Below are 72089 nucleotides of genomic sequence, written 5' to 3'. Positions count from 1 at the left end.
AACAAGGTTAACAAATATGCTGTTGATTTTTCTCATTGCATGACCCACCAACCCTCTACTTCATCATGAAGTAGTTTTACAAAAGATGAATTTTTAGCATTTCTGTTGGCTTTTGAATTTCCTTCACTAAAGGATAATCTTGCATTTCAAACACCAGATTGGGAATTATCGGATGTGTATATAAAGCACTTGGGGATAATTTGTGGGAAGATACTATCGAATGCAAAATAATATCACTTCCACATTCTGTGGATATTTAGGGATTAACATTTCACTGATTGTTTGCACAGAATATCAGCACTAAGTGTGGTCTGTAGGGAGTGGTAAATGGAAAGTGGGTAATCATGTTTAAATTAGATAAGACATAAGAGAGCAAAGACATTTTGTAAGAAAAATGGAAACCTAAGGATCAGGATAAATCACCGGAAGCTGTTAGTATTCTGTTATATTTAACTTTTGCTTATATGCCGTCTGCCTGCCTCAACAGGAGGAGGTACTTGGTGGAGCTGGTGGGAAGTTGAGAATGTCCCATAAGCAAGGGAGGGACAATCAGTGAGGAACATCAGGTAGCTCCTCCCCCACAGGAGTTTCTGACCCCCATTGGCCAGGTCGGGGGGGGGGCAGGAAGTGCTGATTGGTCAGCATTCCCCAGCTCCCAGGATTTAACCTGGAGTGGGGGCCATGTGAAGCCTCTTTCAGATCCATTCTAGCAGCATAGAGTTATGCACCATTTCCAACAGCAGTGGCTCTTGTCATCAAGATGTGAAGGGATACAGCAAATAAAGATTTCAGAATCCCTCTCACTGGGGGCAGAGGGGCCTCTGCCCTGCCACGGGGGTTGTTCCTCTGCTTCCCCAGCATGGGGGCTCTGCCCACTATTAAAGCAAGAGCCCCATTAGGGAGTGATTCCATGTTGGTTCCCTCCAGCCCTCCATACCTGAGGAGGGGGAGGCCAGGGGCTGCATGCGGAAGCTGCTGAGGCTGGAGTCAAGCCTGGAACCGTGGCTCTCTCCACTTGTGGCGATGGTAGGGAAAGAGGCCAGCAGCCACATGGTGCAGCTACTGTGGCTGAGAGTGGCCCTGCCTGAGCTGGGTTTGTTACTGTGGACTGTTCCTTTCTCTCTCCCACTACTCACTAGGGAGGGGATCATGTGGTGCTGCTATGATGGCTGGGTGGTGGTGGACCATGTGTCCCCAGGCAGCCCTGATGGAACCAGGTCTGCTGCCTTGCCCCGCCTCCTATCCCCTGTGTGGGGCAGGAGAGGCCGGGGGATGCTGCAGCTGCCACGGGAGAGCATCACTTCTACTGCCATGCTTCTGGTGGGGTAGGGGAAGGGCTTTGGGGGCTTTGGCCAGGGTACAGCCAGCAGGAGCCCAGTCCAGGAACTGCTCTGAGGGAGCCAGGCAGAATGCACAGTCTTCCTCCCTCCTACTGCCAGGGTGAGTGTGGCATCAGTCAGGCTATAGGTTGTAAGGATGCCCTCCCACAGGCACCGAGGGGACCTAGCAATGAGATTGGTAGGTGAAGGTTCCTTCGGGCTGCTTTTCTGGGGAATCGTGTGCTTGGATTCACAGCCCCATAGGGAAGGATCTTCTCAGTCTTCACAGGAATTGAGATCCGGTGAGGACCAATGACCTGAAACTGACAAAGAGGGAGAGTCACACGATAAGGGGAGAAGCTGAGTTAAGTGAGATACTCATTATTTGATATTGTGGTAGCCATAGTCAGGGAGTGTTGTCCAGGGGCACTAGTAGAAAAAATGTGACATTGAATCTGCATTCCATTTGCTTCCAGTGCATCCCAGGGACTTTAGGTTGTTTGGGTTTCAGTTTGAAGGCCACTATTAGGCCTATTGCAGCTGCAGACAGTTCCCAGAGTGCATTAAATGTAACAAGAAGAACAGGAGGACTTGTGGCACCTTAGAGACTAACAAATTTATTAGAGCATAAGCTTTCGTGGACTATAGCCCACTTCTTCGGATGCATATAGAATGGAACATATATTGAGGAGATATATATACACACATACAGAGAGCATAAACAGGTGGGAGTTGTCTTACCACCTCTGAGAGGCCAATTAATTAAGAGAAAAAAAACTTTTGAAGTGATAATCAAGCTAGCCCAGTACAGACAGACAGTTAGATAACAAGTGTGAGAATACTTACAAGGGGAGATAGATTCAATGTTTGTAATGGCTCAGCCATTCCCAGTCCTTATTCAAACCGGAGTTGATTGTGTCTAGTTTGCATATCAATTCTAGCTCAGCAGTTTCTCGTTGGAGTCTGTTTTTGAAGTTTTTCTGTTGTAATATAGCCACCTGCAGGTCTGTCACTGAATGACCAGACAGGTTAAAGTGTTCTCCCACTGGTTTTTGAGTATTTTGATTCCTGATGTCAGATTTGTGTCCATTAATTCTTTTGCGTAGAGACTGTCTGGTTTGGCCAATGTACATGGCAGAGGGGCATTGCTGGCACATGATGGCATATATCACATTGGTAGATGTGCAGGTGAACGAGCCCCTGATGGTATGGCTGATGTGATTAGGTCCTATGATGATGTCACTGGAATAGATATGTGGACAGAGTTGACATCGGGGTTTGTTACAAGGATAGGTTCCTGGGTTAGTGGTTTTGTTCAGTGATGTGTGGTTGCTGGTGAGTATTTGCTTTAGGTTGGGGGGTTGTCTGTAAGCGAGGACAGGTCTGTCTCCCAAGATCTGTGAGAGTAAAGGATCATCTTTCAGGATAGGTTGTAGATCTCTGATGATGCGCTGGAGAGGTTTTAGTTGGGGGCTGAAGGTGACAGCTAGTGGTGTTCTGTTATTTTCTTTGTTGGGCCTGTCTTGTAGGAGGTGACTTCTGGGTACTCGTCTGGCTCTGTCAATCTGTTTTTTCACTTCAGCAGGTGGGTATTGTAGTTTTAAGAATGCTTGATAGAGATCTTGTAGGTGCTTGTCTCTATCCGAGGGATTGGAGCAAATGCGGTTATATCTTAGAGCTTGGCTGTAGACAATGGATTGTGTGGTGTGTCCTGGATGGAAGCTGGAGGCATGTAGGTAACTGTAGCGGTCAGTAGGTTTCCGGTATAGGGTGGTATTTATGTGACCATCGCTTATTAGCACAGTAGTGTCCAGGAAATGGACCGCTTGTGTGGATTGATCTAGGCTGAGGTTGATGGTGGGATGGAAATTATTGAAATCATGGTGAAATTCCTCAAGGGCTTCTTTTCCATGGGTCCAGATGATGAAGATGTCATCAATGTAGCGCAAGTAGAGTAGGGGCGTTAGGGGACGAGAGCTAAGGAAGCGTTGTTCTAAGTCAGCCATAAAAATGTTGGCATATTGTGGGGCCATGCGGGTACCCATAGCAGTGCCGCTGACTTGAAGGTATATATTGTCCCCAAATGTGAAATAGTTGTGGGTGAGGACAAAATCACAAAGTTCAGCCACCAGGTTAGCTGTGACATTATCAGGGATACTGTTCCTGATAGCTTGTAGTCCATCTTTGTGTGGAATATTGGTGTAGAGGGCTTCTACGTCCATAGTGGCCAGGATGGTGTTTTCTGGAAGATCACCGATGGATTGTAGTTTCCTCAGGAAGTCAGTGGTGTCTCGAAGATAGCTGGGAGTGCTGGTAGCGTAGGGTCTGAGGAGAGAGTCTACATAACCAGACAAGCCTGATGTTAGGGTGCCAATGCCTGAGATGATGGGGCGTCCAGGATATCCAGGTTTATGGATCTTGGGTAGCAAATAGAATACCCCTGGTCGGGGTTCTAGGCATGTGTCTGTACAGATTTGTTCCTGTGCTTTGTCAGGGAGTTTTTTTAGCAGATGGTGTAGTTTCTTTAGGTACTCCTCAGTGGGATCAGAGGATAATGGCCTGTAGAATGTGGTGTTAGAGAGCTGTCTAGAAGCCTCCTGGTCATATTCCAATTTATTCATGACATATCTATTCCAGTGACATCATCATAGGACCTAATCACATCAGCCATACCATCAGGGGCTCGTTCACCTGCACATCTACCAATGTGATATATGCCATCATGTGCCAGCAATGCCCCTCTGCCATGTACATTGGCCAAACCAGACAGTCTCTACGCAAAAGAATTAATGGACACAAATCTGACATCAGGAATCAAAATACTCAAAAACCAGTGGGAGAACACTTTAACCTGTCTGGTCATTCAGTGACAGACCTGCAGGTGGCTATATTACAACAGAAAAACTTCAAAAACAGACTCCAACGAGAAACTGCTGAGCTAGAATTGATATGCAAACTAGACACAATCAACTCCGGTTTGAATAAGGACTGGGAATGGCTGAGCCATTACAAACATTGAATCTATCTCCCCTTGTAAGTATTCTCACACTTGTTATCTAACTGTCTGTCTGTACTGGGCTAGCTTGATTATCACTTCAAAAGTTTTTTTTCTCTTAATTAATTGGCCTCTCAGAGGTGGTAAGACAACTCCCACCTGTTTATGCTCTCTGTATGTGTGTATATATATCTCCTCAATATATGTTCCATTCTATATGCATCCGAAGAAGTGGGCTATAGTCCACGAAAGCTTATGCTCTAATAAATTTGTTAGTCTCTAAGGTGCCACAAGTCCTCCTGTTCTTTTTGCGGATACAGACTAACACGGCTGCTACTCTGAAACCTTAAATGTAACAGACATGCAACTATCTGTCCCTCATTTGAGGTACTCAAAAAGAGACCAGAAGGGAAGAAAGGCTTTTCTGGTGTTGAAGGAATGTGCAGATGAGTGCTTGTGCCCGTAAAGCCAATAAAAGCCTTGTGAAAAATTTAGGGCCTGTAGCCAGACCCCCTGTTAACACATAGTAATGGCAGCTTCTTGACAAGTTGCCAATTTGGCATGCTGCTGGGAAAAACTTTGAGGTACTATGATCTTGACCCAGGAAAATGTGGTACAGGTCTGTCGCATCTTACGCACATTTCACATGCGCGATTTCACCTTTACGCAGTCGGCAAAAACAAAAAACAAGAGAAAAATAACAATTTTAATACTGTACCTGTAGTGCGGGTGATTCCGCCCGCCATTGAACTCAATGTAATTTTGACTATACGCGGTTTTTGCTTTATGCGCTAACCGCGGAACGGAACCCCCGCGTAAGATGAGACTCGACTGTACTCATTCTTTCAGCATCAGAGCAATGATTTTAGCAACTTCGGATGGGGGGCATGGTTGTCTTGCAGCAGGTGCAGACTGGACATCATGGTGTTAAGGGGCTTATGTCTGCACCAAGGAAATGATGTCAGGGAACAGTAAAATGTAACTAACCCAATGCACTTGTTCGTTTCAGAGGCTGCTCAGACCATACACAATATTTGGATTTGCAGGCACTATATAGTGCATTGGGTCCACAACAGGGCAGTGCAGATGGGAGCTGGACATCAGCTGGGCTTCAGGGCCGAAGCTGATTGCATCCCATGGTTCAGCAGAAGAAGCATGCAGTGGGATCAGCACTTGACACTTCTGCACGCACTGTTGAACAACAATTCATGCTCTGGTTATTCACCTCAGGGACAATGATATCGAGGGCTATACAAGAGTCAACTTACAGGACTTGTTTGCTGCTGCCCTGGCACTCCTGGCTTTGCTGCTGGCAGCCAGACACCGTGGGCAGCGGTTTGCTTCAAGCAGCATCAGCCAACACCAGGCTCCTTTTGGGGAGAGGCAAGAAAGCATCAGGAGCGCAGCTCAGAGCAGTGCTGTCTGCCCTGCCTGGGGAATGCCCAGCTGTGCAAAGGCAGGCAGGCTTGGGGAGCAGGACAGGGAAGGCTGGTGGGCTGCCAGGCAGTGCCCTGGCTCTCATGGAGAGCCAGGGGTCCAAGCAGGCTGGGCAGCTTCCATCAGCTTCCTATCCACCCACTCCCGGCAGGAAGTGACTGCCCCACAGTTTGAAAACCCCTGTGCTAAATGGATGGCAGAAATCGGGGGGAGGGGAAGGGGTCACAAATGAACCCTGCATGCCTCCCCCCATGCCTCACCTCTAGGGGACGCAAATATGCTTGCTCGCCCTGGGCACCTAAATAGCTACTTCTTGCGCTGTGTGCAGTAATCCCCCCCTTCTGATAAATGTTCAAAGAACTTGAATTTATGCTAATTAGAAGTATTCAACAAATATTTCAAATACATGTATAGGCACTAGGCCTAAATATTAGACTAGAAAAAGAAATTGTGGTGAACAGGGGATTTTTAAAAGAGGCTTATTTTTATTCAGTAGACACAATTTCTATTATTAATCTGATTTTATTTAAACTACGTTTATCCTTTTTAAAGAACAGGAAAAAAATGATAGGGTGCTCTCCTAAAATGCAGTCAGTGATTCCAGTAGATGTCCTGAAAACTGCATCGTATGCACTGAGAAATAATTAAAAAATAATTAGGAATAATAATTATACACTGAAGGCACATTTAATCCCAAATCTTACATACTAAAACATTTCTAAACATATTAGGGCATATGCTTATTTAAATTAACTTGGCAGCTAAGTGTACACATCAGCACACATGGCTGCATTTTTGGTAAGAACTTGAAATATATGTATTTGAATCCCTCTTTTTTCTAACCCAATATATTAGAAGTATTCTTTAAAGATATCCATTATATGAATACACATTCATTTTATTTCATACTTTAAAGATTGTTGCCAAATAAATGCCTTAGATAACAAATCCCAGTCAATCTTAGCATGGTTCATTACTGGGAATACATAATCCTCCCTAGGTTTCTACATAGATTTGGTCATTTGAGGTAATTACAAGACTACTTTCTGGCATATGAATTGTAGCCTAATTAAACTAGGCTCCAGGCAGCCACAGCAATAATGCTGGATAAGCAGTATTTTTGAAATTCCCAAAATGCTACTAAGTTCTCTTTGGTTTTGCTGATTTCATGCATTTTCTGCCAACTTAAACTACTTAGTGGTTTAAGTATGAGTCAATGCTTTAGGGGAAGTTTTCTCATAAAACACTCCCTTTTCTAGACTTCTTATACTTATGTAAATTAACAAAATAGTGTGCTTAACAAGAAATGGACAACTTAAATATTGGTTTCATTGATTGCATTACTAATGTGCATCCTCACTTGTAGGTGAATAGATCAGTGGATGCATACTATACAACTGTATACCCTTGATAAATTTTAAAACAGTACATAGTTTTTGATACTCCATCAGGTTAAACCTAACAGCTCCATTTAGCTGTTGTTTTTCATGTATGTGTGATTTGGAGACAGACTCTCAGACATAGTATAGATGTCCTGAAACTACTAAAGCAAGGCTATGATAATAGCGTCTTAGTGACTTGTAGCATTCTGTATCATACTTCATTAATTTATGTTTTGAAATTTTGAATGATGCCTCCAACAGCTCCTCCTAGGCATATCTAGGTGTGATTTGGCATAAAATGTAATGTTTTCTCCATTCATTTAGGGAGAGATTTCAAAGGCACAAAAATGGCAGTAAGGCTGCCATTTATGACTTTGAAAATCTTCCTTTAGAATGTAAAACTTCTATACAAAACTTAATAGAGTGCAAGTGGCGGGGGGGAGAAAGTTCAGAATTGGTCAAAAGTTGCTAATTTTCCCTAAGAACAGTGGACTTGAACAAACAGCTCAGCACCTATTTTTGACAGATATTTCTTTCAAATTCAATCTCCTCCATACAAACCTTTCCTGCCCCTCCCCCCCCCCAACTTAATTCTGTTATAAAATGTTGAAGTGTGGTGGCTTTTATATTTGAGCTTACTCAGACATAGCAGTCTTGACTGCAATAGCTATGAGCATCTGGAAATTTGAGTTTCATCATCTTATCCAAGAAATGCTTCTGTTTTTTTCATAATGCCTCATGTGAGTTACTTCTATTCCTCCAAAGCCTCAGCAAAGTCCTAGATTAAATTTGTGCTGCAAGGGGAAGAGCAACACATAATTCGTCCTTTTAGAAACAATATAGGTAGAATTAAATAAGTCTTTATTCTAATCTTATTCATTACACTATAGAACATCTTTGCAGTCTTCTGCCCACAAAGGCCATTGTTTGAGGGTAAGGGGAGAGAATCTTCCCTGTCCTCCAGTCCTGTCTCCACCAAGAAAAATATCTGCAAATAAAGGTAAAAACTCTAGAAATGGGTTTTCTCAATTCATTACAAATTCCAAAACCTGTATTTTTATCACCCCAGCCTTCTTTCTTTCTTTCTTTCTTTCTTTCTTTTGCAAATGGGGCCCTTTCCCAATAATGAGACTTTTTAGAGAGAAATATTTGACTTTGAAACTCAAGATTCAGAATTTGAATTTTTTTTTGCCTGTTGCCAAATTATGCAACAAATTGAGGGGCCCAAAATTGCTTAAAAGAAACCGACAAGGATATTTTTGAATTATTTAATGGAAAACATTTCCCCGGATTCAAACAATGTTACTGCTAGGTTACTTGTTTTTTGTTTTTTCTGAGCAGCACAATTGCAGACTCCTAGATGACTCTTAGCAGTGCTACTCTGCATGAAATAAGGCACAACAACCCAGTAGCAGACTGGGTGCAGACACTGACTCCTGGTAATACAACACTCTAGTGGTACTTTGTGAGCCTCTTCATATTCTCCAAACATCTGCGTACTAACCCCTTGAGAGTCCCGGAAGTGGGGTCAGTGCAGTATATGTGAAGCACCCATTATATTTACAATACAATATCCCTTAGCAGTATGTTCCTTGACTGTAGGGCTTTGCAAACCTTTCATAACAAGTCAAAGTGTGAAAAACTCCAGTGATTTTATGTTTGAAAAACTGAAAATAAGGCTGTTTCAGATCCAGGTGCTGTTTATCCTACCCATAAAACTTTCATGGAGTTTGGATAAATGCTCTTGGTTTTGTCTCCTCTCTAGTCATGAAACCTGGAATTAGGACTGAGTAGAGAACAGTAATTCCATTTTACAGAGGATTTCAAGATTTTGAAAAGATTTTGAAAAGTGGTTCTGTTCTGTTTGGAACCAAAACCAAAAATTGTGAAATGCTCACTACTTGAGCTGCCCTGGCTCAAAGGAATATTGGATGACCTGGGAGCTGAGGCTTCCAAGCTTCTGGTTCTTCATCAGCTACTGAGGAGACAGGCAGGGGAACTGTCAGGAAATCAGGTAGGGTTCTATCAGAATTTCCATGTCTGAAACATTTTGATTTTGATGACTCATCGAATTCTGACAAAAAAATGTCAAAATCTTTCTCACCAGCTCTACCCGGCACCACTTATAAAGCGCATGATTTTAGGTTTCACAGGTCTTGTAATTGTATCACAAATAACATCATTTGGTGGTATTTTTAAAGCTCCATCTCCTGTCCATTCATTTTATAACTCAAGAATTTCACTTTTCATTTTACAAAAAAGTATATTTCTAGCACTCATGGAGGCAGATAAGAGCTTGAAAATGGAAATCCTAACGGCACAAAATCCAGAAGAAAAATAAAGAAGAACTCAAAACGTATTATTTGTAAAAATCTCATGATTTTAAATTAGTCTCAAAATTTTGGGAGCTGACTTATGATTTTTTGCATGTCTGCAGGGAGCAGTACTGATTTCCATACAAAAGGGAAATTGATGGAGGTGCACACAGTCTCCAGAAACAACAGACCAGACAATGGCAACCTTTGTTTACCATCACTTGCAGCCCTTTCCCTGGATTCTTCAAAAGGGACAGCTGACCGTAGGGGTGGTTGGGGAGGAGGACTTCTGTACCTCAAATCCATAGGAAGAGTAGATGTGACATTCTGTACCTAAAGCAGCACCCTGGAACTCCCATATTCACCCCTGTCATATAATTATGACATATTTCATACAAAGCATGCCATGTATGGAATCATATGAAAGGTCATGATCGGCTGAAACCCACTGTTCTGTCAAAATATGTATATAATTAGTGTGTATGAAGTTATGAGATTTTGCAGTATGGTTGTTAGTGAAATATGTGTTAAGTTTGAAAGTCTCTATTACATGGTTGGTGATTCCCACCCAGGAGTGTGTTAAATGACCATTAATCAGCAGGAAAGTTGTAATCATGGATTTACAACTCTATGACTCATTTGCACATGACCACACCAGGAGGATTGCTGAACTCTGTGACTCAGCAAATGCCACCAAGCATGTCTGGGCTAATGTTTTCCAAGCACAAGGACTAAGGATATAAAATAGGGGACTATGACATCATGCTTTTGCCTTTCTCCTCCCGCACCTATGCTGGAAGCAACAAGACTGCTGGAAAGACCAAGACTTCAACTGAGGAGACTGGTCCCAGGCTTGAGAGAGAAGCCTGCTTATTAAGAACTGTAACATCCAGTAGGGTGAGAAAACTGCTTGATCTAAATACTACCTGCTGTAATAAGGTTTAAGATTTAGACTGTGCGTTTACCTTTTATTTTCTTTGGTAGCTATCTCTGTCCATTTATGCTTACCACTTATAATCACTTAAAATCTATCTTTCCGTAGTTAATAAATCTGTTTTATATTTTACCTAAAACAGTGTGTTTTGGTTGAAGTGTTGGGAAATCTCAGCTCAGTTTAGAATGGTTTCTGTATGTCCTCTCCGCATTGAGGGAGGGGCAGATTGGCTAATAAACTTACACTGGTCAGACTTCTGACCAAAGCAGGATAGTACAGCTTCTGGGGTGCAAGGCTGGGGGCTTGGGAGGTTCCTGGTGCTTTTCTCTGTCTGATTCATGGGTGGCTCAGGAAGCATTTTTGCAATCTAGGTGGGTGTGGGGCTCCACATATTGTTGTGCTGAGTGATAACAGCTCCAGGAGGCGTTTGCTGCTTGTCACTAACAACACATTGTGAGAGACAACCCAGGTTTGAGAGTTAAGGAGGCACAGTGGTACTGCAGTTCTAGGTTGTACACTGGGGATCCTGTCACAGTAGGATAGGATCCTGCTCCCCCTTCTGCGGGTGCTCCACTGATCCCTAGTAATGTTGAGGACCTGATATATCTCAGGCTTCCCCAGGCAATAATTAGTGACACCTCCAGAATGCATCACTGAGTGTACACTGTCATTTACAATCAAAACGATAATTCAAAACATTAGAATGTTTTCAGCATCATCATTCAGGACCCTCCCTCAGGCCCCCCCAAAAGTTTACCTAGGCATACTGTAAGTGATTGTTTACTTTTAGAGTGAACAAGCACACATGCCAAGACTATGGTGGATTTTGAGATGGTCCCAATATTGCAGTGCTTTTGCACGTAATTTCAATGGGAGTTCCTCTTATGAAATCAATCTGCTGTTTCAAGCTAGTTGGGTTGTTTTAGAATAGTCTTCAGATTTATACTATTCTGCTAAAACAAACCTTCTTTTACAAATGTTATTAGCATAGTTATATCCTCATCACAATAAAATAAAATAAAATAAAATAATAAATCACTCTACTGCAAGCAGTATTGTAATTGCATAACATGGATTAGTGTCATTGTTCTCTAACTCAATAATAGCAATTGCTTTCTGTTTGTCCAGAGATGAATGTTATTGGCATCCATCAGTACTTATCCAAAGATCACCATAAAATTCTTGGATATTCACAGTAAAAACAAAATAAGTGGTGAGTTACTAGCACTGGATAATGGTTTCATCATTCTTCTTGCTGCTTTTCTTTTGTGCTCTGCTACACGGCTGCTGTGCTTTGAAATTTTTCAGGACAAATAGTCTAATATCACATAAATGAAGCCTGCAATATTTGCATGTATGCTCATAGCACTCACAACAAGTAATCACATTCACAAAACAATATTTGTGCATGTAATTACAGAAATGTGAATTGTATGAATGCAAAGATGATATGTTAGGAAAATGTGTCCTTTTATATCAAGATTAAGCACACATTGAATATTCATGGTTGATTTATAAATCCCTAAACCTAGATATCTGCAATGGAAATTAGAGCTAAGAAAAAGTACAGAATTTTGACTTAAGAGTGTTCATATGCAAAAACAATTCTCTTGAATTTTCATGGGCAAGAGAACCAGTTTTTCCCAGAGGTAAAATGGTGCTATATCTAGCAGTTATGCTGGTCTTCTGTAATGAAAATAGAGAGCACATGTGTGCACACACAGAGAATTCCACAAATATTTACTTGAATTTTTAAATATATTTGCTTTAGTCATTTTCTCAACTGTTTAGTGTTTGCTTTCTGCAAATATTTGTGCATCCCATTTGTAATGGGATGACTGCTTACAGAAAGTGAATTTCAAAAATGGGTGACTATTTTTGGAAACCACATTTTAAAATAATATATATTTCTATTACCTATTTTCTATATCTATATCTATATCTATTGTATAATATATTTCTATTGCCTAATCTCTCTCTCTCTCTCTCTCTCTCTCTCTCTCTATATATATATATATATATATTATGCATTCATCCAGCTAATCAGGTAATAGAAATGATATGTGATATCTCACAATGCAGTAACACAGCATGAGTGGCAAAGACTCACAGAGTATCCTTTGAAGTCATTCACTAGAATTAAAAGAAAATTACAAACAAATATGCTGAATACTTTTGAAACACTGACAGCAAAATTAAGGCAATCACTGTCTGTTCACAGAAAAAAAAAGTTTTTTTTTTTTTAACCAAATACAAGTAAGTCCTAAACATCCAGATGCTAAATTCTTGAAATATAGGTCCCCCAAGCACAAATTCTTTCTGAACATGAGTATGCATTTCCCTAGTGATAATTCAGTTTTCATAGCTTATTTTCAGTCACTATCATGATTGAGTACTGGGGCTATCAATGCCTCTTTAGAGGCATCCAATCCCACTTTTACATCCACACTCTAGCCCAAATATATGCTCTTCCTTCCATGCTGCCCAGGGAGTATTTTTTTGATTAATTCAGAATCATGTGTAAAAAAACAGTTTACCTTCTGCAGTTCTTTAAAGCAGAAATGTTCTTATTCATGGAGCCACATGGTTGTTGCTTTGCCTTCACTTATAACATTGGAAGTATTTCAGCATATTGAGGAACAATTTAATAAATTAATGTTCAGAAAATTCAATGAAACAATTATTCCAATTCATTTGTCTGTGAAGAGCATCTTCTCTTGTTAATCATTAGGCCATTACCCGTTAGAGTGGTCAGCAAATTCTGACCATGCAAATGAAATAGACTAGTATACAAGACAATAGAAAAGAAGCTAATTTTCCATAGAACAATGTAGTTCTGCTGCCAATGTTTCATATATGCTAGCAGCAATCTGAGTAGCTATGCTAGAGGAATCTAGTTAACTCCTGCTCCTCTGTTAAGATAGGTATTCACCTCCCTACTGCAATTATCTAGTGAGTGTCAGTGTCATAGTCCATTAGCAAACTCATAAACTGCAATTTAACCGTTTCAGGAAAGTTAGTCACTGTTTATCATACTGGACAATAGTATCAGCTACATTACTTAAGATGGCAAAACATCACCCTATGTTTTCAGATGCTCTGAACTTCCTGAACCATGCAGTTTTTAGGAAACTGGCCTATTACCAACATTTCCCCCTTCCCATTTGGGAAGCCAGAAAAAGCGAAAATAGAAAGGCTCCATGAGCTGAAAGTTGACTGGTTCCTTTGTATTTTCCTGCTTTGTTATATCTTCACTATCAGAAGCTAAGGCCAACATTTACAGCTGATGGGCTCTCTGGGATTATGCAGCCCTATAATGTCATGGCTAATATATGGCCAGCAACCATGCTGCTGGGGCTCCAGGTCTACATGGTAGGCAAGAACTTAAATTGGGTGTATGAGGCCAGAATATCCAGCCACACCTTACCCTTGGATTCGGGTATAATGTGTTTAACTGCTTTGCTGAATAGGGATTTAATTACTTCTGTGCTTAAAGATAAGTAATTGCCTTACATCAATATTACCACCTTTAATGAACAAATCTGTAATCTCATCCGAAAATGTAGCATGTTAGTTTGATAGGTCTAGATTCCATAAACCCATGCTGATTGGTACTAAGTATATTACCTTCCCTTAATTCTTCACTAAGTTCCATATCAGTCATTCCATTATTTTGCCTGAAATCATTTCTAGAATCTGGTTCATTTCTAGAATCTTGTTCCTTCTGTCTTCTTTCATTTGTGGAACAGGAAGGATTTATGGCATCCTTTAGCACCCTTCCAAGTTCCTGAAATAGTCCATAATCCATGAGGTTTCTTGTGAAGTAGTGTTATTAATGAAGTTATGTATTATCACCAGTTGATCCTTGCCTACAGACTCCAGAAGCCAGTCTTAAAGTCACATCTCGGCTCCAGGAGGACAGCATGTTTTCCCTTTGTCCACCTCTCCTTTGCAGAACATTCTTTCCATTCTTCTTAACATAGAATCTCCAACAAGGATCATCTGCCTTCCTGGGATGGTTGAACATCTCTTTGTGAACATGTTTGATTTTCTTGGGGGTTGGACTGAGCAGCCTCAGATATGTCCTACACAGCTCTCCATTCCATTTGATGGGATCAATCTTCAAAGAATATTTTCTGTGGTTTTCAAACTGAATTCCTTGTAAGAATTTGAAACTTCTAGCTGTGTGGAATTTTTCTGTCTGGTGGTCAGAGCCTGTCCATCTTCCTTGGCTCCCAGCCGAGTAGAATGCTGCCTAGTTCTCTTGCTTCTTGTGATTATGAACTGCCAGTCCTCCTCTCTGAATTCCACACTCTCAATCTCCCCAGTTGCCAGTTCCTTTCATAACTGAGTCGGGATTGGTAATGCTTGCTAAATCTCAGTGTTAAAGTACTCATGAGCTTCTCTGATGTACTTGTCCTTACAAACCTTTTCTTCCAGAACATCAACTTTCACTTTGTATAAGAAAATCCCATCCGAATTCATGCAGGAAGGAAAGCATGGTGCATCCATTGCAAGTCACCTGCAATGTTCCATTCCTGCCTATTAAGATACTGAGTATAGAACTGTTCTTAAAAATACAGCCTATCACACTAACTTTCCAACTCTTTCCAAAATCTCCATTTGCTGCTCCAGTTCATCTGGTTCTCACCTTCTGTCCTGGCTGCTCCTAGAGCACACTTTGGCTCCATCTTGGAACTGTTGTGGGCCAATTTGTCCTCTGGTACAGATTAGAGGGAAATTCTGACTTGCCCTGTTTTTCCAGTGGCCACTACTGCATCCTGTGCTATCCCAAAATAGGGACAGTGAAACTATACACCCTGCCTTTCCCAACTTATCCAGGCACGCCCTTTCTACTCTCTCCACTGATAGCTCCTGAATGTGAGGGATTGGCAGATATATGAATCTGCCAGTAGGGCACAGCTCTGTTTGCTGGGAGGCCTTTTATGCCAGGGTATTTCCCTATGGGGAGGAGTCTTCTGGTGGCTTTGCTATTCTTTTGATCCAGCAGTAGGACAAGGATGAATTCCCCACTCTAGTCTCAGCTGGAGCTAGATGTAATAGGGTATACAGGGATATTGTAGCAAAGCACAAATGTAGTTGAAAATGAAATGCTTACATAAATCTAGTGGTATCATTCAATATGAACTGTAGTCTTATGATGTTAAGTAAAACTACTACTCTGGCAGTGTGCATTCCCATAGAATCAGAAAAATAACACTCACTGTAATTTATTAGACAGTTTTTACATTTCAGATTGGGTTGCTGGACGTAAGTGTTCAACAAGGAAGATTATCTCATCTTGGCAGGGCACAATGGTAGAGGTGACTCGCCAAGATAATGTTTCAAAGCGGTATGTGCAGATTTAACTTTTCAACTCCTTTTGATACTTTCAATGCTATCACACATCTCACTGTACTTTCTGTACAGCAGTGAAATCTGGCAGAGCTTCTTTGAAGTACTGCAGTTCCAACACAATGTGTGAACTTTAAAGCATCAGACCAAGCATGTGAACAGCACATGCCATGTGCTTTACCTCACATAAAGGCCTGATCAAAGTCCCTATTACAAAATTCTCTGCATGGTCAGATTAAAATCCCTGTTTAAAACTCAATCTTTTAAACTGTCATCACTGTCCTTTTTTGCTCCTTTCTTTGCTCCTGGATCGTGGCATCCAAAACAATATGAGCTGTTCAGACGATGGATTCCCATCTTCATGGCATTGCTTCTTGTTCATAGAATGCCCTGAGTCATCGGATTATTTGCAAAACCAAAAGGTTGGAGGGAACAAAGGTTTTCTTCTTATCTGTTTCCATTTTGTAAATGCCTCCTGAACATAATTATCATGAAACAGAAACCACATAAAAATCTTCATAGTATTTATTGCTATTTATTCCAAATTCCACAAAAGCTATTAAAGTTGAAGATACAAAACATTTTGGATGACCTTTCCAAATAGTTAGAAATTATGAAGGAGAAGCAGATGACTATTACCAATGGCGAAGAAATCAGATTCAGGATTGAGACTGTAGAGGGAGTAATATATATTATGCTATTAAACTGATAATGTTTTCTTTAGTTTTGAAGGACAATAATGATAAAGTAATTTGATATAGTCCACAGTTATGGTAATATTTTTTTTTCCTTATAAAAATTTCAATTATATTGGGATTTAGTTTAGATGATTTTCACTAACTTCTAAAATAGCTGGGAGTCACTACGTAACTTAACTGCATTGCCAGACAATTAAATGCCTGGATTTGTTTTAAGTTTAACATGAACTCTGAATTCCCTAGGCTTATAAAAACATTTGATTTTTTAATGGTTATGTTCTTACTATTTTTTTTACTAAAGTTGCATTGAAACTGAACTACAAGTTTAACAATTTTTATTTATTTTTTAGTAAGAGGAAAAGTACAATTACTATTAATGTTTGTTAAGGTCAAAAGACAGGACACAGAGTGAAAAGCACAGGCAGGTTAAGTGACTTTCTCAGGATCACAGAGGAAGCATATGTTGGCATAGTCAAAAATACAGTTTATAGACTAACTATTCATCCATGGTCTTGTTAACTGGGCCAGATTTCCTCCCTTTTAACCTCTGAGACATTTAGCACCTATAAGTGAGAGTGATTCAAAACAAAAACACAGCACCCCAAGTTTAAATCAACTCTCAGTATCAGTAACAACGACAATTGATAAGCGGTGCATTTCATTCCAAGGTCCTCACTGCACACCACCTGCCCTCCAAGTCCTCTCTGTCTCTGCTCTGCTCCCAGGTCCCCCCCCCCAAAAGCTACATTTACACCCCTAGACTGATCATGAGCTCACTGTTCACTTGGTCTAGGCATGATGGGAGCCAATACTTCCTCCTTTCCTGGTGTCCATCCATCAGAAGGGAAGCTGAACTCTTTTTCCTTCTGGCTTCCCCTTCTAGCTGAATCTGGAATTACCTATGTGCTGCTGAGCAGAACTTTTGGCTCCACCAACAGCTGATCAGTAGTCCCCATAGAGCTGATCTATGGGTGATGTCTGCCCACCCATAAGCATCCTCTTCCCCTCAAGGCCTCTTTGTGACACTTGTGGGAGTTGTGACACACAAAGGTCAAGAAATCCTTGTCTGACTAAATGATGTTTTCACAGTGTAATAAAAGTATAAAAATATTCCTAAATGGGAGGAAGGAGTAAAAGTTATCAGTTCAGGGCTCTCAGCCATGTACCCATTCCACTATGCCATATGGCTTTCTGAAGAATTGAACTTTAAAAGTCTTTAAAACGTGATATGAATCTACAGTAATCCTCAATGACCCCTATCAGTCAAAGCCATTTATACTGGACAAAAAAAACAACAACAGTAAAATTTGTTTAATTTAATTCTGAACAATTTTAAACACAAAAGAATTTTAACAAATAGTTTCAGTGTTATGGTACTCTGCATATTACTACTTTATACAAAAAAGTTCATTGTATATTTAGTTTCAACAGTCTAAGGCCAGGTTTACATTATAGACTTATATCTGCATAACTGATGCTCAGGGGTGTGAAAAATCCAAATTCCTGAGTGATGTCATTATACCGACCTTTCCCTCCCCTGCCCCCCAGTGTGAACAGCACTATGTTGATGGGAGAGTTTCTCCCATCAACATAGCTACAGCCTCTTGGGGAGATGGATTAACTACGCCAATGGGAGAAGCTCTCCTTTTGGTGTAGGAGTGTCTTTGCATACAGCGCTAGAGCAGTGCAGCTACACCAGTGCAGCTACACTGCTGTAGTGCTGTACATGAAGACAAGTGCTAAGATGTCAATCTTCCTGTGTATGTGTGGTGAGAAAACTGAAATGCTTGTAACTTCAAAATTATTGATCCCACTGCTTCAAACTTGGCTTGATCCTTGGGTCTCAAACAAGTCAAGTTTGAGCAAAATCTTTTCAGCCATTGCTGAGTTATGTTTGTGCAAATGTTCTAATTGGAACATACAGGAGAATGTATTCCTTTTTGCACACATGTAACTCAAAAATAGTTCAACAGATTTTGCTGAACTTTCCAAAATATTTCCTCTCAAAAGGCCAGTCATGGAAAACTTCAGCCCCAAAAAGCAATTGAGAAAAATGGAGGGGGGTAATAAAGAAAGTTGGAATTCAACCTTAAATACAGGGGTCATTACAAGTTTTGTCGCAAGGTGACACTGGCCATTTAAGAGGGAGCAGGTCCAGTGCAAGGTTGCCACTCCAGCTGACCCAGATTAGGCTTCAAAAGAGGGTGACACAGAGGATTGATGCCAGCTGGCAAAAGGTTCACTGTTCTTTAATAGCAACTCCTAATAGGCCTGAAAACTCAATACACCTAGCACATGCTTTCATAGTATTTATGAAAAATGTCATGTGAGATCTTAAATGAAAGCCAGGATGATTTGGTCAGTAATACCATTCTGAAATGTATGTACTGACATTATGTAAAGAGTTGTGTATATGCACTGAAAATATGTTTTAAAGTCTGTCACCAACCAAAGAGAGAAACAGGTTTCTTTTAGATGGGAGGTAGGATGTGTATTCACTTGTCTATCTTTGTTCACATGTAAATTAAGCATTGTAAGCCAACACAATGAGCCCAATTTACATATGAAGTCAAAAGGGTGCTGGGTAGAAACTGGCAAGTAAACCACACAAGGTTTTCTTGTCTCTGGGGGTCAAAAAATGAACTTGGAAAAATATAAACAGAATGCAAGGACACATCTTGTTATCATTTCAAGGAGGAAAACCTCTGTAAGGCAAGGTAGTGAAAGCTTGGATCCTGGTTTGTCTAAAACTAGCTAGTTCGCACAACAATGAACCTATGGGGAAAAATCTATTTTATTATATAGGAAAGGTAACCGGTGATAAAGTGTAGACCAAGTTAGGGAGAGGCCCTGCTTTGTTACACAATCCCTCTATAATGTATATTAATGGCATTTTTAAAAATACATGCTCTAAATAAGAATTGCTAACATCTTTCTCAAATATCCCTCATTTCAAAACACATTGTGCAATTTAGTCCCCACCCCCAGAGATTTGCTGTTTCTCTTTTCTTCAATTGTAGAACATTACTTACATCATAAATAATCATGAAATTGAGAGCTGTAGAGTTATTTACACTAAAGGAAGGAATCCCACATCATTTCACACTTCTTGCATGGATAATTTTTTGTCCCTTTTTGGTTTTGCATGGAGCCATATGGAGTCTCTTCTTCATTAAAAATATGAGGAAGGGGAGAAGCAAAAATGTCAAAAAGGTCATATATAAATTTAGCACTTGTATAATGTAGTTGTAGTTGCAATTTTTCTTATGATTTTATAAACCTAACATGATAATTAAAAATATTAGGTCTGTTCTTGTAGGCCTTAGTGAGGCAAATTCCCATTAAAGTCAAATGGAGTATTAGTTGAATAAGGACTAACTGATCAGTTCCATACGTTTTTTGTGTATTTATAAAAGTGAACAGATTTGCAATAATAGGAAAGAAACCAAAGTAGGGACACACGTCATAAGGTGCTTCTATTAGTATGTAAAATATTTTTCTAAATGTGCAGAAAATTTTAATAGCTTAGATTTGATAAGGCTTATTTGGCTGATGGTGTTTCATGCTTTGCTAGCTCGGTAGCTGGATATTTTCTAGATGTAGTTGAATAATTTGTTTATTTAATTTGTATATTCTTACTGATTGAACTGTATCATCCAAATCAACATTTTTGTTGCTTATTTCAATGCTGAAGGTTCCACATACTCTATTAATTCAGCCGCACACATTGTCAGTTTAACAGCGTATCTTATGGAAACAGCTGCTTGCTTTGATCTAGTTGAATATGATGGTAAGTTGGGATTTTAGACACATTGCCTGCCAATTATGCTGCGTGATTTGGCTGATGTCTGCGTACTTTAATAAACAAATTCATTAGTATTTGAAATGCTCATAATCTGTGCCTTGTGTATACAGCAGTACACTGGACTTCAATTCAGGAACAAGTCTCACTGATTTATGTGGCACGTTAGCTCTGCATTGTGTGATAAACAGAGACTTCCATAACAATGTCAGATGCAAGGAGAAACATATAAAAACTGATTTATATATATTGAAATATTAACATGCATAAAACAACAGCAATCTTCACTGCGATTCATCCTCCAGATTCTTTATCTATGTTTTTGTTTATTTGTTTATTTTTCCCATGGGAGAGGGTGTGGTGGTTCCTGAAATTAAAGATCCCATGGCACTTCTTACAGCAGTAAGTGTAGCCTGGCCAAATTCCTTTTGGGTAACTATATTCTTCATCTCAAATTCTCTCTACAAGTTTTAGTTACATATGCCATTCTTCTATGCGGGCTGTTCTACGTGGTTGTGTTCCGTTAATCCGGTATCATTAGTAACAACCTGCCAAGTTCCATTTTGGTGGGTGAAGTGACTCCTGTACATACAACATGTAAAGCAATTTGGGAGTCTTGCAGTAAAAGACTTCTTATGAATGAGATATTAGATATTTACAATGAGATTAAAATCATGTAGCTTTAAGGAGAACACATTTACACAAACATAACAGCAAGCGCTACAGGAAATCATTAAAAGTGTGTCTAATGTGTCATTTTTAGGATAAGGCAGCATTTTTAACAGTCAACATTTCTAAATCAGTAGTCCCAAAAGAGGAATTCTCAAACATCCCAACTTGAAACTTGCATATCACTCAAGCATTCTACATTTAATATAGAAATCTTTCAGGTAACAAATCCATCCTTCTGCCAACAAGCTACTTTAACAGGAGTTTGCACATCATGAAAGCACTTAGAATTGCACTTGGGTAACTAAAAGAGTATCCAGTAAAGGCAGTGGATACTGGCCGCTGCACTGTGTCATAGGTGTAACCTTAACCCATGTCATGTAACTGGAACCACGTAGTAAGGAGCTCTCTCTTACCGGCACTTCTGCATGTTATACTGTTGGGATTTTGTGGTTCCCAATGAGTCAGATGCTGGGCAGAATCAAGGGACTTCGATTCAATGCGATGCGATTCAATGCGACGTGATGCGATTCCATTCAATTCAACGAGGCTTTATTCAATGTGCACAAAGGGAGAGCCCCTGGTACAAAAATCAGGCAGAGTCCCTCCAGCAAGGAGCCCCTCCCATTGTTATTTTATAGCACATGGCACTTACATAACAAGCTACATAACACAAACCTTTAACCAATCAAATTTAACCTTTCCATATATGGATTTGTTTATCACATGCTCATAGTCCTCCATTCCACATGCTAAGCTCATCCCCCTCCCCTTGGCCTTCTCTAGAATGTTTCTAGGGTGGTGTGCCACAGCATGCTTCCCTATGCATAAGCACCCTGCAAACCACATTTTATCCTAAATGAACACAAGCATATCCTTCAATACCTTTATTACAGTAACCCTTAGGTAGGGTGACCAGACGTCCCAATAAAATAAGGCATTTTGTCCCGATATCCGTCGGCAGCACTGTGTGGTTTTTTTGGTTTTTTTTTTTTTTTTGCTCAGCCAGGGCAGGACTTTTTTTTTCTGCCAGCGGGCACCCCTCCCTCCCATGTGTCCCAATATTTTCTTCCCCTCATCTGGTCACCCTATCCTTAGGGAGGATATAGTAGTGCTGAACCTTTTCATCTCAATTGCACAAAGCAGTTGCCACTTAAGAGTAACTTACTGTTGACTGGAAAGTTATGTAGATCTATGGTTTTCAAGCTATTGGGCCTAAAATCCTTAACGTTACCACCTGTCCTTTCAGACTCTGTCAGGGTTCTTTTCAGCACTGAGGATAGCATATTCTCAGTGGCCATGGCCTTTTCTTTTATTCACCTATGAAACAGAGTAATTTACAGAGGAAAGCCTTGGAAAGAAGGGGTCAGAAAAGGAAGTTGTGGGTACAGTTATGCACCTGTGGCATCTTTGTTTTAAATGCCCTACTCCTAAAATTCCCTCCCTTCCTCTCTCTCTTTTCATCCTGTCCCCAATCTCCTCTTACTTTCCCTACTTCCCTTTTCGAAAGAGGACACTCATTATCTCTCTCCTTTCTCTCTTACTTTTCCCTTCTTCTGCTCCTCTCAGCCAGATCCCCATCCAGTCATGCCTTACCCAACCCTCTCCTCCAGGAGCCCAATTCTTCCTGCTTGACTCCTCGTTTTGCTCCCCTCTCTATTCTGTGCCTCCAAGATCTGTTTAATTCCTTCTCCAGGTACATCACTCACTCTGTTATGTTTCCCCACTATGTCCATTCTGTTTCCCTGCCCCCCAAAATATCCAGTCTCCAAGTACATGCTCAGTTATGCTGCTCCTCCTTCCACCAAGTATATGATGCATAGACAGTACGCATGGTGCTGAGCTCTGTGCAGCCCTGGGATCCTATATACATAAGCTTGGCAGAATTCCATTTTTATGTTTTTATAATTTCATGGATAATTTTGAAATTTATTTTAAGCATATTTAGATTTTCATAGTAGTGTGAAATTATGGGGTCAGAAAGTAGGGGGGTCAGACAATAATTATTTAATGACAGTAAACAATGAGATTCAAAAATTTAGAGCTTTATAACTAATAAAACCAAAGTTGTCAACATCACATCAAAATATTCAAAGTAAATGTCCTTAAATCGAACCCTAATAAATTCTCAAGCCACATTTTTCTTACTCTGCCTATCTGTAAATGTCAATTATTATTAATGGAAATATTTTTGTTGTTGTTTTCATAGGTGTCGGCTTCCACTGGCCCTGAGGGGTGCTCAACACCCTGCTCCACCCCAAGCCCCACCCTCACCTGACCCCTTCCACCAAGCCGTCAACCCTGTCCTGCCTCTTCTTGCCCCTGCTCTGTCCCAGGACCCGTCTCCACCCCATCCCTTTCCCCAAGCCCCCACCCCCACCCACCTCTTCCCACGCTGCCCCACCTCTTCCCTGCCTCTTCCCACCCAGTTCCACCCCCTCCCCCAGCGTGCCCCATCCCCACTCCTCTGCCTCCCTCCCAGAGCCTCCGTGAAACAGGTGATCACAGCAGGCGGGAGGTGCTGGGAGGGAGGGGGGATCTGGCTGCCAGTGGGTGCCAAGTGCCCACTCAATTTTTTCCGTGGGCGCTCCAGCCCTGGAGCACCTACAGAGTTGGCACCTATGGTTGTTTTGTGTTAGTGTGTGTGTGTGTGTGTGTGTGTGAAATAGACATTTACCAATTAAAAATCTAATCCTTCCAAGCCTATATATAGACATTGGTACTTATGCTATGGGGAGCCAGTCCAGGCCTCAGTTTTCCCTCCTCCTGATTGGAGATGGGTAGGCAACATCACTGGGATTAGGATGGCTCCTAGTACCATCGATTCCCCTTCCCCTTTCCAATAAACAATGGGCTGCTTTAATTTCTCAAGTCACAGGCAGCCATTTGCTTCATTTGTATATTTCTGGTTCTAGACTGAACTATGCAGAGAACAGAAGTAACTGTAGTGCCATGAAAGTCCTTCTGTCCCTCAGGAAGCTGGTGAAGTAAATCTCTAAGAGATAAACAGAGCAGACATGCAGTAGATGGTGTCTAATTGATGAATAGGTCAGATAGATTCAGGAAGAATTAACACTATGGTAACACTAATAAACAATTTTATTAGTTTTTTGGTTTTTTGCTATGAGAAATTTTGTGAACATTCTGCTACTCTCCACCATATGCTAAAATACAACTTTGCAGGCATAATGCCAATACAAAATCAAACACAACACAACCACAGAGGAAGTCAAATGTGTTGAATGTGGGCAAATATGGGGAGGGTGGGAAGAGTAGGAGGAGAAGCTTGCTGCTGGATCATGTAAAGAAAAGACAGAACAGACAGAAAAGGGACACAGATTATATCTTATAGGGTGACAAAAGGACAATCAAAAGAAAACCAAAACAAAGCCCATCCAACAAGAAAACACAAGGAGCTCTAAGAAATGCCAGAGAAAGTACGCTAAACATCTTATTGCAGTATTTCTGTAGAGTTTGACTTACACAACAAGTTTTGGGGGGAAATGCAGAAGTAGAAATTGTTTTCTGTACAGGAAAGTATAGCTTTTTTGGAATTCCAGTCCTACTACTATACTTAGCTATGTATTTTTTGACTATTGACATTCTTGATTGTCTTGCTGCTAACTCTGTACAACATTGAAATTAACACGAGGTAGCTTAATTAACACTTTCTACAGCTATTATAACCAAAATATGCTATTTAAAAGTCTTAGAATTACTAAATTAGTCCAAGAAGTTTGATTAGAAATCTGGAATTCTAAAATATGGTGTCTGGAAAAAAAATTATGTTCTCCCCTCACCTCCCTACAATTCAGGAAAATGAATACAGTATCATGGTCTTCACCTTTATTCCTGTTGCGATACATGCAGGTTAATAGAAGGTTACATCTTCTGCGTTTAGGAAATGTATGAGTGAAGAATTACACACAAACCATTAATAGTTTCATTTCGGAACTTGCATTACTCCCACATACTGCTCATCGTAAGTGATAGCAGGTAAGAAAACAGACAAGAAATTGAATCTCAACCATTTGTAACTACTGAGTCAAAAGGTGCTGTGGGTGTGAAGGATATAGTTACTGATAACAAAATTGTCATATTAGATCAAAAGGTTAGCTGCAGTATGAAGCTGTGGTAAATCAAAATCTTCTGCCTTTCTTTCAGACCGTGTTCCAAAACAGCATAAGTAGACTTTGGAGCTTTTTAAACAAAGAGAGAATAGAACTTAATCTTAAACAGTGATTTTACTTTAAAGGTTGGCCATCCCTCAGGACAAACTTCAGAATTTAAAAGTATAATACAACTCTCACATTTTAAGCAGCCATTTTGGGTTTCAGATCCCTGTGGTTATGTATTAAGCTACATTTTTTATTGATTCTTTTAGTATAGGCAATGAAATGAAATTGCTAAACACAAGGGAAAATATTACACCATTCACTTAAAATGCTTCAGGACTTACACTACCGTAATAGCTGATCAAGAGTATACAATACATCTGGAAGCACATCTGGCAGTTGAAGTCATCTGGCTTACCATCATGCTGTATGTTGTTCATATAAAACACCTAGGATGCTGTACTCAGTCATACAATCAGGCATATGGTAATTTTATTTTGGGATGGATCTGTACCAAAACCCCTGATCCAAACAATCCTAAATTTTGGAAAAGTTCAGAATAGCTATGAAGTTTTTCTTGTACCCAACATTAATTATCTTATTGTTTCTGTATGCAATTAATTGAAATAACTGGCTAATGGTTATGGTTTCCTAAAGAACAAATTATTGTTTAATACTTTCCTGATGCATATATTAATACTTGATTCAAACAAGCCACTTCTTGCTTCATTATATCTGAGCTGCTATTGAACATATATTAGTCTTGTTGTAGTGATAGATTTTATATCTGAATCATAGACTCATAGAACTGGAAGGGACCTCAAGAGGTCATGAACTACCTTCGTTTCAGGAATAAAAGTGTACTGATCAATTGAACTTTCCATTCATATATCATCTTATTTCATTTAGAGCTGGCAACACATTACATTTTAATGCAGATTCTAGCCATAGCACACATCACTTGGAACAGATGGATTTTCAATTGAACATTAACATAGGAATCCTATGAAATTTATATTAACCGAGCAGTTGCTGATAATTAATGCAACTGAGTTTTAGAGAAAATCATGTCTGTGTGATTTATGGGTTTGACAATACCTATCCATTTTTTGCTGTATGCTCACTTTTCCATTATTACAAATGCCACTGACATTTGCCAGGTAGCACCTCTTAACAGCAGGAGTATTGCTAATTTTAAGGGTTTGCTGAGTTTTCTGTAGTAACCACTATGATTGAGATGTTTAAAATTATGAAAAGTGCCCCTTGGTCTGCAGATGACAACAATTCAGCTACAGCTTCCTTTGCTGAAGGAAGACATTTAAATTTCATGCATTGGACTTCAATTCCAGCTATGCATGGCCACAAGTGTGAAAGGTACAAAGCAGTGGAGGATTGGGTCCTTTGTCTCTACTCCCCTCCTCACTTTGTCCAATCTAGACAAGTCTTGATACCATCTTTTCTCACGGTCATGCCACTGTTGGTGCAAAAGGCACATCTGTAACACATTCATACTGGAAACCTTGCCAATATTTCTTCGTCTTAATTCTCCATCTGTTTTTGAAAAATTGACATCAATTATATTTTTCCCTGGCCTGTGCACATTCATTTCTTTCTCCCTCTCTTACGACTGGTCAGAAAATGAGAACTTGCTTTCTGGGGAAATCTGGCACTGGATACTGTGGGAAACACGATACCAGACTAGACAGACTGCTGATCAGTTGCAGGAAGATATTTCCTATAGGCATCAATGCTTACATATGTATGATAGGGTATGCTGACCCAAAGAATGTTGGAACTTAATCCCAAAGAAATTAAAAGTTACATCTCAAACTGCATCCTTTATTTGTACAATTCTTCATAAGATTGTAGATAGCGTTAAAAATGCACTCTATCCAATCATCTGTGACAATGCTTATGTACTTTAAGGATGGGATGTCTACATTTTCAAAAGCAACAGTGATTTTGGATGCCTACATTTTTGGCTGCTTATTTTGAGAAGCATTAAAGGGACCTTATTTCCAGAAAGTACTGTGCACCAACCATCATATTATTATGTTATTAATAATAATTATTATTATTAATATTTTATCACCATCGTTATATTGCCTGGGAGTCGCAGTCATGGACCAGAACTCCATTGTGCTAGGTGCTGTACAAACACAGAACTAAAAGACAGTCTTTGCCCCAGACAGCTTACAATCTCAGTGTAAAACAAGAGAAAACAGATGGATACAGACAGATGTGGGGAGTACAAGGAAACAATGAGACTATATTTGTCAGCATAATAGACAGTGATCTTAGCACCCCAAAAGCCTAAGAACTGTCAACTTTTTTGTAGGCCTCAGAGCAAAGTAGAATTTTAAGGAAGGTCTTGAAGAAAAATAAGGAGTTAGTTTTTCAGATGGTTACATGGAGCTCCTCCCAAGCATGAAGGGCAGCATGGGAGAAAGTATGGAAGTGCTTCCTTGAAAATTCAACATGTGGGCAATGGAGGGTGAAGGAACAAAATGGACACCATGTAGAATCAAGCACATAGGTTTATTATGCACAACGCTGGCGGAGTGTCACTTTGCTTATTAGGCTCAGAGACATTGCCAAGCAATTGATTACAATAGATTATATAGGATTTTCATGGGCAGAAGAAAGCAACGGGGTGGGAGGTCCCAAGACCCTGGATAGATCTAGCAGCAAGACAACATAAGCACAGTAAGCCAATAGTCTAAAAGATTACATAATGGCTCCGCCCAGTCATAGAATCATAGAATATCAGGGTTGGAAGGGACTTCAGGAGGTCATCTAGTCCAACCCCCTGCTCAAAGCAGGACCAATTCCCAACTAAATCATCCCAGCCAGGGTTTTGTCAAGCCTGACCTTAAAAATCTCTAAGGAATGAGATTCCACCACCTCCCTAGGTAATCCATTCCAGTGCTTCACCACCCTCCTAGTGAAAAAGTTTTTCCTAATATCCAACCTAAACCTCCCCCACTGCAACTTGAGACCATTACTCCTTGTTCTGTCATCTGGTACCACTGAGAACAGTTTAGATCCATCTTCCTTGGAACCCCCTTTCAGGTAGTTGAAAGCAGCTATCAAATCCCCCCTCATTCTTCTCTTCTGCAGACTAAATAATCCCAGTTCCCTCAGCCTCTCAGTCATGTGCTCCAGCCCCCTAATCATTTTTTTTGCCCTCCGCTGGACTCTTTCCAATTTTTCCACATCCTTCTTGTAATGTGGGGCCCAAAACTGGACACAGTACTCCAGATGAGTCCTCACCAATGTCGAATAGAGGGGAATGATCACGTCCCTTGATCTGCTGGCAATGCCCCTACTTATACAGCCCCAAATGTCATTAGTCTTCTTGGCAACAAGGGCACACTGTTGACTCATATCCAGCTTCTCGTCCACTGTTACTCCTAGGTCCTTTTCTGCAGAACTGCTTCCTAGCCACTCGGTCCCTAGTCCGTAACAGCGAATGGGATTCTTTCATCCTAAGTGCAGGACTCTGCACTTGTCCTTGTTGAACCTCATCAGGTTTCTTTTGGCCCAATCCTCTAATTTGTCTAGGTGCCTCTGTATCCTATCCCTACCCTCCAGCGTATCTACCACTCCTCCCAGTTTAGTGTCTCAGGTTAACATATAACATACTGTAACAGGTGTTTTCCATTAAACAATTTATAAAGTGTATAATTATAAAATATATTTATATTGAATTCTATTTGGGGTCCATAGGAATGAGGTAGTTTTTCTGGTTGTCAACAGGTGAGTAGCTGGGGTTAAAGCAAAAAGACATTAAAAAGTACATGGCAATAGAAATTGTTTTTCAGGATGCCCATTGTGTTTCTAAAGGCTGACACTGGCATCTGGGAGGGAGGGGATGCACCAATTAGAAGGGAGGATGTCATATCTCGTACTGACATGCTTAAGCCTCTCCATGAACTCAAGGTTGGTATGTGGGGAGGGTATTGGTTATCTCTTCCTGCAGAAGGAATGGACATAGAGGCCCCTTTCAATACTTTGGTATGTCTGTAGCTTCTGATAAAGATGCCAATTACTGCTCCCCATCTGGAGTTTCGCTGACCATGGTTATCTTAGTAAAAACCAAGGTTGTCTCTTGTTTGTTCAGCTTCTCTTAGCTAATATTGTTCACTGTTTGCTAGGTCCCTAGGCCTCTGACCAAGCTTTGAACTTTGGGCCTGTGAGAAGTTGCTGACAGAGCCTGTGTCAGGGTTTTACATACACAGCATATGGATATCATGGGCCAATCAGAGGCATGATACAACTTTTTCATACTGAATAAGAGATGATAGGTAAGTTGGGGATAGGTCACCAAGGGCTTTGAAAGTGAAGAAAAATATCTTATATTTGGTTCAATTAGGGCTGCTTTAGCTAATGGCAAAGCAGGCAGCTGTTTAGGTCAGCAGATTGCTGGGAAGCTGCTAAAGGGAGCAGATTAGACAGAGGGGCAGTTAGGCCAAATTTGAGTGGCACTGCAACCCCATGCACCAGGCTGCAATACCATTCTTAGCCTATGGGGAATGGGACAACACACTGAAGTTTTACCTAGGATAGCAGATTGTTTTGAGTGGCCCCTGAATATGACAGACAAGAGGGAATCAGCAGAGGGATGTAAAGAAAGGGCGGACATGATCAAAGCAACTGGCTAGGAAAATTATTTTTGCAGAAGCATTCTGAATGGATATGAGCTGGGAAAGATTGCATTTGTGAAGGCTGGAGAAAAGCATGCTGCAGTAATCAAGATACAAAACAATGAGAGCCTAGACAAGAGTTTTAGCTGTGTGGATGAATAGGGAAGGCTGTGTAGGGAGCCAGGGTGGCCTCCCTCCGAACCAGAGGGTAAAGAGCCACTCTCTCAGCCTGAGTCAGTGGAGACAGGCCAAGCTTACTCCACCCCCCAGAAGGGGAGGGGTGGAACAGGAAGTACAAAGGGCGGTGCCCTTAGCACAGTCAGGGCAGCACAAGGGAGGGAGACAGACACAGGCTGCTCCCTGTAGACCCTGCTGCCAAACCAGGGGATGCCCTGGACCAGGGGAAAATTGACCTTGAGGAAGGAATCAGGCTAGCAGGTCTGCTGGCCACAGAGTACCCCGAGGGACTGGAGGAGCCGCCCAGCGACCCGAGCCAGAGTGAGCCCGACGCTGAGGCTGAGCTGGAGCCACCGGGGCTACTGGTGGATGAATATCCCAACAAGTTGGAGGAATCAGAGGGACCCACTTGAGAGACCAGGTAGGAAGTAGCCCAGGGGCAGAACTGGACAGTGCGGGGAATCAGTATTTGGTCAGCGTGTTGCAGATGGATTCCCGCTGACCCAGTGGCAGGACCCTCTCCTCCCACCACTGTCAGGGCCCTCGGCTAGAACGCAGTGGAGTTGGGTGAGCCAGCATTCCCCTACCCCTGCCACCCCGCCTCAGGTGGCAGAACCCCAATAAAGAGCTCTGAACCTTGCCGGCACTTCCCTGCCTTAGGAGTGAGTCACAGACTCTTGCTGGTGCTCCCCTGCCAGAAGGGTGCATCACAGACTCTTTCTGGCGCTCTCCTGCCTGTGGGATACGCCACTGACCCTTGCTGGCGCTCCCCAGTGTGAGGGGCATGTCATTGACTCTTGCTGGTGCTCCCCTGCCTGAAGGGCGCACCACAGACTCTTGCCGGTGCTCCCCGGCTTAAAAGGTGTGTCACGAATGCTGGCCAGTATTCCTGTGTCGTGCCAATTATGACAGCACCTCCCTCTGCTAATTCCCCGCCGACGGAGAGGTGTGACCAAGGCCTTTCGGCAAGGCATTAGCTCCCCACCACCCCCCAGCGGCTTGGTGGACCAACTGAGAACTTGCTACAGGCTGTATCTTAGAGATATTATAGAGAAAGAATCTAGATGATCACAATGGTCTTGCATCTGAAGAAGTGAGGTTCTTACCCACGAAAGCTTATGCTCCCAATACTTCTGTTAGTCTCAAAGGTGCCACAGGACCCTCTGTTGCTTTTTACAGATTCAGACTAACACGGCTACCCCTCTGATAATGGTCCCTTCTGGCTTTGTAATCTATGACTCTATCATCCTCTGAAGGACATGCAGAAGAATCAATTAGAGAGGTAGGAGGAGAACCAGGAGAGGGCAGTCATGGAAGCCAATGAGGAAAAGATTTCAAAAAGAAGAGCATGGTCAATTATGTTGAAAGCAACTAACAAGACATGGAGGATGAGGATGGAGGACTTGTTCTGAGATTTGGCTAAGAAAAGGTCTTCAGAAACTTTGGTGAAATGGTTTCAGTTAACTGCAAGACAGATTCGAGAGGGACTAGGATTACATGGGAGGAGAGGAACTCCAGATAGCAACTGTAAATAACACTTTTCATAAATTTAGAGATGAAAGGGAGAAAGGAGATCAGGCGGTAATTAGAGACAAATGGAGTCTGAAAATCAAGCCTCTATAAAGTGACTGAGGTTGGACATCCACAATTATTAAGCACATGAGATATTTTGGCTATACTGGCAGGGATTCATTCACATTTTCTTGCTTTCGTGTGCTGCCATTAGAATGCTCATCTATTTACCTCTCTGTTGCGGCGTTTGTTCTGTGCTTTATTCTAGTACAGCTTCTTTTCTGCAGGATCAGGACTGACCTTATATGTGGGTGCTGTGGGAGACCACCCAAGGCGTCATGGTCAGGGTGATGGTGCTCAAGAGGCTGCAAAAGGCCTGTGCCCCCGTGGGGGGAGGGGATAAAAGGGCATGCGGGGCGGGTCACACATGTCCCCTCTCCGCTCTCCCAGCAGTATGAATCCTGCCGTGATGCCACCACTCCACCTGATGCTGTTCTGCCTGCTGAGCAGCTGCCCGCTGCTCAGGGAGCAGTACTTAAAGGGCGCCAAAGAAAGTTTGCCCAGGGTGTCATTTTCCCTCTGGCCAGCCCTGTGTGGGAGAGTACAATAGCATTTTTAAATGTCAGCATAAGAGTAGGCACCTCAACAGGAACATAGTACATATATTGGACAGCACTAAAGGTGATCTCTGGTGTGTAATCATCACTGAAGCAATTCTTGTTAACTTTGTATTTCTCTCTTTCTATATATAGAAAAGCGGTGATGTTAATACACATGACATGAGCATATAGTTCCATCTCTTCTCTCTTTCTGGAAAATATACTGTATGCTGGATAAGGGGAGATGAAACCTTTCATCTCTAAATCACAGGCTCATATCCAGCCCAGACTAGCAGTGATTGAGAGTTATTGCCTTCTGAAGCTATATGTCAAAGAAATTGGTAGCCTCAGGTCCCATATCTGCTTGATAGGTATACACATCACAAATACTATTACAATTGGCTACTTTTTTACTAATCACAGGGTGGAGAGACAGAAGATTAAGTGGGCCAGGAGGGTGTATGTTTTCCTTTTCCTAGCTGTAATTTCTCAAAGTCATAGCAGAGGCATGTAGTTGGGATAGAAGAAAGATGCTTGTAGTGATGCTTTCCATGTGCTTCATTTGATTTGTGGATAGATTAAAATCTCCAGATGGAAGAATGAAATTTCTATATTTAAATTACTGAATTGAAATAGATAGCAAACTCACTTATTATAATGTAAAACTTACTTTATACAATTTCTTTTCCTCTGTGGCATATATCATAAAATATGACAGCTTCAAGAATGATATGGAAAATGACACATGTGAGAAGATTTATTCAGAAACAAAAGGCTCTGAATAGATCATGTCACACAAGAACTTCAACTTGAACTTGAAGTATTTGGCGGAACAAAAATCGAATGCATCTGACTGATAAATTCATCACGCATTCAATAGAAAAGTTCACCTACTTCAGATAATACTGTGAACATGAAATGTTGTGCCTTTGTATAAAAAGTTGGCAATTTGTATGCATTCTGGACATTCTTGTATGCACAATTATCTTCCTAAATATTCTATTATAATCCAAATAACTCTGCTATATTTGCTAGGAAATGTGTTGTAGTATTATTAATTAAAATTAAAAAAAAATGATGCTTAAATTCTGTATCAAGAAACATTTATATCTTATGTTTAGATATATGTAATGTAGTAAATGGCAGTGAACATGGATTTCTGAAAAGAAAGGCATTCAGTTGATGAATTTGTTTGTGGCCTGTAAGCATATTACTAAATAGGTAAACATTGGGGAGTTAGTAGCAACTTCTTATCTGTACTTAAATACATTTCTTTTTTAGTGCACAATGCAGTGTCAGTCAGTACTATAAAAGCGAACTGCTGAAATAAATGAGAAATTGCCTTAGTATAGGAAAAATGAATTATCTCTGATTGTAAGAACAGCTTATTCTGTTCAAATTAAGAAAATTATATTGCTCACACTTCATATTAAGAGTACACTTGTAGACCATAAATGTTGCAAACATGTACCAACATGAGCCTGCTAAAAATAGTGGCACAGCTGCAGTAACAGTACAGTGGTAAATGGCAGTATGGGCTAGCTACCCTGACTATAAACCTGCCTGGGCACCAGGGGTTTGTACCCAGAGAGGCTAGCCTGTGCCACCACTCACCAGAGCTCATGTTATTGCAGGTATGCTACTATTTTTAGCATGCTAGCTGAATGAAAGCTTCTGTATGTTAATGTGAACTGGAAATCCCACCCCTAGCGCTAAGTGTAGATGTAGCCTATGGGGAAGTCTAATAGACTAATGTTCCCAGGTGCTATGATAATACAAATGATAAATAATAATAGGAACTGCAGTGTCAAGTGAAATTATAATCTACATGACCAGTGGGGAAGGATCAGTAAGTACTTCTCTGGGCTGAGGTTTGTTATTTTCACTAAAACTTTTGGAAATACTAGGGACAGTTAGGCTACTTACAGCTCTTTTCAGGAATCCCTTTCTGGAACATCATGGGAATTTATGGCAATCCAGACTAGATTGCCTTGATACACTGGACTTTGAAGAGGTTCTCATATAGTACCTGGTTTCTAGGAAAGTCTCTACTACCAGGAAAGAAATGGATATCAAACTGGTGGAGTATTATCACTATATCATATAGTGAAAGAGGACCGGGGTTTTTTTTAGCCCATATTGTGTATCCTGGATTGCATGGAGTAAAAGTTGAAAAAACAACAGGAAATCAAAACACTCTTTTGATAGCTCTGGAAAGGAAGGTTTATTCATTTCACAGTGCTCAAAGGTGGGCATTGTTATGACAGGACAAACCCATGGCTGGATACCTGAAGTCAGAAGGTAGAGTACTACAGATTTCTGCACTAAACAGGGTCTTCCCCATACCACAGGACTCTTCTTCCATCTTCTGACTTGATCTTCTGGTACAGCTGCAGCTTTATGTTTGGAAAGACTTAAATCCTCCATTATTAGTTCTACAATGGATGTTGGAGGTAGTAACATTTTGCTCTATGCACAGTTCTATAAGAGTTCCCATTCCTCAGGTAAATGTAGATAAATATAACTCAATATCATGAGAGCTCAGCCTGTTTATATGAATAGCCAAAAAAACCTAGACATAACAGTTGGCAAAGGTGATTGGTTTTCAAAGACAGATCTTAAAAAAGCCTATCTAAGTTTCCTATCCACCCCATCTTTGACTATTCCTCTGGAGGAGCGTGTATGCTGGCATACCAGCATGGTATTCAATGTGCACATTATCCAAGAGTTTTTATATAGCAATGAAATCAGTAATTTGCCTATTCAGATTTCTAGTTGTAATTATGCTAATATTTTGGGTGATGTTTTAAATGTCCCAGCATTAGAAGAACTGTTTAAGTTACCCTGTCAGACCATAGAAGATATGTTAAAGGACCTGGGTTTACTTGGTAAACATAGGTAAGTCTATTTTTACCCAATTCTTCTACCTTAGATTCCTTAGGATTTTCAGTAAATGCAGAGGAATCTTCTGAAACTTTCCCTGATCCAGAAGTGAATGCATAATAAGGTTGTATCAGGATATAATGGTTACCTCTTTTGCCTTCCAGAGAAATTTAGCCAAGCTAGATTGGTGTCATTACTAGCACTATTGCCAGACTTTCAATTGGCCAGACTCAGTGGCATGTTGAAACAAGTGTAGAATACTGTGTAGCAAGTTCTTGTTTCACAGGGGCCAGTTAAATAGACCTGGCATGTTGGAGAGGAAATATAATTCTGTTAGAAAACTGCTCCTTTGTGCATACATCCACTATACAAATATTAAGTATCAGAGGGGTAGCCGTGTTAGTCTGGATCTGTAAAAGCAGCAAAAAGTCCTGTGGCACTTTATAGACTAACAGACATATTGGAGCATGAGCTTTCGTGGGTGAATACATGCATCCGATGAAGTGGGTATTCACCCACGAAAGCTCATGCTCCAATACGTCTGTTAGTCTATAAGGTGCCACAGGACTCTTTGCTGCTTATACAAATATTAGAATCAGATACTTCAAAATCGGACAGGGTACACTCCCTGGATTATCTGAGGACTGGTGGTTCATTGGCTCAGTTTAAGTATAAAGAAACCTAGGAAAAAAAATGTTGTGATTTATTTATTTAGTGAATTTAGCCCTTTCTTCTGTGAATTATCTCTGATCAAACTTTGACTGTATATGAATTTATTTAGAACGTTTTGATAAACACTTCTTGTGAACATATTTCAGACTGCGTATGTTCTTACTGTTTGGATGCACTCAGATATTTCAGTGATGGACACCAATAGGAGAATCTGGAGAGATGATGCCAGATTAAGAGTTTGCTATGTATTACATACAAAATAGCCTGTGTTAAAAGAACATTATTAAGGTTGCTAAGTCAAATGCTCCAAAGTTAGGAAATGCTGAAATTAAGGCTGCCTATTCATTCAGCCCTGTTGTGTCGATTACATGATCACAACTATTTTTTTTTTTTAACCAGAGTCCCTTGCCTGACACCCAACATGGAAAATTTAAGCCCAACCGGTTAAATTTTGATGAGGTTAAAAGCAGCTGAAAACACGGTCTTAAAGTCAGAATTGCTGGGCATTCTCACCTGTAGATGTTGCTACCTATGCCATCTATAATATATAGAAATTAATGAGTATTCTCCAAGGATAAATTCTTGCAATGACCCATATTTGTAATTTAACAAAATTACTTGGAATGAATTCAGGTTTCAATTCCCATGCTGTTCAGTTTGTTAGTTGAAGCTGAAAAAGAACACTGAAGGTTTCTTCAAAATAAGTGAAGAAATGTAAATTAAGACACAAGTGGGAATACACCAGGGTAAAAAAAAAAAAGAGATAATGAACAAGCGTTCTTCTAGAAGTGTTGAATAAAAATGCCTGTCTTTCTGATGCGAGTTCAGACCAAGACAGTTTATTTTGGTATAATGTGTGAGTGTCATTTTATCATTATCCATGGAGGAACCAGGGAGGATATAAAAGAGAAGAAAGCAAGTGAATAAAAAGCTTGGTTTGAAGTCAGCAAAAGCTGACTTTTGCTTCTTTTTTTCATCCTACTAAAGGAAATAAGTGGGGTTTAAAGTTAGATGGAAATGGGACACCTTTTGTCATCTCCCACTGCAGGTAGCATTACAAAATTGTAAAATATTTTTGTTTGGAACCTAGTGTTGTGGAAAAGGTGAAATATGGATACTTGAAAGTTCACCAAAAGCAAACTCATGTTTGGACCAATAATTTTAAAGTATCTGTCTATATATATATAGAAGGATACTTTGAAAATAGATAGATATTCCCAGTTATTATATATATAGTGGAACAAGTTCCTCCTTTAGTTACCCCTGTACAACTCTATTGAAATCAATGGCCATGTAGTCATTGGTGTAACTCAAGGCCTAGTTTGGCAGGTGTCTCCAGTATTATTAGATACTGCTGTATTTACAGCTGGAACCTGCTACCACAATTTAAAGCAATGGCAACGGTACAGATAATGATAAGTAAAACTTAAGATTGGTTAAGGACTAGCTCTGTTTGAGAAAGACCCCAAACATTCAAATGATTATCCTAACTGTATCCAAACTATATCAGACTTGGAGAGCTGCAAAATTAGATGGGAAAGCTCACAAAATGTTCTTTCATGAGAACTCCAGTGTTTCCTGTTTCTAGTAGTGTCAGAAATAGAGAAGTTGTAGCCTTTCTTTTAGTATTGGCACATTTGTGTCACTACAGCCCATCATAGGGAGTGATGCAGAGTTTCAATAGGATAGACACAATCCCTTACCAAGCTCCCATGTGTTCAGTAGGCCTGCACAGACTGTATCATCATTTACTAATTTCCTGATTGGAACAAGGTAAGAAAGTTCAGGGCTGCATGGAAATGAAAAAAAAAAACCTAAAAGCAAACAAACAAACATTTAACTGAACTCCAAAACTGTAAAATTATATGGTTTCAGTTCAGGTAGAATTTCAAAGGAAAGCTTTGGACTGTTCTTCAGATTCATATACCATCCATTTAAAATGTTAGGTTTCTAACTCCATATTTACGCTCCCAAATAAAAAATAACCTGATTTTAAGAGATATAAATCCAGATATTTACATAATTTTGCCATTAATCAATAATGTCAGTTATATATGTTTCCTATTACACTGGATACACAAAATAGTTTTCAAGAAACTGCAATTACATTATTAAAATGTTATATTGCCAACTGATAAAAATATTTACTGATCATATGTGCCATTTAGATATTAAAATCAAGACAACAGTAGTAATACATTAAAAAAATAACAAATCATGGGTCAGAGTTAAGGTTATTGTGTTTTGATTAAATATGCATTTCTTTATACCCGATAAGAATAATATGCCTGTCTAGCATGTATAAGATTTATTGTGCCTTTACCTTTTTAAACTTATTAACTTACTTTTAAGTACTTGAGTTTTAGAAATAATTTGATGGGAAAGCACTGCCATTCAAACACTACAGTTCCCATCACAACAGAGGTTCTCGAAATGCCTGTGAATCCTCAGAATCAGTGTTTCCCAAACTTGGGACGCTGCTTGTGTAGGGAAAGCCCCTGGCAGGCCGGGCCGGTTTGTTTACCTTCCCCGTCTGCAGGTCCGGCCGATCGTGGCTCCCACTGCCCGCGGTTCACTTCTCCAGGCCAATGGGAGCTGCTGGAAGCGGTGCGCACTGAGGGATTTACTGGCCACTGCTTTCAACAGCTCCCATTGGCCTGGAGCGGTGAACCGTGGCCAGTGGGAGCCACGATCGGCCAGACCTGCAGACGGGGCAGGTAAACAAACCAGCCTGGCCCGCCAGGGGCTTTCCCTACACAAGCGGCGTCCAAAGTTTGGGAAACACTGCTCAGAACCAATCATTAAGAGAACTGTTGGAATTAGAATAGCATAGCAGGTATTACATCAAAAGAGAACCAGCTTTCCCTTTCGATTCCTGTGTGCTGTGGCCCTGCTCAGCTGCAACAGAGATAATTTTCTTAAGACCAGGTGCCACTCAGGATGCATACATAGGACTTCTCAGTGACACCCTCCACCCCAATAGTACATTTTAATTTCCATTGCAAAAGGTATGTGAATGTAGCTGATTGACTGATCACAGTGGTGTCTTCAGTGGTCTCCTACCTCTACATTTCCTATGCCCTCTCTTTGATCAATTCATCTCTTTAATCCATTTTTAGTCCAAACTGATGCAACATGTTTGGCCTTCCCTTGGCATTGCAGCTCCCCAAAATTCTGCCTTCCTCTTTTTTCCCATAAACACTTGGCCTTTTTTCCCCTACTGCCACAGCTGCCCTCCTTCCTAGCTGCTGCCTCTTCTGAGTCTCAGCACTGAGCCACTGGAGAGCTGTCTGAAGACCTTTTACTTGCCAGTCCCCTGTCTTATTTACACCTCTCTCATCCTACCTAAGTGCACCCAACATAGCTCTGAAAAGAGATAGCAAGCACCTGTTTCAGTGGCCACACCCGTTATACCACCTACTTGTGAACATCTACCCTTCAGCATACACAAGTTCTGTATACCGCCACCAGCCCATCTGCAAGTCCTCTATATGGCTCTCCTGCTTACATATAAAGGGATTTGTGATCTCACAAGACTCTGAAAATTAGGTCTAAGTCTAAAACCTGTTAATATGAGAGTGCTCTCTTATATAATGGTTATTTGCAGTAATGATTAAAAACTACGGTAGCACCTAGTAAAGAATACCATTCTCACATCTACTGCTACTTTGTTCCTCTGAAAGAGACAAGAGTTACCTAATAAATGTGCTATGTTTATCTAGATTAATTAAATATTAAAACATGTTGTGGAAAGATGGATTAGTCAACAGAGAAAACAGCAGGCTTGCAGAATGTTATGCAATCTAACATTTTAAATGAAAGGCTGCCAATTTATGGATTTTCTGCCAGTGACTGCAAAAACCTGAAGTCATAGAAATATTTGTGCTTCTTACTCATCCAGGATTCTCCATAACAATTCAATCAAAACACAAAAGGCTTCAAGAAACCATGACGACACATTATGTTAATGGCTGTACCAGTCTGCTGCTTCTTGCTGGGAGACTGCTGCAGTTAGTGTTACTACAATGACATTGCTATTAAATAATTTACTTTGTTTGGCTGCACAATTTCCTCAGTTCCATTCTTAACATAATGATAGGATTTGTGATATGGCAAGTGTATTTTTTCCCCACAGATCCTTCTTTCAAGGAGGCTTAGATATTCCCTCCCACATAGATTCATGATGAGTAAGAAGTCACAACCCTGAACCAAAAAGTTTATTGTGTAAAATAGACAGATGGCATATATCGTAAGAGTAGTAGGCAGGAGGATGAAGTGAAGAGACAGTGGAGAACCAGGTGAATAGGTAAAGTTGTTCTTAGAAGGAAATAACACACAGAGCTAAAATCATGCCATTTTTGCAGTTTTGTTGCTTCTTAATAATTTTGGTTGTCTATTTCTATGTGTGTCTATCTCTCTGTGTGTTTAAATATAGCCAGGCACACAAGAAGGAACATGCTTACCTTACCCCAAGAATTATTGGCCAGATTGTTTAGGACCGAAATGCCATTAAGATGCCTAGACACTTCTGAAAATACCACTAGCCATCTCTTTGCATTTTAGGCATCTATAAACCTTTGAAAATCAGACTATTGCTATTTTCCCATAATGCACCAAATTACATGGACTTTAAAGAATCCAGAACCTCCCCAACACAAAGTTAGTATCCATTGTGCTAAATATAAAATTCCTCTGTGTCTCAATGGTAACTTAACTCTGAATGTGCCACAGAGTGTTTTTCATTATAACCAAACTGAATATCATTTATGGTGAAAGAAGATCATATATTACTTAGCACCTATGTGTATTTCTATATTAGGTGCTACTTTATTATGAAACAAATCTGGATTAGGATTATTGGCACTGCTGTAATACAAATAATAAGAAAAGGGCAAGGTTAGAGTTTGCATGCCTGGATGCCTAAAATTAGGCATCCAAATCTTTATTTAGGCATGCAAATAATTTGTCTGATTTTCATTGGCATGGAACACCCACAACTAATATTGAAGTCAGTTGGAGCTATGGATGCTCAGTCTCTCTGACAATAAAGCCACTTATGTAGACACCTAAATTCTGTATGGATTTAGGTGCTTAGGACTGGGCACCAAAATTTGAAATTATTGTTTCAAATATATTGTTTTGTTTACAGAATTAAGCCCAAATAATAAGATTTTCAGAATTTCCATTGATATGATAAACCATGATTATTATACAATAGTTCAGTACTAAACACAACTTTTACTTAACAACCACTATTAAAACGGCAGCAACCCCAAATACTTCTTTAACAAGTTCCTTGAGTAACTCATGAATTCTCACATTAAATTAATCAAATGGAAATGTTGGCTCTAGAATATGTAATCTATATCAAAGAGGAAAATAAAACCAAAATACTTTCAGTACTTACTGCCAAAGATATAATTCTGTCAAACATTAAATGTCTTTCCTCCTCTTAAAAAGTATCTGGTTTCTTTGGGAACTGAAATCACAAAGGAGAATTGAATGGCAACCATCCATCTTGAATGATATTGTAAACACCAGTGCAGTTCAGTTACTGTCTGTTGTTCTGCAGCACCATGTGTGGCTAAAAAGCCCAATTCTCGAGTGTCAGTCCTTTCCACTGTCTCAGGGTTCATTCACAGCTGGTGGTGCTTCCTTCTGGCCATCCTGGGGATTAGCTCTGGCCAGGCATTGTGCCCTTCCCTGACGGTGTCTCCTGTCATCCTCTCACCCTGAGAACCCCTCTAATTAGATGAGCCACAGACTCCTCTCTTCATGATTCAGCCATACATGTTCCCCCTTTCAGGATATCAAATGGACTCACCCAGTCTTCCTGGTCGCTGCCTCACTGGTGCCACTTCATCCACATCTGGTAGGGGGACCCAGGCCTGCCCTCTACTCTGGGTCCTGGCTTAGGGGCCTCTCATCAAGAACCAAAGTTTGACCTACCTCATACCTCGCTGACCTTTCCCCTGAATGTTGCCTACCTTTCTGGCTCTTCCCCATCTTTGGGCTTGCCAACCACACTTCCTCCTCCCAGGGAGAAACTGTAGGCTACTTGCCTATAGCCCCAGACACACCTCCCTTTTCCCAGTGAGGGACTGAAGACTCCTTCCCTCCAGCCCCTTTTGTTGCCAGTTTCCAAGGTTTATATAGGTCCCACCTGTTCCTGACCAATTGAGCCCGTTCTACTTAAATCCCTGCTCTCTGTCTCCAGGCTCATCTGCACTACTGGGATAAATTGGTTCTGCTGTGATCGATGCAGCAGCGTTGATTTTGTGGGTCTGTTGAAGATGCGATAAGTTGATGGCAGAGCACTGTCCTGTTGACTTCACTACTCCACCTCCCAAGAGGCAGAAGCTATGTTGACAGGAGAGAGTCTCCAATCGACATAGTGCAGTGTAGACACCACTGTAAATCAATCTAAGCTATGTCAGCTTATGTTACATAACTTAACCAGCATAACTTAGATCGACTTATCTCTTTAGCATAGATCAGGCCTCCTTCTCCAGATGCAATCTGGACAGTTATTTGGCCCACTTAGCCATCTTAACCCTTCCAGGTCCAATAGGGTGACCAGACGTCCTGATAAAATCGGGACTGTCCCGTTATCAAGCAGTTTGTCCCACGTTCCGACCGAAGTACGGTCGGGACGCCATTTGTCCCGATATTTTGTTTCGGGCATTTTTTTTTTCTTGTTGCTTAGGTGGTGGTGACAGGCAGGGGAGCGCCTTTTCAATTGTTACACTCACCCGGCACATCCAGGTCTCGGCGGCATTTTGGTGGAGGGTACTTCTTTGGTGGTAAGGTTTATTACCTAACGCGGAAATGCCGCCGAAGACCATCAGCGACTGAAGGACCCTCCACCGTAGTGCTGACAAAGAGTCGGACGGGTGAGTGTAACAATTGAAAAGGTGCTCTCCCTGAGGAGGTCCCGATATTTTGGAATTCTCATCTGGTCACCCTAAGGCCCAATGTAGGGTGAACACTCCATCACAGCCACATTTAATGAAGGCATAAAGTGCAGGGCCAGAAGATGAAGCCAATGCACTTTGAGCACTTGAGGCCTGTGGCATTTTTTTATTCACTTTCCTCTCTCTCAACCATTGCATTTCAGTCTCTCTTTCAATGATCTCTGTTTGACTTTCAAGTGCAGCACAGATCTCCACTGTAGCCTGTTGCTAGCTGCCTCTTCCCAGCTTGTTGTGTTGATAATGAAAGTATTCAAGTCCATCTTGCAAATGTACTAGAATTTGAACGTAAGTTGGCCAAGTGGCCTTGGAGCATCCGCATGTTCTCCACACAGAAGAGCCTCTGGAATGCCTGGGGCATGACTTCCTTCCCATCCCAAGTTCTATGGAAGATCTGCCAAGACAGAACTTCAGTCATCCTGATTGTGCCCAACTGGCCGAAACAGTTCTGGTTCATGGATATGCTGAAGCTCAGTGCACTCACAGAGGCAGCAGTGGTAGTGACCCAAGCAGTGGAAGATGCAATGAAGATGACTGGATGTGGAAGCTGCGGCATGTACGTGATCCTGGAAGGGGTACCTGAAAAGAATTTCATCTGCATGAAGTGCCACCTGGTAGAGGTGATGGAAGAAAAGATCCTAGGATTGGAGATGCAGGTGGAAACTCTGGTTGAGTTTATAAGGGGGTTCGAGTGGATGATGGAGCAAAGACATGAAGAGTCTGAAGGGAAAAGCTCAGACTTGCAGATGGAAGCAGGACCAAAGAACTCTGAGGGGAGCCTCCTGGGTGAGGAAATTGGACAGTGGAAGCATGTGACTAAGAGAACCAGGCAGAGGAAAAGATGGGCTAGTGAAGGAGAAATAGAGCTCAGGAACAGGTTTGCGGAGTTGGAAAACGAAGGGGCACAGCAGGTGGTCACTGAAGGTGAGAGGGCAAGGAAGAAGAGAAGAGCCACTAGTCCGCTAGGAAGAGGGGAAGAGTCAATTGAGATAACACCATATATGACCCCCAGGAGTTTACGGGATGGGTTGCAGAGGATTACAAGGGAGACTAGGAATCGAGAGGACTTGCAGCCAGAGGAAACAGGGGATAGACCGGAGAATCGCACCATCACAAGGAAAAGGGAGGTCTACCTGATTGGGGACTCCTTACTGAGAAAAATAGACAGGCCTGTAACCAGAGCTGATCCAGAGAACGGAAGGGTGTGCTGTCTGCCGAGTGCTAAGATATGGGATGTGGACCTGAGGCTGAAGAGGATCCTAATGGGAGCGGGAAAGAATCCACTGATTGTCCTTCATGTGGGAACAACTGATACGGCTAGATTCTCGCTGGAACGTATCAAGGAAGACTATGCCAGGCTGGGGAAGATGCTTAAGGAAATGGAGGCTCAGCTGATCTTCAGTGGGATTCCGCCTGTTCCTAGAGAAGAACAACAAAGGTATGACAAGATTATGATGATCAACAGATGGCCCAGGCAGTGGTGCTATAAGGAGGGCTTTGGCATGTATGACCCCTGGGAAGCATTCATGGACAGAGGACTGTTCTCTCGGGATGGACTTCACCTGAGTAGGGAGGGAAATAGACTTCTAAGATGGAGGCTGGCACAACTTATTAAGAGAGCTTTAAACTAGGAATTTGGGGGAGATGGTTGGGAGATGTCCAGGTAATCTCCACAACGGATTTTAACATTGAGAGGGAAGAAAAAGAAGTAAGAAATGATACAGCTGTGGGTGGGAGAATGGACATAAGGAGGAAGGGTAGTGTAGATAACAGTCTAATAGGTGATACTGGCACTACAATGTCTGTGCCTAATCGGGTAAAGAATGCGAGAGAAGCCAAACAGCAAAAATTAAGATGTTTGTACACTAATGCGAGGAGCCTAGGTAACAAAATGGAGGAACTAGAGCTACTGGTGCAGGAAGTGAAACCAGATATTATAGGGATAAAAGAAACATGGTGGAATAGTAATCATGACTGGAGTACAGGTATTGAAGGGTATGTGTAGGAAAGACCGAAATAAAGGCAAAAGTGGTGGAGTAGCATTGTATATCAATGATGAGGTAGACTGTAAAGAAATAAGAAGTCATGGAATGGATAAGACAAAAATCACATTGGGGAAGAAAACTACTAGAGCCTCCCCTGGGATAGTGCTTGGGGTGTGCTATAGACCACCAGGTTCCGAATTGGATATGGATAGAGACCTCTTTAATGTTTTTAATGAAGTAAATACTAATGGGAATTGTTTGATCATGGGAGACTTTAATTTCCCAGCTATAGACTGGAGGACCAGTGCTAGTAATAATAATAGGGCTCAGATTTTCATGGATGCGATAGCTAATGGATTCCTTCACCAAGTAGTTGCTGAACCAACAAGAGGAGATGCCATTTTAGATTTGGTTTTGGTGAGTAGTGAGGGCCTCACAGAAGAAACGGGTTGTAGGGGACAACCTTGGTTCGAGCGATCATGAGCCAATTCAGTTTAAACTAAATGGAAGGATAAACAAAAATAGATCTCTGACTAGGGTTTTTGATTTCAAAAGGGCTAAGTTTAAAAAGTTAAGGAAATTAGTTAGGGAAGTGGATTGGACTGAAGAACTTGTGGATCTAAAGGAGGAGGAGGCCTGCAATTACTTCAAATCAAAGTTGCAGAAACTATCAGAAGCCTGCATCCCAAGAAAGGGGAAAAAATTCATAGGCAGGAGTTGTAGACCAAGCTGAATGAGCAAGCATCTCAAAGCGGTAATTAAGAAAAAGCAGAAAGTCTACAAGGAGTGGAAGATGGGAGGGTTTAGCAAGGACAGCTACCTTATTCAGGTCAGAACATGTAGGGATAAAGTGAGAAAGGCCAAAAGCCATGTAGAATTGGACCTTGCAAAGGGAATTAAAACCAATAGAAAAAAGTTCTATAGCCATATAAATAAGAAGAAAACAAAGAAAGAAGTGAGACCACTAAACACTGAGGATGGAGTGGAGGTTAAGGATAATCTAGGCATGGCCCAATGTCTAAACAAATACTTTGCCTCAGTCTTTAATGAGGCTAATGAGGAGCTTAGGGATAATGGTAGGATGACAAATGGGAATGAGGATATGGAGGTAGATATTACCACATCCAAGGTAGAAGCAAAATTCAAACAGCTTAATGGGACTAAATCGGGGGGCCCAGATAATCTTCATCCAAGAATATTAAAGGAACTGGCACATGAAATTGCAAGCCCATTAGCAAGAATGTTTAATGAATCTGCAAACTCAGGGGTTGTGCTGTATGACAGGAGAATTGTTAACATAGTTCCTATTTTTAAGAAAGGAAAAAACGGTTATCCGGGTAACTACAGGCCTGTTAGTTTGACATCTGTAGTATGCAGGAAGATCTGGATGAGCTTGTAAATTGGAGTAATAGTAATAGGATGAAATTTAATAGTGAAAAATGCTAGGTCATGCATTTAGGGATTAATAACAAGAATTATGGCTATAAACTGGGGAAGCAACACTTGGAAGTAACAGAGGAGGAGGACCTCTGAGTATTGGTTGATCACAGGATGACTATGAGCTGCCAATGTGATATGGCTGTGAAAAAAGCTAATGTGGTCTTGGGATGCATCAGGTCAGGCATTTCCAGTAGAGATAAGGAGATAAGGAGGTGTTAGTACCATTATACAAGGCACTGGTGAGACCTCATCTGGAATATTGTGTGCAGATCTGGTCTCACATGTTTAAGAGGGATGAATTCAACCTGGAACAGGTGTAGAGAAGGGATACTAGAATGATCCAAGGAATGGAAAACCTGTCTTACGACATGAGACTCAAAGAGCATGGTTTGTTTAACCTAACCAAAAGAAGGTTGAAGGGAGATATGATTGCTCTCTATAAATATATCAGAGGAATAAATACCAGGGAGGGAGAGGAATTATTTAAGCTCAGTACCAATGTGGACACAAGAACAAATGGATATAAACTGGCCATCAGGAGGTTTAGATTTGAAATTAGACAAAGGTTTCTAACCATCAGAGGAGTGAAGTTCTGTAACAGCCTTCCAAGGGGAGCAGTGGGGGCAAAAGACGTATCTGGCTTCAAGACTAAGCTTGATAAGTTTATGGAGGGGATGTGTAATGGCATTGGGACTCACCACCGTGGCGCCTCCTACTGGTTGTTCTGGGAATTAGCTCAGTCCAGTGGAGCTCCCCCTCCTAGTGGTGTCCCAACCGTCGTCTCGCCTTCGGTTGGCGTGTCTGAGCCCACGTCGCTCACCAACTCACGGCATCCTCTTCGGGACCACTGTCCTCCGGCAGTGCCCCTCTGTCTTTCCACACCCCCTTCGGGGGGGGGGGGGGGGGTCAATCAGCAGTCTCCTCGTCCAGCCACCATAGTCAACCACACACCCTAAAGTCTAATCCCTCCCGTCAGGGATCTGGCGTGGTCTGTACTGGCCGCTCCCTACGGCCAATGGCTAGATGTACTGCAAGGGGGTAGGGGGGAACCCAGGCCCACCCTCTACTCTGGGTCCCGACCCAGGAACCCTCTGGCGGAAGCCTCGCTGTCCTCCTACTGTCCCCTCGTCTGTCTGCTTCCCTGGGCCGCTTCCCCTACGGCCCCTTGCACCCGCTAGGCCCTTCCACTCAGGGCCTGCAGCCTGGCAGGCCTCAGGCTAGAGCTCCCCTCTGCTCCCTGAGCCTGGCCAGCACTGCGCTATCCGCGGTGCTAGTCTCCCAGCTTGACAATAGACCTTCCCCTCTCAAAGGCCTGGGACAGACTGACTGCTCTCTCCCTGAGCAGCAGAAATAGAAAAGTTCTAAAGTTGTGCAAACCATCCTTAACTAAAACAGAAAAGAGTTTATAAGAAGCTGTTACTCAGCACGATGGAAGTGTTTTTCTTCTTGGGCTGTCCAGTGCAACTTGTCTCTAGAATCAACTGGAATCTCTGCTATCTCAGAGTATCTATTTACCCTTACGACTTTGGGTCTTGATCTAAGTTTTTTGCCTGTGCTAGCAACAATCAGCATTTACTATATTTACTCATCTCAGATAAGGACTAAACATCTCAAAGAACCTCCAGTTACTGAGATTCATAGTGAATTGGAGACACCTTCCTTAGTCTTCTGTGTTATTAATGTTACTGCATGGGAAACAACTTTAGTAGGAAGGAATTTCTGTAGAGAAAGCCTTATTTTGCAGCATACAAATGAATCACCTGTGTCTCAGTACTGCACTGTGATTATAGAGAACATCATGTAGTTATTTTCTACATGTGACAAATAAATCCAGGTGGTACCAGTAACCACATCGAGGGTTTCTCCACAAGACCTTCCAGCAGGGACTGTCTTGGAAGTAGGTGTTAGTAATGCACAATTCTCGGGGCACATTCCAGTTGTCTGTGCCCATTGCCATTCATTTTTTGCCCACTCTGTGGTGGCTAATGCATAGTAGCCACATATCATGATCTGAGCTGACTTTAGCATTGAAGTCTCCCAGTAGATAGTAGCTCGCCCAATGGTAGCTTAGTGATGATGATGTTGAATTGCTGATAGAACAATCACTTCTCTTCAGAGATAGAGGAAATCATATGAACAGATGTACATTATATGTACTGATGATGATGGAATGTCACCTGTGGTAGACATTCTTAGTGATACAATATGATCTGATGTTGCAACAGAGTATTTGACCATGGGCATTAATGAATTTTTGACTGAATACCCCACCCTGTGTTTGTTGAGGTCTGGTTTACTTTTTCCATGCCAGAAAAAAAATGTGTAATTTATGTCATGTAGAGAGCTTGTGTCAGCTAGTCTAGCTTCGCAGAGAGTGGCTACATCTATCTAAAACTTCTCCAGCTCTCTGTCAATAATGGCAGACTTTCTAGGGTTATTGACCTACTCTTGATCATTTGACATTACCAGTGCAAACTTGAAAAAGGTGACCACTGTACCTGAAGCTTTGGCGTGTATGTATAGGCAGAAGAAAAAAAAGGAGGCAGAGGCTTCCCTCAGTATCAATATCCCACTCTCAGTGGCAGTGACTAGGCCAAAGGCTGGAGACCACAATGTTTTATAAGACAGCACAGCTGCAAAAAATGCCAGAGGGTAGAGCTGAGTTGCAGTGCCAACCCCCTCATGTTTTCTCAACAGTGGAGTTGGTTCAGATTTTCTCCCCTAGACTTTGTTCAGCCAATAGCTATCTTCAAGACAGCAACGTCAGCTAAAGTTACTTTTCTGGATATTGTTTTTCAATCCGGTGGGTCTCTGGCATATCCCACCACTCCGTATGTTGTGGGATTCCCAACCTGTGTCGGGTTGTACTGAGTCACATGCTACCAGTAGCGTGCCTGACCCGATCCTTACAAAGTAGAAACAGTGCGGAGGATAGAGCATGCCTCTCAGTTTGGAGGTCTTCTAAAAAATTGGCACAATCACTCAGTGGGCTAAATCATGCTTTCCACTCAGTGCAGCCCATGCAACTGAAAGGTGTAAATGAGGACAGAATCCTGACAAGTAATTTGTTTTTGTCCACCAAATAACATAATAGATTTTTATAGACTTTTTTGTTTGTACCATGTGATGGGCACTTTCTAAGCATATAAGAAAACATGTAACACTGCCTTGTTCTGGCCCCCACCTGCACTCCCCTGCTGCCCCAGTACTGGGCTCCCCTCCCACCTCCTGCCACCCCAGCCCTGGGCTCTCTCCCCCACCCTCACCCACACCCCCTGCGGCCCCAGCTCTGGCCCCCACCTGCACCCCCTGCCGCCCCAGCCCTGGGCTCTCCCCCAAAGAAAGAATTGGGTGGACTAAATGGACAGTGCCCCTCTCTATCTGAATCCTAGCAAGGGAGATCCCACTAGAATTTAAAATGAAAAGTAAGGGAGGGGAGGCTCTACTAGGACCTTGACAGCTTTAGATGTACTTTACGTACAGTACCAGGCACGTAGGATGATTTACACTTCTGAGCCTTGGAAGCAGAAATTGACTTTTCTTTTCCAGATTTAGCTAATATTCAGAAAGGGAATCTAGCACCTGCCTTCCAGATTTGAACACCCTCAAAATTCAGGAGTGCTCAAGCTCAATTTGGGCAGCTGTTACTTCATTTCTGCCAAATCAAATATACTGATCCACTGTAACTTGCTGTAGAAAAAGAGGAATAAATTGAGCAAGAAATGCTTCCCAGTGGTTATTAGGACTGGAATTGCTATTTTCAACAGCCATTGCTTTTTTTTTTTTTTTTTTTAAGTTTTAGTTTTATTTGTTTAAAAGGAAGACAGTAATATTGCATTGGCAAATTCCCCATAGAAACAAAGAATGGAACAAAAGAATAATAAGGGCACCTCAACTTTTCCTCATTTATGTAGGAAAGTCTTATAATATGCATCCAGATATCCTTCAATCACCCAAGCTAAAAATTGTTCCACTTTACTGCAGTTCTGTAACCATATGGGAACCAATCCTGTCTGTTTTCTGTGCACATCCAAAATTCCTGCGGAATGACCCACCCTGGAAGCGAGTTACCAGTGACCCAGGGCTGGGGCGGCAGGAGGGTGCAGTTTGGGTGGGGGGAAAGAGAGAGCCCAGGGCTGCAGGGGGGGGGGGGGAGGCCAAAATGTTTTTGCTTGGGGCAGCAAAATACCTAGAGCCGGCCCTGCCCTTCCCAGCCAGCCATCTAGACTGATTGCATTCTGTCTAGTGGGCATTCCTCGGGTGTAAACTCATTTGTAATAGATACATAGACAATATTCCTAACTTCAGATACCAGAATGATACATGCATACATGTAGGATAATCATATTCAGTATATTATACGTTTTTCAATGATATCTCACATGCCTTATCTTGCACAAAATACATCATAATTATACCATACTCCTATCATAATAATATTACAATGAAGAATATGGGGTGTAATGCCACAGTATGTATTAGGGTTATACTGGATTTTCAAGGTCTTATGTGTGATTTTTTTAAAAAATACTGTTTTCCCCCTTTTCTTAAACACATTGTTCCTGACTATTTCTTTAACTTTACTGTTAAATAGGCTTTTAAAAGTTGAATATAGAAATTTGTTGTGCCATTCAGCATATTAGAATAATTGAATAATAATTATTGAAAAGAAAGGAGAAAGGACGAGGAGAGTATCAGAATATTGACTGGTTGTAAAAGTGGTGAATGGAAGCAAAAAGCAGAACAATTCCCATTTCCCCCCTCTTTTTAACATGTGTATTGTACATCAAGTGGTACTGTGGAACACCTCAGATCTGGTATGAAGCCAAAAATGGGAGAGCACTTTGATTTTCATCACAACAAATCTAGCTTTGCTAAATTATGGCTAAGACTAAAATGGGACTACTCCAGTGACATAAGTATTGACCTACATACGTATTTCTAGGCTCAAGACCTATTGCAATTTAAGAAAACACGCAACAAATGGGTATAAAGCTCAGGTGGGAAAATTGGGAGGGAAGTCAGTGGGTAACAGTGATGGGAATATGTGGTTACAAAGACTAGCTTTGTGCACAATTTGCAGGTTTTCATCTGTTTTTATAGGAGATATTAATGAGGCCTAGCCAGTGATATCTAGCCAGTGACAACCCCTGTCTCCATCCCCACAAAAAAACAAAACAAAACATGGTATCTTTTATGCAAATTTTTTATGTATGATTTAATACCAAGGTTTACTATATGTGGCAAGAGATAGGAGATTTAAAAAATAAAACCAGAGAAATTGAGTTCTGGTGCTTACTAGCAGTTGGAGAACACATTTGCAGACAATCATCAGTTCCCAGTACACTTCATACTTCTCCCTAGCTTGACACTCCATTAAAGAAAAAGAAGGAAAAGGCTTCCCCAGGCTAGATTATTCTTGTCAGTCAGTCAGGAGATAATGTCCTAGTATGAAGCAAATGCCTTTTGTAAAACCACACTAAAAATAATTGCTTAAAATATTATGGTGGCATCATTTCTTTCATTATCACTTGCACAGGTTGCCTAAGAAACAAGTCACAGCTATTTAGTCAATAATTCTCTTCAAGTACAAGTGATTCCATTAAATAGCACTAAATGTATCCTAAACAGATTTTTACACCTACGTTACCTGCTAAAGTGATTCAGTTCATGCAACATCACAATTGAAGATTAAAATACAAATTCAAGGCCAACCAAAAATGCTTTATTTCAAATATTCACACATGCATACACACAACCCCCACCCCAAATCTTAACTATTAAATGACACCATAAATCTAAACATGTTAACACCAAAGTAAGGCATAATTTCTACACCTTATTATTTGATAAGGGGCTGGGAATAAAATCTTAATCAAAATCTCACTAAAAATTTCTCTTTTATTACATAATTTAAAACACATTTTACCTGTGCTTTGTGCTTGCTGAGAGGATGAAGTTTAATATATGCTAGCAACTTGCCAACTCTCATACTGCACAAAGGAGATTCCATTCTGACTAGAAATATTCTTTTCCTATGTTTGATCTATTGTGAAAATGATAAAAGTTAACATTTAAATTATAGCTAGCTGCAAATTTGTGCATTCAAATGTAAATCAATTCTCTTTCAGGAAGAAACTCTTCAGTCTTTACGTGTTAGGAAATAAGTCTGGTACCTCTGGGTCCACATGCATTGTGCTCATGCACCTAATAGTAATGGTTGCTATTGCCTATTTTCCATCCCAGAAGGCAAGAATTTGGAGCTGTTTTGAAAGTATCTGTTCAAGCAACCAGCTGAGCGGCGAACAGCAGAGGCTAACAGCGGGAGTTTGCCAAGAGGAGGTACGCTAAGTGCTGCATTAGGGGGGCTGTGTTGGTGAGTATCTGAGTGCCTGCTGCTGGGACAGTTGGTCAGTTTGACCGTGTGCTTGATTGCTTGCTTGTTTGTTTGAAAAGTGTGAATTGGGAGTGCTTTGTTCCAGGTGGGCCTTGAGTGGGCCTGACTGGTATATAAGGGCAGTCAGCAGCGAACCAGCTGAGCGGCAAACAGCAGAGGCTAACAGCGGGAGTTTGCCTGGGAGTTCGCTTGGGGAGAGCTCACTGAGGCTTTCATCTGCAGGTTTCTCTGAGTAGTTCCTGCAACAGTTGAGGAAGCTCTTAAGAGAACGGTGATATGGAAGGTGAGCGATCAGCTGTTGTAACCTGCACAGGTTGTGCCATGTTTGTCTTTCTTCCACAGAACAGAAGCGACTTTGTCTGTACAAAGTGCAAGCTGGTCTCCATGTTGGAAGAGAAGGTTCGAGGGCTGGAGAAACGAGTGTCGACTTTGCGTTGCATAAGGGAAAATGAAGATTTCCTGGACAGGCGTCAGGAGATGCTTCTACGGCCACAATGTTCTGAAGATTCAGAGCAGGCGCAGCAGGGACAGAAGGATTGTGAGGAGGTTTGGCAGCATGTGACCTCCAGAAGGAGAAAGAGGAGCGTCCATGCACCAGCAATGGAGATACAGGTGAGCAATCATTTCCATGTTCTCTCTACAGGCACTAATGCGGAGAGTGGACTAGATGACCCATCTGAGGGAAGGGAGCAGAAGGAGACTCCACCGATTGGAAGGCAAAAGATGCACTGTCCTAGGGATGGGGGTTCCACGACCACCACTCCCAAGAGGAGGAGGAGGAGGGTGGTGGTGGTCGGGGACTCCCTCCTCAGGGGGACTGAGTCATCTATCTGCCTCCCCGACCGGGAAAACCGAGAGGTCTGCTGCTTGCCAGGAGCTAGGATACACGATGTGACGGAGAGACTGCCGAGACTCATCAAGCCCTCGGATCGCTACCCCTTCCTGCTTCTCCACGTGGGCACCAATGATACTGCCAAGAATGACCTTGAGCGGATCACTGCAGACTACGTGGCTCTGGGAAGAAGGATAAAGGAGTTTGAGGCGCAAGTGGTGTTCTCGTCCATCCTCCCTGTGCAAGGAAAAGGCCGGGGTAGAGACCGTCGAATCGTTGAAGTCAACGAATGGCTACGCAGGTGGTGTCGGAGAGAAGGCTTTGGATTCTTCGACCATGGGATGGTGTTCCAAGAAGAAGGAGTCCTAGGCAGAGACGGGCTCCACCTAACGAAGAGAGGGAAGAGCATCTTCGCCAGCAGGCTGGCTAACCTAGTGAGGAGGGCTTTAAACTAGGTTCACCGGGGGAAGGAGACCAAAGCCCTGAGGTAAGTGGGGAAATGGGATCCTGGGAGGAAGCACAAGCAGGAGAGCACAAGAGGGGAGGACTCCTGTCTCATGCTGAGAAAGAGGGACGATCGATGAGTTATCTTAAGTGCCTATACACAAATGCAAGAAGCCTGGGAAACAAGCAGGGAGAACTGGAAGTCCTGGCACAGTCAGGGAACTATGATGTGATTGGAATAACAGAGACTTGGTGGGATAACTCACATGACTGGAGTACTGTCATGGATGGATATAAACTGTTCAGGAAGGACAGGCAGGGCAGAAAAGGTGGGGGAGTTGCGTTGTATGTAAGAGAGGAGTATGACTGCTCAGAGCTCCGGTATGAAACTGCAGAAAAACCTGAGTGTCTCTGGATAAAGTTGAGAAGTGTGAGCAACAAGGGTGATGTCGTGGTTGGAGTCTGCTATAGACCACCAGACCAGGGGGATGAGGTGGACGAGGCTTTCTTCTGGCAACTAGCAGAAGTTGCTAAATCGCAGGCCCTGGTTCTCATGGGAGACTTTAATCACCCTGATATCTGCTGGGAGAGCAATACAGCGGTGCACAGACAATCCAGGAAATTTTTGGAAAGTGTAGGGGACAATTTCCTGGTGCAAGTGCTGGAGGAACCAACTAGGGGCAGAGCTTTTCTTGACCTGCTACTCACAAACAGGGAAGAATTAGTAGGGGAAGCAAAAGTGGATGGGAACCTGGGAGGCAGTGACCATGAGATGGTCGAGTTCAGGATCCTGACACAAGGAAGAAAGGAGAGCAGCAGAATACGGACCCTGGACTTCAGAAAAGCAGACTTTGACTCCCTCAGGGAACAGATGGGCAGGATCCCCTGGGAAAATAACATGAAGGGCAAAGGGGTCCAGGAGAGCTGGCTGTATTTTAAAGAATCCTTATTGAGGTTGCAGGAACAAACCATCCCGATGTGTAGAAAGAATAGTAAATATGGCAGGCGACCAGCTTGGCTAAACAGTGAAATCCTTGCTGATCTTAAACGCAAAAAAGAAGCTTACAAGAAGTGGAAGATTGGACAAATGACCAGGGAGGAGTATAAAAATATTGCTCAGGCATGCAGGAGTGAAATCAGGAAGGCCAAATCACACTTGGAGTTGCAGTTAGCAAGAGATGTTAAGAGTAACAAGAAGGGTTTCTACAGGTATGTTAGCAAGAAGAAGAAAATCAAGGAAAGTGTGGGCCCCTTACTGAATGAGGGAGGCAACCTAGTGACCGAGGATGTGGAAAAAGCTAGTGTACTCAATGATTTTTTTGCCTCTGTCTTCACGCACAAGGTCAGCTCCCAGATTGCTGCACTGGGCAGTACAGCATGGGGAGAAGGTGACCAACCCTCTGTGGAGAAAGAAGTGGTTCGGGACTATTTAGAAAAACTGGACGTGCACAAGTCCATGGGGCCGGATGCGCTGCATCCGAGGGTGCTAAAGGAGTTGGCGGGTGAGATTGCAGAGCCATTAGCGATTATTTTTGAAAACTCATGGCGATCGGGGGAGGTCCCAGATGACTGGAAAAAAGCTAATGTAGTGCCCATCTTTAAAAAAGGGAAGAAGGAGGATCCGGGGAACTACAGGCCTGACAGCCTCACCTCAGTCCCTGGAAAAATCATGGAGCAGGTCCTCAAGGAATCAATTATGAAACGTTTAGAGGAGAGGAACGTGATCAGGAACAGTCAGCATGGATTCACGAAGGGGAAGTCGTGCCTGACTAACCTATTTGCCTTCTATGATGAGATAACTGGCTCTGTGGATGAGGGGAAAGCAGTGGATGTGTTATTCCTTGACTTTAGCAAAGCTTTTGATAAGTCTCCCACAGTATTCTTGCCGTAAAGTTAAAGAAGTATGGGCTGGATGAATGGACTGTAAGGTGGATAGAAAGCTGGCTAGATCGTTGGGCTCAACGGGTAGTGATCAATGGCTCCATGTCTAGTTGGCAGCCGGTTTCAAGCGGAGTGCCCCAAGGGTTGGTCCTGGGGCCGGTTTTGTTTAATATCTTTATTAATGATCTGGAGGATGGTGTGGACTGCACTCTCAGCAAGTTTGCAGATGACACTAAACTAGGAGGCGTAGTAGATACACTAGAGGGTAGGGATCGGATACAGAGGGACCTAGACAAATTAGAGGATTGGGCCGAAAAAAACCTGATGAGGTTCAACAAGGACAAGTGCAGAGTCCTGCACTTAGGACGGAAGAATCCCATGCACTGCTACAGACTAGGGACCGAATGGCTAGGTAGCAGTTCTGCAGAAAAGGACCTAGGGGTCACAGTGGACGAGAAGCTGGATATGAGTCAACAGTGTGCTCTTGTTTCCAAGAAGGCTAACGGCATTTTGGGCTGTATAAGTAGGGGCATTGCCAGCAGATCGAGGAACGTGATCGTTCCCCTTTATTCAACATTGGTGAGGCCTCATCTGGAATACTGTGTCCAGTTTTGGGCCCCACACTACAAGAAGGATGTGGAAAAATTGGAAAGAGTCCAGCGGAGGGCAACAAAAATGATTAGGGGTCTGGAGCACATGACTTATGAGGAGAGGCTGAGGGAACTGGGATTGTTTAGTCTCCAGAAGAGAAGAATGAGGGGGGATTTGATAGCAGCCTTCAACTACCTGAAGGGGGGTTCCAAAGAGGATGGAGCTCGGCTGTTCTCAGTGGTGGCAGATGACAGAACAAGGAGCAATGGTCTCAAGTTGCAGCGGGGGAGGTCCAGGTTGGATATCAGGAAAAACTATTTCACTAGGAGGGTGGTGAAACACTGGAATGCATTACCTAGGGAGGTGGTGGAGTCTCCTTCCTTGGAGGTTTTTAAGGCCCGGCTTGACAAAGCCCTGGCTGGGATGATTTAGCTGGGAATTGGTCCTGCTTTGAGCAGGGGGTTGGACTAGATGACCTCCTGAGGTCCCTTCCAACTCTGATATTCTATGATTCTATGATTCTAAGTAATGTTGTGTTACACTGCTCTACAGCCAAAATGCTTCTGAAATAAATGTAGTTAAACTTTACTAATTCTGGGTCACTGAGACCGAAAATGATGCTTAAAATTATTGATTGGCTCTAGTTTTCAAGATATGCTATTGGGTCAGTATATACGACCCTTGACTTGGGAATGGCGGAGGATAAGTGAGTTATAAAGGGAAGGGATCTCAATTTAAACCAGAAATGACTAAAATACATCTTTGACTGGATCTATGAATGAATCTATGACTGGGTTTGGACAGTACTTGCTTTTTAGGCAAAACAATGAATGATGCAATCTGAAGCTGGTATTGCATCATACATGATATGAATTGCATCATGTTATTCCTAGAAGTCATGGATGATGCAATCATAATGAAGCTTACATCACTCTGCTGAACAAATTGCCCTATATCGGCTCTAGAAATCATACAGTGTCGTGCTCTCTTATTTGTCAGTGTTTGCTTTTGCAAAGGGACACATTTCTGTTTAGCCAAAGTGAGCAGAGATGCCTCGTACTTGTGTGAACAGTGCAGATAACTTCTGCTATGTTTGTGGTGAAGTGACTTTTGCATCACAAAAGCGCAGTATAACCACTATGTTTAAGAAAGCCTATCACCTTTATTTTGGCTGCAAAATTGGAGATCAGGACCCCACACATATGCTGCAACACTTGTGCAACAAATCTTCGCCAGTGGTTGAACAGGAAAAGGAAATCTATGCCTTTTGCAGTGCCAATGATTTGGAGAAAGCCAACAGATCATACCAGCAATTGTTACTTCTGCATGGTGCCTCCAGTTGGGAAAGGTGTGTCAAAGAAGAAAAAGTGGACTGTGCATTATCCAAACATTCCATCAGTCATACGCCCAGTACCCCATGGAGAAGGACTGCCGGTTCCTGATGCACCAGAATCATTCTCACTTGAATCAGATGAGGAAGAGGAAGAGGATGAAACTTCTGGTCCTGAACCATCACTGTCACAGGACCCACATTTTCTCCCATCCTCCTCCTCTGAACCACACCTCATAACACAAGGTGAACTGAATGACCTTGTCAGGGATTTGGAACTACCCAAGAGGAAGGCAGAGCTGTTGGGCTCCAGACTACAGCAGTGGAATCTCCTGGCAGGTGATGTTAGGGTTTCCATGTTCCGTGACCGTCAAAAGGATCTTGTCCCATTCTTCTTCATGGAAGGTGATCTTCTAGTCTGCAACAACATCGATGGTGTGATGGCAGCCCTCAACATTGTTCACGATCCAGATGAGTGGAGACTGTTCATTGAGTCATTGAAGACGAATCTTAAAGCTGTTTTACTGCATAATGTCAATGTTTTGCCATCAATTCCAGTTGGTCATGCAGTCCATATGAAGGAAACCTATGACAACATGAAACAACTTTTGAGGTGCATAAAGTATGACCAACATCAGTAGCAGCTTTGTGGCAATTTGAAGGTTGTTGTTCTCTTGCTTGGTCTGCAGACTGGATACCCAAAGTACTGCTGTCAAGGCTGTATCCCCACTTTGAACTTTAGGGTACAAATGTAGGGGCCTGCATGAAAACTTCTAAGCTTAACTACCAGCTTAGCTCTGGTCCCGCTGCCACCATTCCCTCCCTGGGAAGCCTTGAGAAACCTTTCACCAATTCCCTGGTGAATACAGATCCAAACCCCTTGGATCTTAAAACAAGGAGAAATTAACCATCCCCCCTCCTTCCTCCCACCAACTCCGGGTGAATACAGATCCAACCCCCTTGGATCTAAAACAAGGAGAAATTAACCATTCCCCCTCCTTCCTTTCAACAAATCCTGGTGAATACAGATCCAACCCCCTTGGATCTAAAACAAGGAGAGATTAACCATTCCCTCTCCTTCCTTTCAGCAACTCCTGGTGAATACAGATCCAACCCCCTTGGATCTAAAAACAAGGAAAAATCAATCAGGTTCTTAAAAAGAAGGCTTTTAATTGAAGAAAAAGGTAAAAATCATCTGTGTAAAATCAGTATGGAAATTAACCTTACAGGGTAATCAAACTTAAAGAGCTCAGAGGACTCCCCTCTAGTCTTAGGTTCAAAGTACAGCAAGCAAAGATAAACACTCTAGTAAAAGGTACATTTACAAGTTGAGAAAACAAAGGAAAACTAACACGCCTTGCCTGGCTATTTACTTACAAGTTTGAAATAGGAGAGACTTGTTTAGAAAGATGTGGAGAACCTGGATTGATGTCTGGTCCCTCTCAGTCCCGAGAGCGAACGCACTCCCAAACAAAGAACACAAACAAAAGCCTCCCCCTCCCCCCAAGATTTGAAAGTATCTTGTCCCCTTATTGGTCCTTTAGGTCAGATGCCAGCCAGGTTACCTGAGCTTCTTAACCCTTTACAGGGAAAAGGATTTTGGAGTCTCTGGCCAGGAGGGATTTTATAGTACTGTACACAGGACAGCTGTTACCCTTCCCTTTATAGTTATGACAACTGCTGTTTTCTCTGCGAATGGGATAGTCGTGCAAGAGATTCCCACTACATCAAGAAAGATTGGCCACTCCGACAGTCATTGGAGCCTGGGAGGAAAAGTCTTCAGCATCCACCACTTGTTGAATCAAGGAAGATTTTGTTACCACCCTTACACATCAAGCTGGGTCTGATGAAGAACATTGTCATGGCCATTGACAAAACACAAGCAGCTTTCAAGTACCTCCGTGGAAAATTTCCAAGGTTAAGTGAAGCTAAGATAAAGGAAGGTGTCTTTGTTGGTCCTCAGATTCGTGAACTTCTTTGAGATGATGCATTTGACCATGCACTGCGTGGCAAGGAAAAGACGGCGTGGAAAGCCTTCCAGTTAGTGGCAATACATTTTCTCGGAAAAAACAAGGCAGATAACTACAGGTTGTTGGTGGAAAACCTCCTCAAGGCATACAAAAGCCTTGGTTGCAACATGTCACTAAAGATACATTTTTTTGCACTCTCATCTAGATTTCTTTCCACCGAACTGCGGAGCAGTGAGCGACGAGCACGGCGAGCGATTTCACCAGGACATTGCAAGAATGGAGAAACGCTATCAGGGCAAATGGAGCCCATCAATGCTTGCAGACTATTGCTGGACATTGACAAGAGATGCTCCATTTAATGAATACAAGAGACAAGCCAAGAAGCGCCGAGTAGACACTGAATAGGACTAAAAACTATGTACAGAATAGTTTTTTGCCTTTTGTTTCATAATAAATTTTATTTATATAACCCCTTTGCTGATTTTTAAAGTGTTACATAAACAGGACAGGTGAAATATTATCATGTAAAGCAACCATAAACACATGAAAAGACCTAGGTTTACAATTTATGATTAAAACTCTACTATCTACACAATATACATAGACATAAAATGTAAAATCTTAAATATCTTAGAAACAGTAGCCAATCAGTTGTTTTAATCGTCATATTTGAATTCAGCACATCAAAATACATAATAAATAGCACATTTTATCTCTGAAGCAGACGACGTCTCAAAAATTGTAGACCAGTGTTATTAATGGGAAATCTGAAAGTGTGAGGTAAAGAGAGCTGGTAAGACTGAGCTAATTGTTCATTAAGGGAAAAGTTTTAGAGATATATGAATCACAGTGTAAATGTTGTTAACATATATATAACTCCCATAGGTGGTTAACAGAAGTTATAAATATGCAGTGTATTCCAGTATAATATGTGGCAAAGAAAAGGCAGTTTCTGTGGTGGTGGAGTTGGAGGAGTCACTTCTAAAGTGTGACTGAAAAAAACAACAACAACAAACAGTTACACTATAAGATTAATAGATTCCAAGGCCAGAGGGGACCAATGTGATCATTTAATCTAATCTCCTATATAACACAGGCCATAGAACTTCCCCAAAATAAATCATAGAGCATATCTTTTTTGGGGGCGGGGGAAATCCCATATTGATTTAAAAATTGCCAGTGATGGAGAACCCACCACACACTTCATAAATCATTCCAATAGTTAATTACTCTCACTGTTAAAAAAAATTATGCCTTATTTCCATTCTGAATTTGTCTAGTTTTAATTTTCAGACATTAAATCATGTTTATACTTTTCTCTGCGAGATAAGGGCCTATTATTAAATATTTGTTTCTATGTATTTACTTATAAAAACTGTAATCGAGTCACCCTCTTCTCTTCCTTAAGCTAAATAGATTGAGCTCCTTGAATCTATCACTATTAGACATGTTTTCTGATTCTTTAATGTAGTGGCAATTCTCTGTACCTTCTTCAATTTTTCAACATCCTAGAATTGTGGACACCAGAACTGAACATAGTACTTCAGCAGTGGTCACACCATTGCCAAAAAAGACGTAAAATAGACTCTCTATTCGTACCAAGATTCCCCTGTTTATGCATCCAACAATCACATTAGCCTTTTTGGTCACAATGCTGTACTGGGAGGTCATGTTCAGCAGATTACCAACAACAACCCACAAATCTCTTTCAGAGTCATTGGTTCCCAGGATAAAGTCCCCCATTCTGTAAGTATGACCTACATTCTTTCTTCCTAGTGTATACAGCTACATTTAGCCATATTAAATTGTTCAGCCATATCATATTGTTTACTTGCATACAGCTTACCAAGTAACCCAGATCACTATGTATCTGTGACCAGTCTTCTTTGTTATTCACCATCACTAATTTTTGTATCATCTGCAAACTTTAACAGTGATTTTATGTCATTAATAGGTTATTTTAGGTCATTAATAAAATTAAATAGCGTAGGGCTGAAAACCTGCAGGACCCCATTAGAAATGCATCTGTTCAACCATATTTACAATTACATTTTGAGACTTATGAGTTAGACAGCTTTTAATCCATTTAATGTGTGCCATCTTAATTTTATATCATTCTATTTTTTAAATCAAAATGTCACAGTTCCAAGTCAAATTCCTTACAGAAGTCTAAGTCTGTACATCAACACTATTACTTTTATCAACCAAACTTGTAATCTCATCAAGCAAAAAAAAAAAAAAGGTTAACAGGATATATTTTCCATTAACCCATTTTGATTAGCCTTAATTATATAACTCTCTTTTAATTCTTTATTAATCAAGTCCCATAACTGTCACTTGGTTTACTTTCCAGGATTGACGTCAGACTGACAGGCCTATAATTACCTAGGTCATCCTGGTTTACTCATTTTAAATACTAGGACAGGGATCAGCAACCTTTGGCACGCAGCTCACCAGGGTAAGCACATCCCTCAGCCCATGCTGCTTCCCGCCGTCCCCATTGGCCTGGGATGTTGAACCGTGGCCAGTGACAGCCATGATTGGCCAAACCTGTGGATGTGGCAGGTAAACAAACCGGCCCGGCCCACCACGGGGCTTACCCTGGTGAGCCACATGCCAAAGGTTGCTGGTCCCTGTACTAGCACAGCATTAGCTTTCTTCCACTCTTCTGGAACTTCCCCAGTGTTCCAAGACTTATTGAAAGTCAATATTAATGGTCCAGTGAGTTCATCAGCTAGCTCTTTTAAAACTCCAGACTGCAAGTTATCCAGATCTGCTGATTCTAAAATATCTATTTTTAGTGGCTGCTGTTTTTATTAGTGGAATGGAAAGAGTTTTATAATATGATATGATTACAACACCTGTTTTTCCACCAGATACAGCACAGAAATATTTATTGAATACTTCTGCCTTTTCTGCATTATACATGGAACTAGCTCCAAGGTGGTAATTAGATACAGGATTATGCAGGAACGAAATATGTGCCTCCATAGAATTAGGCAGGAAGCACACACATATGGGGAAGCAGTTGGTACTATGGAATTTATATAGGGTTGCCAATTTTGGTTGGATGTATTCCTGGAGGTTTCATCATATAACATAATCTTTAATTAAAAATTAATCTTTAATTCCTAGAGACTCCAGGACAATCCTGTAGAGTTGGCAACCCTAAATTTACACCACTCCAGATTCTAAACAGGCTGGTGCATTCCCACAACCACTCCTACAATGGGGCAGAGCATCACAACCTCAGCAAATAATTATGGGGAATTTTGGGGAAAAAATGAGCTTGCTCTTATAATTGATTCACATATACAATAATCAAGACTCAAAACTAGGCAGAAATGTAGATGGTTTCTGTCCTTCCCCAGGACCATTGAAACATTCATATTAGACATCTGATAATCTGAATATTTACCTCTCATAGAAATATTTGACCTTCACTTTTGTTCTTTCACTAGCACTTACTTTTTGTTTCATTTACCCCTGGTTATATCTTTCAACAAAGGATGTTGAAAGCTGCTCAGCAGACTGCTTTACATATTGTAGATGTTGACTCATTCATTTCATAATTGGAAGATCCATGGTTGTTAATGCTTCTTGCAAATTTCCTTGTTCCTCAGCAGGGGGTTCATTTTTTTTCCCTACTAAGGGCCAGCTTAATACAAACAGGGATAATTTCATCTATACAAAGCCTTGACCCTAACCTGTAAAGCAAGAAGTATTGAACCTACAAAACTCATGTAATCCTGTTTTATGACATCACACAAACAAACCAGAGATGCTGAGTTAGCAACCCCACAGTGATCTGGACCTTGATATCAGCCCAGCATGTTACTGGTAGTGACTCAGAGACTTCACAGAGACTTTGGCCTTCACAACAGCCCCTGAAGCACAACATTTTACTGATGATCTCCTTCTTTACATATCTTCCAGACTGCTTCTCACTTTTGCTAAACATAAGAGTTGTAAGAATGGCATGCAAAAGAGACTCAACCAGCCAGGGAATAGAAAAACAAATTTCCTCTTACTTTGTGGCACCTAATCCTTCACCACAGCCAAAAGAGTGCATCCACCAAGACTGGTGATAGTGAGCTAAAGGTCGTTGATTCAATATTAGGCTGGGGAAAACTTCTAATCTTTGTTTCCATCTCTTTTAGACAAGACTGCTTCCTGCAGCTCATTTGGGGGCAGACCAGGGAACGAGCCAGACGTCCCTCCCAGGGAGCAGAACTGCCAGCAGAGCCCATGACTGGCTGTGGTGGGTGACATCTCTCCTGAGCCAGCCAGTGCCATGACATCATCTTAGCCACAGGAGACTGAACAACCTGAAGAGGGAGTGGAGAGCCCAGCAAGGAGACTGGAAACCAGACCCCAGAGGCTGTGGAGAGGTCCCACCAGTAGGAAGTTGCCAGGGAAACAAGACACTAATCCTCTTGTATTACCTGGTGGTGAGGCTGCAGAGGCATGTTTCCCTGACAACCCTGTGACAGAGTCACCCGTCTCTTCTAGGGCCCTGGCCTAGGTCCTCCAATCCTTGACCCTGCAATCAGGGCTGGGTAAGTTGTAAACTTTAGGCTGAGAGGCCTAACCTACTGATTTTTTAGCCCTCATCCAGGAGGCCTGAGCTACTAACTGTTTATTTGCTCCACCCTCATCCAGGAGGCCTGGGCTATTACTTGCTTAGTTGCTCAGCCGCAAGTCAGAATGCCTGAGAGACTAATCTGGCATGAGTGTGGATTCCCCAGCACCACTGAAGGGGACACCCTGGCCCTGAGATGCAACAACCTTATCCACATAGAGGATTTTGGTCCGATAAAGCCTATCATCATACTGCAGATCACATTCTGTCTCTCTTACAGCCTTCTTTTCTTTTCCATATAAAGTAACAGCTGTCAGAAATACATGCAAGGAAACTCAACTAGCAAAGCAAGAGAAAACCAAACAATTCCAATGGGCTCAGTATAGAGTATCTAAAATGAACCTCCCTCCCACCATCCTGACCACTTTCAGAACAATTCAGCAAGGAAAATTCTAGACTCATACTCTAAAAATATTACACTGTACTACAAATGCAATTGTGTATGTGTTATTGTAGCAGAGAGATGCTAATGTAATTCCTCCATTGTCAGCACTCTGAAGCCACCTCCCCGAAGAAGTGTGCATATGTTAATTCAAACTGGATTCTCCAGAGATCAATAGACAAAAGATCTTTTGATAAGTAATCTGCTTTTAAACTGGCTCAGGGCCTTTTCCCTGATCACCAAATGTACAGGACCTTTGGTCCACAGAGGGCCCTAGTTCTTAGCGAAGGATTGGAAGGCTTGGGCCTACTGAGGCACCATAGACTGTGTGCTTGTTCTGAGCTAAAGCTGTGATGAACTTAAAACCCCAAGCCAATCCCTTGGGTAGGGTATTGAGGGACTGCTCCTGCCAGAGCCCAGAGGACTGGTATAATCTCTAGTCATCTTATTGGCATGCATGTTTTTATTGTTTTTAATATGTCTTTTCTGTAGTGTTTTTACCTTAAGAATAAAATAGTTTTGCATAAACTCAACTGTGCATTATCTATAACTGTGGACAGTCACACTGTTAATTGTCTCAGCAAGCAGGTGTGCTTGGGCAGCCTATCTTATATCCATCTGATGCACTGTTCTTACACTTTCAGAAAGCTTTTGACAAGGTTCCTCACCTTGGCTCTTAAGCAAACTAAGCAGTAGTAGGATAAGAGGGAAGTTCTTCTCATGGATCAGTATATGATTAAAAGACAGAAAACAAAGAATGGAAATAAATGGTCAGTATTCCAAATAGAGAAGTCAATAATGAGATCGCCCCCAGGGATCTGTACTGGGAACAGTGCTGTTTAACATATTCATAAATTATTTGCAAAGGGGTGTAAACAGTGAAATGGCAAAGTTTGCTAATGATACAAGATAGTTTATCCCAAAGCTGACTTTGAAGAGTTACAAAGGGATCTCACAAAACTGGGTGATTGGGCAACAAAATGGCAGATGAAATTCAATATTGATAAATGCGAAGTAAAGCACATTGGAAAACATAAGTCCCAATTATACATACACAATGATGGGTCTAAATTAGAGATTACCACTCAAGAAAGAAATCTTGGAGTCATTGTGGATAGTTCTCTGAAAACATCCCCTCAATGTGCAGTGGCAGTAAAAAAGCTAACAATGTTAGGAAACATTAGGAAAGGGATAGATAATCAGTCAGTAAATATCAGTAATGGCACTATATAAACCCATGCTATGTTCACACCTTGAATACTGAGTGCAGTTCTGGTCACCCCATCTCAAAAAAGTTATATTAGAAACTGAAAAACTACAGAGAGGGGCAACAAAAATGATTAAAGATATGGAACAAATTCCATATGAGGAGAAATTAAAAAGCCTGCGACTGTTCAGCTTGGAAAAGAGACGACTAAGGGGGGCTATGATAGAGGTTTATAAAATGATGAATGGTGTGAAGAAAGTGAATATGGAAATATTATTTAAACCTTCACATAGCACACGAAACAGGGGTCACCCAATGACATTAATAGGCAGTAGGTTTAAAACATACAACAGGTAATGGGTCTTCACACAACACACAGTCAACCTGTGGAACTCATTTCTAGAGGATGTTGTGAACGCCAAAATTTCAACTGGATTAAAAAAAAAAAAGATGAAATTCATGAAAGATAGGTTCATCAATGGCTATTATCCAACATGGTCAGGGAAGTAATCCCATGCTCTGGGTGTCCCTAAATCTCAGACTGCCATATGCTGGGACTGGATGACAGGGAAAGGATCACTTGATAATTCCGTTGTTTTGTTCATTCTCTTTGAAGCAGTTGACGTTTGTCACTATCGGAAGACAGCGTTTTGGGCTATATGGACAATTGGTCTGACTTAGTAAGGCCATTCTTATGTTCATATGTCTCTAAGGGGAATAATACAGTAAGAGCAAGGAATTGTTCAGCCGGGAAATACTCTGATCAGAAGGGAGTAAGACATGTGCCTCCACCCAAGAAGGACAATGGCTGGGAAACTGGAAGCCTGGGCATGGGTGCCCTTGCTAGACCACTGAGGGGAAATAGAGGTGCACTTGTCCCAAACTGTGACAGCTTTTACCCATGACATATTCTTTCAAATAGGTGTTAGAGATAATGAGAAGTGGGGAAAAGACTTTCATTAAATTCTTAGTAATTTTCATGTAAACATCAGAAAAAGTTTGAGTAGCTCAGAAAAAACAATATCAAAAGACACTCTTTGCTGTCTTTCAGAGGTATATTTCAGTTTGTCTGAATCAAGATACTTGTTAAAAGAAAAAATGTATTGCATTACTGTGTGTTGACTCAAAAACAAGAATGTAATTATAATAGTGTGAGTAAACTTTTTATCCCCCACTAAGTTTGAGTTAAACCCTTCACCAATACATTAAAGCAAATAGGACTATATAATATAATCCTTGACACAGGGGTAGGGAGAAAGAAAAGCCCCCAAAGGACTTTAGCTGATAGATAGTAGTTCAACGTGTACATTTGGGGGGGGGGGGAAGTATTCTCATTTAACAACTTATAAATTTCACCTATTAAAGAACTTTAAATGGGTTTTATGAGCTGAATCATAAACACTTTATTGTCACAACAATACAATCAGACAAACTTATTTCAAATAATTGAGTCTTGACAGTTTCATATAAACACTCAGTGCTGTTTTATTTTTTACAGGTTTCAATTTGGCCCACAGTATGCTCTTAAAAGATTCTTTAGAATCAAATGTATATAATAAAGCAACATGGCTTAGTTCAACTTTACATGTCATTGAAAACATTACTTTTGGGGTAAAATACTACAGAATTTAAAATAATATTTCTATGGGCGTTTTTTTAACCATCGTCAGAAATTTAATATGGAATTGTGTGTTTTAAACTCACAATTTAATTAAGTCACAGACTAGATTCTCTTGGAGCAGATGCAAGAATTTAGGGTGTCATGGCAACATGCAATGGATGTTTTAGTGTGTCTAGAATGGGAAGCCCGATTTATGGATATAGCTGCAACAGTCTGTGGGTTTCTTTTATCTGGATGGTTGTAGTTTACTATTTCTTATTGCAATGATGGTGTCTAAAATTCCCCCCACCATGCAGAGCAGTTGATTTTTAAGTCATTGTAAAAAATGATTGAAATTTTCTTCTCCTTCTGTCCATAATATAAAACTATCTCCTAAATAATGGAGCTCCCTGAAAGGTACATTTTTTAAGGAATTTTTCTTCCAGATTTGTCGAAAAAAGGCCTGTGTGTTGTCATGCCATTCTGGTGTCAACAGCTTTTTTCTGTAATTTGTAAGGAATGGGTTTTTTTTTTCTGTTAAAACTGACAAAAAGAAAACTTTTATTAGAGCAAAACCATAATTTGTCATCCATAAATGTTAAGATCATAAAGTGAAATAATGATATGTTGGACCACAGCTTTCCCTTGTGGACAAGGAGGGGTAAGGAGTAGTCAAAGTTTTGCTCCGCCTCCTTAGTTTACCAGATAACATTCCCCTCTTGCTTCAGTAATTGATTCCTTCTCCCCCTGGAGCAAAGGAGAACTACATAGACAATTATGACTCCAACCTGCTCCTCACATGGCACAGTTATGGTCACCTATTATGGCAGATTGCAATGCCACAATATAGCCCTTGCTATGTAGCCCTGGTAAAGTCACATAACTTTGGATCCCCCAATCTTTAAAATGTATATTATAATAATAAAAGAGACAATCCAAATCTGGAACCTCCCATCAGAACAACTTAAATTTGGATGGTTAAGATGAAATGAAATCACCTTAGGCCTTTGTATAGCAAAAACAAAAATCAACAAAAATATAGATTTGCAAAACCAAAACCAAAAAACATAGAATGTTCGGAAAATCTCTGAGTAATACCTGCCACAGTATCAGGGTTGTGATTCTTAATTAGCAAATGTTTGGACAGTATTTTGAGATTGCTGGATGAAATCTGCTGTGTACATGTGGGGTACAGTATTATCTAAAATATAAAATTTACTTTCATTCTAATTTAAAAGTACACAGGTAATTTTAAAGTGTTACAATAATTTCACATGGTACAGAGTGGTTCCCCTAAATTGTATGGCCTGAATCATGCCTCAAAGATACAATCCATCTTCAGGGATGGAGTGGAACTTCATCATCCTAGTGGGTCACTAGGAGTCAAAATGCCTCCCAGAGTATCCTGCTCTATGGACTAGTTGAAGGGGAATAAATATAGTTCCAACCACAGTTCAGGGGTGCTGTTCATCCCTAAGAAACTAGGAAGGGTTCAGTCCTTGTGCTCCCCAGAGCAATTCCAGCTGGCTCTTGTGTGTGTATATGAGGGGAGATTCCTTCTACTTCCCCACTATATATGTGGGTGACGGCCAAGCACAGTCTGGGCCAGTATCTTGTCATATTTTGAAAGCTATTAATTCAGATATCCTGTTCCATATCCCTGGAACATCTTTTCTGAGATTATGGGCAGTTACTGTATGTGATAAGGGTAAATGAAACAACATTTTCTGACAGGCTGATTGACTTAAAAAAATGAACAACTATTAAATCTGCTATCTTGAAATTTCATCTAGGACGGTGTTCTCCTAATGCAATAATTTTAAAGAAATACTTCTTCCATCTGGTAAATGGAATTCATAGTCTTTGGATTCAAACTGTTTTAATGAAAGAGCAATTGTCTAGGAAAATGTACTCATAAAAAGTTCCATTTTTTCTGAAACTAGACTAGTTGAGATTTTGCACTTGAACAGAATCCTCTTATCTGAAATTAGTTCATTGATTTGCATACACACAGACCACAGATGGAAAGGAGATTTAAAAGTGAAAACACCATCTGCACTTATCTTTAATGACAAGTTATAGGGCTGCCTGAGAATCTCACATTCAATAACTAGTTTTCAATATGGTTTACAAGAGTCTTCATAATCTTAATTTGTTTTGACAATGCAAAGTTAATATTGTAAAAGCCAAAACAATTCAGGATAATCAGAAGACTTTGTATACTATCTGTATTGTTGTGAATGGTGTAGTGACGAATATTCTTCTGCACACTGGGAACATGTTGACGCAGAGATTCTGTAAATGTAATCAAAGGATACATTTGGTTTAATATTGCTATTCCAATCTGAGAGTGATATCATTGGAAATCATTGTCATTTGCAGTGGTGACCTGAATTATGTGATCATAATCTTATGTGGGACAAATTCTGAAAGGTAATAAGCACCTGGTACTCCCACTGAAGTCAATGGCAGTTGAAAGCCTTCAGCACTTTTTAGGACTCAATACCTCTCAAAATCGGGCTTTGATGTGTGTTAACACTTTTTCCTGCAAAGATTTCTATTTGTAGTAACCAGTATCACTCATGAACACATCAGAACTTGGAGGGTAAAATGAAGAGGCTTTCAGGCCAAAAGGGTGATCATTAACACTTAACATTTCCTCTCATATTGAAATATTGACAGGCAGGAGTTTTGGAAGGTGTGCAGTTGAAATCTAAGATGTGAAGATTTCATCTTCTACCTTTCTCTTCTGTAACCAAAGGTTTAAGCCTATTTAGGCAAATCTGGGTGCATGCTTAGTACCATTTATCTCTGATTTAATCTGATCGTCTCTGCATTTTTTAATATCACTTTGTTGTATGTAAAATACTTAAACTGTTTCTGGATTAAGCCACTATCATCTGTCTCGGGTAGTGAGAAACCATCCTTTGGCTGCTGATTTTTCATCTGAAGCACAGCTTGGGTTTCTGGCAAAGGCACAGAAGGTGTTCCATCCCATAAGGTGCTGTCAGTGCTCTGGGTACAGTTGAACCAATGCATGAGAGAGGCTTAAATATCATAGAGAAGAGTACGTGTGGATGAAGATATATGACAGCACTAAATCTAACCCAGAACTTTTTCTTTTGTGCAACATGACTCCAGGAGGAGATAACATACAACAGCAGAGAAAGAAAGAGGGTTGCTAAGACCCAGCTGGAACAAGGGCAGGGAAGGAAAGGAGCAGCTCACTCCCCCTCTTTTCCTTCCTGATGTCTCTCCTCCATGCAGTTTTGAAGCAGCTCCTTAGCCCTCCTTGATGGTGCAGCCCATGCCTTCCTATGGGCAGGGCCTAAATCCCTTATCTACCTATGGAGATTGCACCTTTTATAACTATGCATATATTAGAGCTCGCTGAATAGTAAGGAAACTGACTTGCTAATTTTCTTTTGTGCATAAAAAGTCTGTGTTCCTTGGGTTCGTACTATTCATTATTCACGAGTCTTCTGAAAACTGCCATATAGTCACGGGAACACCTGAGAATCTAATCTAATTATAGCACAATTGTTTATCTAAAAATTCACATTGGAAGCTTGTTACTCCTTAATTGCTCTTTGTTTTTGTTGTTGTTGTCCTGTAGAAAATGTTTTAATCGTTCAGTGAGGGAGCAGAAACAATACTATGAAACTTAGGCAACCTGTCACATAACATAAATAATGAATAGCAAAAAGGGAATAGTCAAAGTGAACACATTACAAACAATCCATTGCCTGAAAATTACTTTTCCAAACTATACAGTGAATAGGAACAATGGATACACTAGTAGAAAATCAGGGTTTGGACTGAGTACAAAAGGACTGCTTTTGCTGCCAAAAAAGGACTCATTCTGTCTGTCTGTTTCTGTTTAATCTCAAATATTATTTTTTAACAAATATTTGCAACAGTCTTGTAAGCTTTTCCATACAAGCAGAAAAATTAAGGGAGCTCTGCATGGGTCTAACCATAAAGAGTATCTAGCAGGATTAAGGCTATTATTTGTAACTAGCAGTTTGACCACCTCTAGTGTGAATAGCTAATAACTTTTCAAATTAAGTGAAAAAAAAATCTGCCTTGTATATAAAGCAAATATATTGGCAAGCTGTCTGTGTATTTGTGCAGAATGTTCAATTAACTGGAGTAGCTGTAAATGGAATGCTGAAGAAATCATGTATCCGAATGCATTATTGCTGGTATGACATCTTTGAATATGGCAGATATATTTGGCACTGGTTTCTTATACTCCATCCTCTTGATGCTTCTTCTGCTATTCAGGGAGCGAGCACCATGTCCCACTGGTAATTGCTAAAGGTGTCAGATAAAAAAATGCTGTGGGAAACTTGCTCAGGGGAAAACAATCAGGATTGAGAAACAAGAGGTCAGACACTGCACAAATATTCATTTTAAGAAGAAATAATTGAAAAGAATTCAGCCCACCACCAAAGCAATAAATACATTAAAATGAATGTTTTCCTTCTTCTAAAGGGCATTTGACACTGACCATAAATCACCATTCGCTGTGGGACTTGCAACTTGCTGGCTCCCTGAAAAGGTAGATAAGCAATTGTCTACACAAAAGCTCTCTGTGCTGGGAATCAACAGATAATTCGAAGTGGTTAATTCAAAGGATAAGACATGCTTGGATATCTGCATCTGTCTTTCTTAGGCTTGGTCTACACTACCCCCCTAATTCGAACTAAGGTACGCAACTTCAGCTACGTGAATAACGTAGCTGAAGTCGAAGTACCTTAGTTCGAACTTACCTTGGTCCACACTCGGCAGGCAGGCTCCCCCGTCGACTCCGCGGTACTCCTCTCGCCGAGCTGGAGTACCGCAGTCGACGGCGAGCACTTCCGGGTTCGACTTATCGCGTCCAGACTAGACGCGATAAGTCG

The 72089-nt window shown here is 41.3% G+C and overlaps 1 long non-coding RNA gene across 1 annotated transcript; it reads left to right on the top strand.

Annotated features, from left to right (window-relative positions):
• The first annotated feature begins 29591 nt into the window (after nucleotides 1-29591).
• On the top strand, nucleotides 29592-64903 carry LOC135983986 (uncharacterized). Its single transcript, XR_010601882.1, has 2 exons — nucleotides 29592-30265; nucleotides 63512-64903. It is a non-coding gene; the product is annotated as an uncharacterized LOC135983986 (long non-coding RNA).
• Nucleotides 64904-72089: the final 7186 nt, after the last annotated feature.

Source organism: Chrysemys picta, chromosome 1 (genome assembly GCF_011386835.1).
Source record: "Chrysemys picta bellii isolate R12L10 chromosome 1, ASM1138683v2, whole genome shotgun sequence".
Lineage (NCBI taxonomy): Eukaryota > Metazoa > Chordata > Testudines > Emydidae > Chrysemys > Chrysemys picta.
The sequence above is the reverse complement of the archived record's forward strand: the minus strand, read 5'-3'. Positions and strand labels throughout refer to the sequence as shown.